We start from the raw sequence: 60948 nt of genomic DNA, 5'->3' as shown, positions 1-60948 counted from the left end.
ATTTCTTTCCACTAGATGACAGTAGTATGCGTTCTAAAAATATTTTGCTTTTTTTTTTCCTCATAAAACCTGAATTAATTATACAGGCATCAGTGTTCTATACGTACAAGAGTAGAGAGAAATTCTCAATACTGCAAAGTAAGACTAAGATAAAGCAAAACCACTTATCCCTATGGAGATATTTGTCATCGTAGAAGGAAAAGGAAGCTTGTTGAGCCATCCCCTTCACCGACTGGTCTTTTGTCAGTGTGGGAGTTGAATAGATGGTTCTGGCTCTACAGTCATAGAGAGATTGATATACGATGTAGTATCGTTTGGGTCACAAGTTGTTCCTTTCCAGATAGATGTAGGACTGGGACATGTGTTAAGGTAACTTTGGATCATGAGATGTGTTGGACATATGGTGTATATGCACTGGACTTAACGCTGTTCCAACAGATGGATGGATGGATGGATAGATTATCGATCTATCGATCTATCTATCTAACGATCTATCTACCTACCTATATATCTTTTTCTGAAGTAGACATTGCGTTTGAACTTTCTCAAGTAGACGTTTCATTTGACCGTCCCATGTGCTTGTCTGGAAGTGAGCGTGTGATCTTGTGAATTATGTAATTGAGAATTTAGAACAACAATATCCCACCTCGCGCTAAACACCGCCAGCGCCGCAACGAAAAGCGCGTTCTCCGATTGGTCCGTTTACCAGGGGTGGAGAAGAACCCGAGCGAGCGTATCGGCCGCTGCGATTGGCCGCACGGAGCCGCCACTCAAAGACGTTGCCTAGACGACGGGTAGCTAGCAGCTTGTCAAAAGCGCACTTTAGCCAGACAGTCGGTGGATTGGAAGCTGACCGCTTGACAGGGACACAGCTACTCCGTCAGCGGGTGGATGGACGGACCCACTTTCAACATTTACTTCGTCGACATTGACCGAGTGAGTACTTTTGTTTATCTTTTTGGGACGATGCGGAGGTGGAGGAGGAGGCGGTGACGAGTGTTGACGGCGCGGCTCGTTGCTGTTTCGGGTGTTTACGTAGCGAGAAAAAAAAGACACACGCACAGTTATAACCTAATTTTTCGCTTCAGTTGTAAATCACTACGGAAGTCCGTTCTAGTGATACGCTTCACGCTCGGACGTTCGTTGTTGCTGTTATGTTGCACTAGTTGGGTGTTTTCAGGTGGGAGTTGAAGCCCACGCATGCGCACACGCACTCACGCCGACCCTTCTTCTCAAAAAGTGGTTCGCGGGTCTTTCGGGGCCCACTGATTGCCTAAGTAGAAATGTTGAACGTTTAATCATTATGTACGTTTGTTTTCCATGGACACAGTATTCTAGCAAAGATCTTAACGTCTGTATCAAATTGGGATCTACTTTGACAAATCATCATCTGCGTCCATCGTTATTTAATGTAATGTTGCAGTGGCTTACAATAATATTGACTACATTTTTGGGGGGCTGAAGAAAAGCCTTTCTATTGTTATTAAAGATGACTTTGGCCGAATAAGCAACCGTATTTTAATGTTGGCTGTGATGGTGCTACTTGACGTGCAAGCTATATATATTTTTTGGAGGTAGGACTTCTGTAAAAACAGTCATAACTACTGAGCTATCGCACTCTCTTGTTCAGCGTTGAGCCCATTTGTTCTCTGTTGCTGCCCAAAACAGTGGCGACTTAGCGAGACACCTCAACAGTCACAATGCGGACGTCGTACTTTGTAAACAAAGGCCATCTGTTATTAAAAATATCACTCATGCACTTATGCATTGACACCACATAGAAGAAACATAAATAAGTCAAAGAAAAAAAGCAGAACACACGCGCTTTTCCCAATTACGCCATCAAGGGAATGTAGTCGGACCCCTCTCCCAAAATATTGTTACTGTTTTGCCCCCTTGAAATAGCCGCCTTTTGAGCCAATTTCACCTTGAGAATAGTGCATTGATACTGGGGGGGGGGGTTAAACGTAGTGTATATTTTCAGCTCCCCGCACAGACTCCCGTTATCCTCACCACGCATGAGTCACCGTGTTGATAGCAAGAGCGCCGAGAAATCGCACAACGATTCACAAGCCATTTCGTTCCTGTTTTCAGCCCGTGGAGAGGGCGAGGCGTAGACGATTGGTGGCTTGTTTTGGGAAAGTCTCGGAAAGCTCCTTGTGTTGACAATTCGTCGGTACACAAAAGGCGCAGGTCCACTCTCAGGTGTTTTGAGCCTCGTGGGGGTCCGTGGAGTTTATTTTGGCACATCGGCAAGCACGAGATGAAGAATTGGAGTGAAAAGTGGTGTATGGAGACTTGCCTGAGTCAATATGCAAAAAAGCGCCTGAGGATAGACTTTGATCGCTTTAGATGCAAAATAAGCTGCAGTGTAAATGTTAAAAGCGATGAACTCCCACGACTACACGTCGTCGGAAGACTTAGCTCATCTCATCCAGATAGTTTCCTGACAGACAGATGGCTGGATTTGCATGTGGAGAGGAATAAAAAAAAAAATTTGTGATGCAACATGGCCTCTTTGGTTTTGGAAATTTGATCAAGGGAGGGATCCTAACTCAAAACTCACAAGTTGGCGCACGGGTCAAAGTACCAAAGTACTGAATTTCTACGCACGTTTTGAAAAGTCAGTTTTCCAAAGGTTTGACATGACCGCGTTTGGGTTACAGGTGACGGCCATGCGGCGAGGGGCGCTGCACTCGACGGGAGCCAGCAGCTGGCCACGCCCCTCCTCTGCCCGAGTGCCGTGAGCCTTTGACTCCGTAAAGACCAGGTGACATCGGTGATGTCATGAATAAATTTGAGGTCCTTGGGATTGTGGGTGAAGGTGAGTCCCCCCGCGCAGTTGTCGAACCTTTCATCAACTCATTCACGGCTGCGGACATTTAGAACTGGCAACTGGAATCCAACCGATTACTACCACGAAGGATATATTCGTCAAATGTTTTTTAACGGGTAGGTGTGGAAGAGGGTCTCGGCCAGCTTGTCTGACACTCGAGTTCGTAAACCATTGTAATGACGAACATCCCCGTCGATGGTGGCGTCGCATCCCTTTGGATTTGAGGTCAGCATAGGTTTTGAGTTGACGACAAAAATGAGGAAATGAGTCACGGCTCGTCAGGTCGATCATGAGAAATGGCAACACGTCGAAGTGCGACAAGTTTATGTACCATACACTCGGACAGAGTATGTGTCATGGTAGCTAGTTGAAATTGTGTGTCGCCATTGTGAGAAAAGATGATGTTGTTCACAGAGTGAATGAGGACCGGCACGTAAAGAAAAAAGTTTCCGGCATTTAACTCGGGCCATGCGGCGATTCCCGCCCGATCATTGATTTTTCCTCTGTGCACTTAAGGTCACTCAATTGTTGTCAATGGCTGACGCGGCCGCTCCAGGCACTCTATTCACTGCTTATGTAATTAAGCAGCTTCTGCGTGTCCATGTGAAGGAGGATAATGACATTCAATTTGTCCTCCAGCGCATCTTTTATTTCCTTATTTATTTATTTATTTTTTTAACTGGCCGATCCTCAAAATGGTCATCAAACTTTCATGCCACTGTCCATCTGTTGAGGTGGCTTCCGATTAAGGCTCATTTGTACGCATTGGCGAGTGAGAGTCTGGGAATTTGCCCAAATTGACTGACTTCCTTTTTCATTTCAGGCGTTATGTACTTGTGATTTTGGCAGGTGTCCTTTTATGATAGACACGTCCACCCATTTTTGTGTTGAATGGGGAAAGTGGTGTTCGGGGCAAATTAAAAAAAACAAAAAACAATATACAGTATATAAAATATTTATTTATATTTTGTTCATAAATAAAAGAGCTAGGTAATTCGTCCATCTTGTTATCATTTTGTAGAGGCACTGGAATTCGAAAGGTGCCGATGCTCAATTTGAAGATGTCGAGTGAGTGATGAGCCGGCGAAGAATTGGCCAGCAGCTCGTCATTTGTCTGCTCGCTGCAAAAATCCGCCCTGAAGCTCCCAACTCCCACCCTCCAACCCGCCTACGGGGCACTGAGCGAGGGACTGCCAAGGTCGATAACGTCACAAGAGCAGTAACTCGCCAATGCTCGTGTCCTACTTCCTTAGCCACCTGTCCCTTTTGAAAAAAATAGAAAAGAAACAAAAATTGCCCAGGTTAATATCATCGCAGCATACATTCCCCAAATGTTGCGCGCATTCAGAAAAGATGACCACAACACCCCCCAAAATTTTGTTGGGTTCAAATAAGGCAACCTTAAATCCATCAAAACTTGTGTATCTTAAAATAAGATGACCATAAATCCCCCCCCCCCCCCAAAAAATTTCTTATTCATTCAAATAAATTTTCTCTCGCTCTCTTGGTAAATGTGTGAGCATAATGTGCTCTTGCTGCGTCATCAGTCAGGAGACGCTTGGAGTTGTATGAGAAAAAAGTCTTTTTTTTTTTTTTTTTTTTTTTTTTTTTGCCAGAATCTGTTGGCATGACAACACCAACGGCAGCAAGGGAGAACACTTGCACACCCTCGCTGGCCGCAGCATTAGGTACACCTGCACAGTGGAAGCGCCTCCAAGAAAAGTATCCGTCGAACAATATGGAGACTTTGCTGCTTCGTAAAGCGTACCCTTCAAACAACGGTCAAAATATGAGACGCACTCCTTCCACTTATGCCTCTGTTCCAGTGTACCGGTTCCACTCTGCTTCTCAGCCTGGTTTCCAACCCCGCGTGGTCACTTTTTGGACAGGGGAACCGTTCCTCAGAGCCTCTTCCAACCTGGTTGTAGAACACAGAGTAGGAGTGATATGCTCTCTCTTACGAGTACCAGTCAAGAGGCGAGCGGCAGCATTCTGAGATACTTAATGGAGGATTGGCTGACTCCAAATCCATATCTGTGAAAAATTACACGAAAGACAAATCGACAAAAACCGACCAAAAAAAAAAAAAAAACAACGTTCATTTTACACTTATTTTTGATTGTGTGCATATATCGAGAGAGAGTTCTTTTTTGAGATGCATTATCGAAATTTAATGTGAAATCTCCAATTCTGGAATGACCATCTTTCCTTCCGTCTAGGTGCCTATGGAGTCGTTCTCAAGTGCAGACACAAGGTAAGATTCGATCAAGCTCGTTTTTTTTTTTTCCACAAGAGCATCAAACCTAAAGTATCGTAGCACATATTGAGCAGCAATAAGTGGCTCAGCGACCCACACTACCGCCTCCCGTCTTGTCATCTCGCTCCATTTAAGGAAGAGGACGAGCTGAGCGTTGACACCAGAACACAGAGGAAGGGGAGGGGAAAAAAAAAAAAAAAAGCAAAAAGCAAAGAGAAATCGGCTGCCTCCCACTAACAATAGATCTGCAGTAAACATGCTCGCAGTTTTTTTTTTCCTTGTTCTTGCATCTTTACAGTAGTGACCTCCGCTTCGCTAGCTTGCCAAACGACAGTCCTTAGCTGCTTATTGAATAGCTGAGGAAGATTCTGCCTCCATCTGCCGTCAGCCACTCATCACTCACAATGGCCTGCAGTCATAACGCAAAGTGTGATGAAGACTTTGTATCCCCATTCTGGGCTGTAGAAAATTGGGGAATATTTTGGCTTTTGCGGGTGCTGCGAAATAAACTCTTCATTCAATACATCCCAATAATATTATCTCTTCTGTACCGTTTTCAAATATCTGGTTGAAACAGCTTTCAAGGAATTTACATTGTTGCCATGATCATTAACATAAAGTAGAATGTACAATTTTGTTGATCTCTCTCTCCGTGTATTGGACAGTTTTAGCCTTGCTGCCGTGACCTTGATCTTCATCCATTTTCCCCTACGGTGTTACTGTCGCGTGTCAAAAGTCACTCTCGCACAAAAAAGTCACAGGCTCGGTCGATGCGTGACCACGGTCGTCGAGCGCGGAGGCCCGAACCCACGTTACCGCCGTCACCCAGGTTGGGAGTTGAGTGCGCTAACCCGGCAGTCGCTACTCGTCTTGAGGCTTCTGCACAGCACGAGCTGGCAAGCGTCGCGCGTGCACGCACCACAGTTTCCGTTTATTGAATCCGAGCTCACCCGTTGCTTCTTTTGCATGTTCTCCCCGCGCCCTACCAGCCATGGCTAACTGAGTGCAGTCGAGTGTCTGAAGCTCACTTGTAAGTTCAGAGCTTGCATCACCCCAAAAAAAATAATAATAATAAAAACAAAAACAGCGACCACACCAGTTTTTACAGGAAGTGTGAAACAGGCTTCTGAAATTATCTCCAAATGTGAAAAATTGACCAGGTCCAGAATAAATTAATTAATATTATTTATATAACTATAATTATAATTATTATATGAATAATTATAATTATAATAATATAATTATAATTATATTATAATTATTATAATTAATATTATTATTATTATTAATAAATAAATATTGTAAATTTCCCCAGTGTGGGACAAATAAAGGATATCTTAATAACGCACCACTCGTGGTCGGCCATTTATTGTTTTTCTTTTTGTCGATTGAAAAACAGAAGGTTTAACAGGCGATGTGAAATGCGCTTCTGATATTACTTCCGAAGACAGAAATGCTTCCGTTCAGCGTCATTTATTTTGGTTCGTCCGACATCCAGCAGCGGAATGGCAACACGGTGCCCATCTCTGCGTCGCTTTCACTCTGCGGGAAAGTCACTAATAGATGCCATCCGTACCTTTTGAGGCGGCTCAATGCGTGGCAGGACGCGTGGAGGCACAGCAGGCAGAAAAACTCTGGCCGCTGATCAATGTGGACCATTGCCATGTGGAAACGATTGTATTGTCGGAGTGAATGGGCCCACACGCAGCTCACGGATGCTTGCGCCCACCAAACGTAGAGAAAATGGCGCTTGATGGGTCGCAGCTGCTCACTGTTCACGCCCACCCCCAAATTAAAAGTACAATACATGTGTTTAGTCGCCGAAATGAGCGAGGCCAGAAATAGAATAGAGCAATGTTTGATACAGAACGGAGACAAGGGAGTCAAGTTCGGGAAATGTTGGCTTTTAGGGGGAATGATGCGCTCACCAAACCATTTCCTTCCTTGCTCTGTGTCAGTTTGGATAAAAATTTTAAAAAATGGTGTTGATGCTGTTCACACAGGACAGCAGCATGGAGAAAAATTGTTTTCAGGCAGTGTGAAAGCAACATGACCTATAGAACTGTTTTTTAAAAAAAAAATTGTGTCCGACCTGGCATTAGCAGCACCTTTTGAAGTTTGTTAGCTGTTGGAAATCATGACCAGTTTTTGTTGCCAAAATACAGTAATAGCGTGGCTTAAAGTGCCCCAGAAAGTGAGTTGAGGAAAAAAAAAAAAAGCAATCAATTAAAAATGTTTTACATTATATTTCATTGTGTAGTTAGTGTTTACGCTTAGAATATTTTACGCGGCTATTTTATTTCTTTTTTTTTAAATGTAAGTTGTTTTTTTAAGGGGCCGGAACGGATTAATGGCATTTCCATTCATTTCAACGGGGAAAGTGTATTTCAAATCGATTTGAGCCGTTGTATTTTTAAATGCACGTTCATGTTCACGTTCATCCGGGAACATAACACGCTCGTCTATTTAAAGCAGGTCGAAACCAAATGTTATGACGGTTATACAGTATGTACCGTCTTTATGTCACATTCGGCGATCTTTTGCCGTTGACTGTGAGTGGGCTCCGTGCAACAGCTGCCCTTTTATTGTTTATTTTAAGGCCTTAACAAATCCCGCTGACAGCCAGCCAGCCAGCCAGCCAGTGCTCGTGAACGCGGGAACGGATGGCAGCCCGGGTGAATGATTGTTTACTACGGGCGACACCGGCGATTAAGCAAAATAGACACAGCGGATTCGCATCGTAACTCGCAATTAAGTATGAATTCTAATTTTGTCCTTGTCATTTGTGTTGCTTGCGAATCTTTCACTCCGAAGACCCCGTACATTGCTTTTCATTTCAGCTGCTTCTCGCGGGGAATAAACTCCGCAGACAACTCTTGGTCCTTCCCAGTGTTTATTAGAATTAATATTGCAACTATTGCCACAAAATGTCTGTTTATTTATTTATTTTTTTCCAGTCAACAATAATATTTGGGATAAATTTAGGTCACATTAACAGATGGACGTGAAAAGTCCAACTTCGTCGAGCATTTCCGTTCGAGCGCTCCCCGTCAAGGTGACCTATTTAAGTCCCCCTTTTTCCTCTCCTGTCCCACTTTCCCCTCACGGGCCTACATAAATAACCGTTCCCTTCAGAAAGGGGGCGGGCAGATTATTATACATTTGTTCTTTGCCACAGCTCGACAGCCGCTCTGAAAATGGATTGGTAAGGAAACGAATTGCATTGTCGCCGTTACGCAAGCCAGAAGAGTCCGAAAATAAAAGACGGGAGCTGTCTCTGATCAACATCAGATGTTCACGCTGACTCACTCCACGGTGGCGGGCGTCATCTTATAAAAACGGCTGAATGGAGTCTTTAATCATTATGCAATCGTTTAATTCACGCTTTGGGAAGTAGTTGCGTGCACGTCATGGATTCTCCGACGGCGTACGTTGTGGACGTGAGCACATCACAGTAGCAGGAGTTTAGGATTCTAGCATGTTGATAGCATCGAAGTAATTGATATCGACCTATCAACCAATTGCATTGTAACACACACACACGCACACACATATTTGCGAAGTCAGGTCTTGGCAACTTTAAAAAATGCCTCCCTTACCACACCTCGTGAGTTTTAAGTTGTAATCATACCATTCACCACTAGATGGCAGATATCACTTAGTTGCTCTTCCGTCTGTTCGTATTCATTGAAAAAGAACACAGAGGTGATGTCAGCCAGGATTGGTTTTGTGTCTTTTTAGAATCGCTCCAGTTAATAGAGACACTTTCAACATTCAGTGGAACTAACCCGGATGTTACTTTAAACGTGCAATAATTTTTAATCACCTTATGACGGAAAAGGGAACTGAAGAGTAGACGGAATTGTCCAAAAGTACACAGTCGTCTGCAAGTTTTTTTCTTTAGTTTTGTTTGCACCAGAACCGTTGACAGTTCATTTGAATTGCATTAGGATGCCCATCCTTTTGTCTCGATGACGACTACGACTGGTTATTTCTTCAAATTGCATTCCGTGCAACTGTGGGCTCTTTAAACTTGTTTGTACCCTGTTATGTCAACAAAAAATACAGACACGGGGCCCTTTGCCAGCTTGGATCATTGAGGGACCTTTTCTAACCGTAAACTATGCTTATTTGTTCACTTGACTTTTCCATTGCTCGGATGATTAACATTATAAAATGGCCTCATGTGACCTAATTTAAAAAAAACGCTGGCATTTTCTGGATCTTTCGAGGATGGGTGAAAGGAATCGGAGCCTTGACGCTGTCAATGTTTTACTACCGTGCAGACAAAGAGACTCATGGAGCGATAAGCCCATTCAGGGGTGCATTCCTGCATTCTGCGCTTAAATCAATAGCGAGCACGGCTATGTTTACCCTTCTGCTCTCTGTCGACGCACTTTAGCCAACAGTAATCGGCTACGTTCACACGGCAGAGTGTGAGGCCCACTTTGGATTTTTGATTTCCTCATTCACATTACAAAAAAACAAATGCCACATAATATGAATGCAACGCGTCCGTGATTTGACCACGCGTGCGAACGAAGCTCAACGTTGAGAGACCATCTTAAAAAATAAAATAAAATAAACATGGCGTCACATGTCGCACTCTTTAATGAAGCAAATATGCATGCAGGGGCTAATAGTGTCACTTGATATCGCCAGAGAAGCGAGACGGGAGGAGGTAGAAATATTTTGGCGGTATGAGGCGACTGGTGTGGAGACTATTTGTGTAGAAATAAATTTTTTACACGATGATCATTTATTTCGCAGGTCAGTTTGTAGGCTGTCCTCTCTCCTTTTCCACCATGTGTGCCGCCTTCAGCACAGCTCCAAGCGCAAATGCCAGCGGGCCTCGCAAGTAGGCCATGAAAGGAAGAGGGAGGGGGGGGGCAAAATTGGCGATTTATATTGTCTTTCAGCTTGTCTCAGTGGACAATAATTAACTCACAAATTCATTTTTTTCCGTCTTGAACTGATTCATGAGATTGCAATTCATTTCAATGGGATTTCATGTACAAATAAATTGATTTAAAAGCTTGGTCACGGGAGCAATTCAATTCAAGTACACTCGTGCCGCTTTTTGTCATAATTTGAAGGAGCTCGTGATGAATAAAAACATTTTTTTTTCCAATCCTTGTTGAAGAGACTTTACACAAACTGTTTGGCGTATGCTGTGTTTTTCTTGCAGGACACCAACGAAATTGTGGCGATAAAGAAATTCAAAGACAGCGAAGGTAAGGTGACTTTTTAGCTCCTGATTTGACTTTCTGTGGAATTGACGTCCGTGTTTTTTTTTTTTTTGTTTGTTTTTTTTTAACCTGAGCAACCTCATTGGGAGTTACAGTAGTTCTACTCGAAGCTGCCCAATTTTTGAGGGAAGTTTATTTGACTCAGAAAATGAGGAGGTCAAAGAAACGACACTGCGGGAGCTCAAGATGCTGCGCACGCTCAAGCAGGAGAACATCGTGGAGCTCAAAGAGGCCTTCCGCCGGCGAGGGAAGCTCTACCTGGTCTTTGAGTACGTGGAGAAGGTGAGCCGCCGTTCCTTCCGCACCGGGCCTCGGCGAATCTCAACTCCCTTTTCTGTTGGTCAATTTGTGTTTTTTCAAATTATTATTTTTTTAAATTTCGGTTTCCTCTCTAGAACATGCTGGAGCTGCTGGAGGAGCTGCCCAACGGCGTGCCCGCCGAGAAGGCACGAAGCTACATCTATCAGCTGATCAAGGCCATCCACTGGTGCCACAAGCATGACATCGTTCACAGGGGTAAGGGTCTCCACACGGTCCGCTTGATCACATTTCGTCAGTGGTGGCAAAAAGGTGAGCCAAATCTGAATCTAGTAAAAGGAGTAAAAAAAAATCCCCCCCATTTCTTAACTGTGAAGTTTTGTAGTGATTCACTTCAATTGTAATTTAACCTATGCGTTTTTTTGGGGGGGGGGGATGGTAGCTTTATTTTAATCTTTGTGTTGGGGTGAGGGGCGGGAGAATAATGTTTTATTTTGAGCTGTGCACTTTTGTGGGGATTTTTGCCAGTCCTAATTTAATCCGTCCAATGTTTGGGGGAATTACGGTAGTCTTATTTGAACCTTTTTGGCAGAATTATTGTAGCCATATTTTAATGTGTGTAATGGGAGATTTTTTTTTTCCATTGCTAATTTACACAAATTGTATCATGCACTTTTCACCGGAGAACCTTTTAAAGGGTTTTAAGGTGGTCTGTTTTTAACCTCTGCAACTTCTGGGGCAGTTAAAGTAGTCCTGTTTTAACCGAGACAACTTCCTTTGGATTTATCTTTTTATTTTTTTTTTAATTAACGCATGCTAGGGTAGTCTAATTTCAACCGGTTTAACCGTTGTGGGATTTTATTCGGTGCAACTTCTGGGAGATTTTATTGTATTGTTATTTTCACCTCTGCAACTTTTGAGAGATTTTTTTTTATTTTGTAACCTTACTTTAACTTTTATGACTCTTTGAAGATTGTGTTCGTCTCGTTTGAACCTGCACAACTTTTCGCAGATTGGTCATCCAATTTTAAGCAGCGCAACTTTTGGAGAATTTAAGGTAGTCATACATTAACCTGCGCGATTTACACGAATCTGTACTGATTCAACTCTGGTTGCTAAATAAAAAGAACTAAATCTCCACTCTTAAACGTGTTAAAAAATAAAAATGAATTTTGACTGTCAATGATATCCCACACCCATTCAATACGATTTGTACTGTTGGTTACTTCACACCACTGCATTTAGCTTTTGGTGGACAATTCAGGAAGCCAGATGGCACTGAGCTGTCCAAATGGCCGCTGGGATCTTCCCGCGCTTTCATACGACTCCTTCTGCTTCCTTGGGTTTGTCCTTTATAAATAAGTCATGCCTTTTTCCCGCGTTACAATCTGTGAATTTTCATGTTTCTTTAATTGCTGCATCCTTTTAGCTGTTATCTCTCAGGGCATTTGGACACTCTGAAGTTGTAAAAATAAATGCCAGGCATTCCACAGTCCAACAAATGGTGGGGCGATGCTTTAAAAAAAAAAAATCTGACCTGTTGTTAAATTAATTTGATTTAAAAAAAAAACAGTTGTGATTTGACCTGCACAAATTTTAGCGGATGGGTCGGAGTCATATTTCATCTTGCACAATTTTTGGAGGGTTTCTGAACAATTTTTGAGAGATTTAAATGAGTCCTAATTGAATCTGTGCAATTTGGGGAGATTTAAGGTTGTTTTCTTTTAACTTGCGCAATTTTGGGGGGATTTATGGCGGTTTTATTTCACCGTGTGCAACATTTATTTATGACAGTCTCATTTGAACCCGTGCCACTTTTAGGGAAGTTCTGGGGATGTTAGTTTAATCACTGCAACTTTTTACAGACCTTCAATCGCCTTATTTTCCCCCTCAGTGGGATTTTAACCTTGTGAGATTTGCAATAGTTTTATTTTAGCCTATCCAATAAATTTCATTCTTTTTTTTTTTTAACGTTTCTTTTATTTTGACCTGTGTGACTTTTGTCACGGTTGTTTGATTTTTACCTGAACTTGTTTTGCGTGATTCACTTTTGCCTGTGCAACTTTTAAGAATTCATTTAACCATACAAATGTCTCTTCTTGAAATGTATGATTAGGAGCACTCAGCTAAACCTTTTCTTGCGCCCACCTTATGGTTTGAATGACGTGTGATGATGTCATAACCTGACATGCTTGTCCGCCCGTTCTTCAGACATCAAGCCGGAGAACCTTCTCATCAGCTCTGACGACATCCTCAAGTTGTGCGATTTTGGTGAGCTGACGGTCAAGCTGCGATACGACCGGAATATTATTTTAGCTCCGAAGCTATATTTGGATGAAACCAGCGCATCCGGTTATCTGCCAAGCTCCACGTGCGGCCCACTTCTCTCACTTCTTCTCATTGCTTCTAACCGTTTGAGCATTCATTGCATATCAAATATTGTAAATGCTCAAACGGTGACCCACTCGCTTCAGTTCGTGCAGCATGTTGCAACGCGGCAGGCTAATGTCGCGCTTGGATTCAATCTGGCAACCGAGCGAGGGGATACGGGGGACGGAAAACATCATGCGGGCAATCTGCTTTGAGAGACGGGAGGCCAGGCCGCGTTGGCCGCGGAACGCATAGTGGCTACGCCGATGCCAGTTTTGAGTGGCTACTTGAAATCCAATCTTCCGTTTTGTTTTCATCAGAAATTTTCAAAACACCTTTTCGTCCTTTGTTTATAAATCTCGTCTCAAATTAACACCTCTTAAAACAAAGTCGGCTTTTGTTCCCTCTGGGATTTTCTTGATTTGCCCTGATGCCAAACCAGCACTGAAACATTTTTTTTGTATTTTCATTTTTCAAATGAAACTTAGCTAGCATTGTGATCAAATCACCCAGCCCCGCGCTGTGTTTCTCCTTTGCTCTGACCCATTTTCTCCTTTTAATGAGGACACTGTGTTCCAGACTGGTCACCGCAATCTCGCCTCATCTTGTCTTGTCTTGCCAGGCTTCGCACGGAATCTTTCCGAGGGAACGGACGCCAACTACACAGAGTACGTGGCCACGAGGTGGTACCGCTCTCCGGAGCTCCTGCTCGGGTATGTCTGTTAGGAATCACTCAGAAAAAAAAAGCATTTAGCCACTGTCGATTACTGGTGGGCAAGATTACAAGATTTGATACTCCCCGTGTGGAGTTTGCATGTTCTCCCCGGTCCTGTGTGGGTTTTCTCCGGGTACTCCGGTTTCTCCTCCCACGTTCCAAAAACATGCCTGGCAGGCTGATTGAACACTTTAAATTGTCCCAAGGTGTGAGTGGGAGCGTGGATGGTTGTTCATCTCTGTGTGCTCAGCGATTGGCTGCCAACCGGTTCAGGGTGTCCCCCGCCTACTGCTCGAAGACGGCTGGGATAGGCTCCAGCAACCCCGGGCCCCCTGCCCGCGACCTTTGTGAGGATAAGCGGATCGGAAAATGGATGGATGGATGGATAATTATGGTGGATGCATCCTGAAAATTGCTCTTTACTAGTGGTGTGTGATACTGCTGTATTTAGCATCGTTTTGATATTAGTAAATACAGAGCAAGTATCGCTGATAGCCTGACACCAGTACTGATCTATTTTTGAAATAATAATTGTGTATGCGTTCTCAAATAGCCACTCAACTCGTGGTGGCCTTTAATTAAAGTGATTTGGTGTCAAGGCATCAATCCTATGCAGGGACAGTATTGCCGATCTGTCTTTCTGAGACCAAGTCAACACAAGGCCGGTATCGCTGATACCAATAGAGATTTTTTTGTTTAATTGATTACAGTACAGCATGCATTGCCATATTGCCATTAAAAGAGAGGTGCTCCATGCTGCAAGGTTTATTTTTGATCCCTCAATCCAATACCAAGTACATATGGGGACAGTATTGCCGATAACACTTATGATGTTTTTGAATATTGAAGATGGATGACTCAACAAATGGCCACTCTCTAAGCAGTATGCGATTGCTATAACTACATGATTTGGTGTCAAACAAATACCAATTATTCCAGGGCCAGTATCATACTAACACAGACTGATACTGTCGATACCATGACAATAATTGCACTTCCTGCGTCGTGTTTCCAGGGCTCCTTACGGCAAGGCGGTGGACATGTGGTCGGTGGGCTGCATCCTGGGAGAGCTGAGCGATGGACAGCCTCTCTTCCCGGGCGAGAGCGAGATCGATCAGCTCTTCACCATCCAGAAAGTTCTGGGACCACTTCCTCCGGAGCAGATGAAGCTCTTCTACAGCAACCCTCGCTTCCATGGGCTGCGGGTAAAAAACAAATTAATAAAATGCCGTCTCGCCTCCGTTTCCATCACCTCTTCTCTCAGTCTTGCTCCTCATGTACTTTGCTGTTTTTATTTAAAAAAAAAAAAAAAAAAAAAGCTCTCTTCCTCAGGCTGTGCCATGACTGATTGAATCGCACTGAGTCATAGTGTATTATGTGTCCTGGAAGCCTGGTTGTCCTTCCTTTTCCTTTTACATGCCCACGCTGTGAAGGGAGGCATAATGATCACTTTGCAAATTGCTCCCCTTTGTAAATCCCTGATAGGTCCTGTTCTGTACTGACATAATTTTTTTTGGAGGGGTGAAATGAGTCCTTGAGTGATTTGGGTATCTCGTTTAAAAAAAAAAAAAAAAAATGCTCGAGGATTCTTTCCTGCCTCGGGTAACCGTTTATTTGATTTGCATCATCCGAAAGCCAAGTCAAGCCTGGTGCAACAACACTTGTCCATTCGGTGAAACGCCGCCAACTTGCGAATGCCTACTTCAAAATAAAAGCCTTCCAAATAATAATACATGGACATCAATGCAATTGCTTTGCTGGGCTGTTATTTTGACAGCGAGCTCCCATAATCGTTGTTGAGGTCACTCGTCCCCGCAAGTGCATTTGCAATTAATGGCCAACATCGAGTGATGTCTGACTGCTTTTCAAAAGCGTAATCACACACAGATTTTTTTTATGCTGACAGCCAATGTTTTTTTTTTCTTAACATACCAGGCCCAGTCAAATGTTCTCTTTTAGCAGGCAAAACAAATGTGACTCTGACGTGCCAGTATCGTGATATGGTTTCATTTTACTGATGTGGCTCACTATCAACACTAGGTGTGTATCTGATGTATCTTGTTGATTTTTCTCCTAGTTCCCTACTGTAAACCACCCACAAACTTTGGAGCGGCGCTACCTGGGAATCGTCGGCGGAGCCCTGCTGGACCTGTTGAAGGTACTTTGTCTGATCACGGCGGTGAGTCAGAAGAGCGCCACTATTTCTTTGTGCATTCCAGAGTCTTCTTTTACTCAACCCCGCTGAGCGCTTCCTGACAGAGCAGAGCCTCAACCACCACGCCTTCCAGACCCTGAGGCTGGTGGAGCGGCCCGGGCCCCCCACGCCAACGCCCGTGCGCTCGACCAAGAGGAAGCCTCACCATGGCGACACCACACCCAGCAGGTCGGTCTCAAACCAACCTCCCCCCCACTCGCCCCTAACGCTCACCAAAAATAAATAAATAAAGAAATGAATAAATGTAAAAATAATAATAATAAAACTTTGGCAGGGAAGTGGAAGTCACTCGACTTGTAGATGGTGTTGGATTTTCAGGGCATTAAAAAAAATACATGGAAAATTGATTAAAAAAAAGATGTTTTAAAATTTTCATGCAGTATACTGCACAAAATATGCATTTAAAAAATCATTTTTTCAAATCTGGAAAGTCATCCCTTTTCACTGAATAAATTGCACTAATCTACTTTTAGTTAATGACCTAATTTATCTTACTTTTACAAACGGACTCCTTTCTTTTACTTGCTTTCCTTACTGACTGACTGATTGCCGGACTGACTTTTTATGTTGACTTACTTTTATTTACTTACTGACTGACTTATTTTTTACTTACTCACTTTTAATTGCTTTAATTTACTTATTGACTGACTGACTTATTGACTTACTTTTACTCATTTCTACTTCTTACTTTTATGTACGTACTTAGTCCCGTCCATAATTTTACTTACAACTGTAAGTGACTGACTTCTACTTACTGACTGACTGAGACGACAAAATTATTTGGACTGGCTCACTTACATACTTTCGTACTTTTCCTGAATGACTTCTTCCTGACCTGCTTTGACTGACTAATTTACTGACTTCTAGTGGCCTTTTACGACTTCTTTCTGTGTTTGGTCGCCTGCCAGGATCCATGGCCTGAAGAGCTCCGGTAGCCATCGCTCCAGCATACGCGACTGCTCCAGCTTGCCGCGCCACGAGGACCTCCACCCCAACAGCAACAGCGGCGAGAGCGGCGGCGGCTTCCTCAACGGTAACCTGCCGGCACCAATCAACCTGAGCCCCACGCTGCACCCCAAGAGCTACCCGTCACAGATGTTCAACCACTCGGCCTCCTGCGCCGTGGACCTGCCCCACCTGCTCAGCCCCGCCGAGGCCAACAAGGCCGATTTCGACGTCAGCCCGGGCCCCAAAGCCTCCGATGGCCCCGGAGCCAAGTACCTCAAATCCAACTTCCGCTCGCAGCAGCACCGTCACTCTTTCGTGGAGGGCAAGACCAGCACCCTCCAGTCAACGGAGAAGCACGGCCGCCACGGCTACATGGAGGCCCCCGCGCCCAAGTTCTCCTACCTGAACTTGTCCAAGAGCTACGGCACGCTCAGCGACGCCAAGTCGGTGGGCAACCTGAACGACGTGCACCTGTACGCCGACGAGCCGGCCGGCCGCTACTTCCCCTCCAGCTGCCTGGACCTAACTGCGCCCAGCAGCCCGGCGGTGCGGCGCTCGGACCGACGGGGGAGCACGCGCGCCGAGCGCGAGAGCAACACGCTGGACTCGTCCTACCGACGCTCGTCGGCCCGCCACAAGGACTCGCCCGACGGCCCGGACCCCAACGAGGGCGGCGAGCGGAGCCACGCGCACTCCCTGTCGGCTCCGCGCGAGCCCTACGCTCAGGGCTACAGCAGCCCCTTCTCGTCGCAGCAGAGGCCTCACCGCCACTCCATGTATGTGCGGCGGGATCACCAGAGGACTCACGGGGGCGACGAAGGGCTGCTGGTGGGGCAGGGGGTGCCGACCCGGGCCAGCAGCCTGCAGCTGCTGTCGCCGCAGCTGCAACACCGCACGCTGCCTCGCCACTCGGCCTCCCGGGAGGAGGACATGAGCCGGGTCAGTCGCTCCTCTCCGGTCAAATCCGCGCCGGTGAAGCCCACGTTTAGCATGGCGGATATGATCCAGACCCACTCGCGATGGTGTAAAATCTACGAGATAGACCAGATTAATAAACATTATTTATTTTTCATTTTACTGGGTTGACTATAATCTCCAGTAGAGAGTGAAACTATTGTAAGAAACCATATAAGCGCACATCTTGTTGTTTATTATTCTCAACCGGTGGCTTGGGGGCCATAAGCAGATGGCGGAGCATTTTAACTCATTCAGTACCGGCCAATTCTAGACCAAGTCTGAAAAGACGTTTAAAAACGTCGTTGGGAGTGAATGAGTTAAGGAAGATTGCGGACAGGCAGTCGAAATAGTTTGAAGGGTTACGACACTTCGAGGTTACAGGCGGCGTAAAAACACGCCCTTACGCAGTACAAGAAGGCCCGTTCACTTAGCGCCGTGAGTGTTTTTCAAACGAATATTGACTCTAATGATGAGGCGAAACTTATCTTTCATTCTGATCGTAACATTTCGACGGGCACGCGTCAGAGACGTTATGAGTGTACTCGCGGTGTAAACGCAACATCCAGCGGCGTTTCAACAGCCTCTCACCTCGAAACTGCCATTGGTGCATTTCGAGCCAAATAATTCAGACGCTTAAAAGCGTTGCGAGTGCTTCGGTCTGAATCCAAAGTTTCCCCGAAACGCAGAAATCAGTGCAAAATGTTCATTTTTGGTTATCGTCAACGCATTTAATAAGCTGCGCTGAAAGGCGCTTTGAACATATTAGCATGCGTGATTGTACTTACAAATATGACAGGCATGTACACCTCTTTTCAAAGAAATTTTTTGAACAATACATTTATTGTTCTTTACTTCTGTAAAAGTGACTTGCCACTACGGAAAAATCCAGGTCGTGAGGTGATGACAGTTGAGAGTCAACGCACGAGAAAAAGATGCGCAGCGCCTGCGGGCTGTACGTTGCGAGCCGAGAGAGGCTCCCCTGCGGGCTTTTGCATCGTGTCGTGAGCCTTTGTGGAGTGGTGCGCTTCCTGTTGTTCACGTGTGGCTGTTGTGTTGTGTCCAGAGTGATCAGGCCCCCACTGAGGCGGCCCCACTCGGCAGACCCCCAATCAGGGACTCCACCAGGGACAACTTTCACACCCAGAGGCAAAAAAGCGAGGTCCATCTCTCTTTCTCCCTCCCCTCATCTCTCCCCCTGTCTCCTCTCATCCCTTTTTTTTCTCTCTCTCCCTCCCTCCATCTCTCCCTTGCACACTCTCCGTCACTCTAGTTGTTGTAATAGCTCGCCCTACCATCCATCTCTGCCAGCTTTGCTACTGCGCTAACGTGACGGCTAAAGCCTTGTTTTGGATTGTGCATATACAGTACAGTCTATAATGTCAACACTCGCTATTTTTCTTCTGATTATTATTCCGAATGGGTTACACGAGGACCGTGGCGTGATTGACCGCGTTTGTGTCTCAGGTGGGCCTCTACCACGAGCCTCAGGCCGACGACGGCGGCGCCTCCTCCAAGGAGAACCGCAACATCTACAGCGAGTCCATGCCCCGCAAGGTCGGAAGCTTCTACAGAGGTGGGTCGATCGGAAAATGCGGTGTGGTGTGGTATGCTTTGGATCGTGGCATGTTCGTTTTCCTACATAGATTGCCAGATGTTGAGCATATGACGTGGTGCGCTTTGGCTCGCGAGATGTTCCCTACCTAGATAGTTTATTCGACATGATGTGGTATGCTTTGGATTGTGACATGTGCTTTTACATTGGTAGATATTGGACAGATGATGCGGTATGCTTTGGATCATGGAACATTCCTTTCCAGCGATAAATATTGGACCTAAGATGAGATTTGCTTTGGATGCTCACATGCGCCTTTACATATTGAACCAATGATGTGGTATGCTTTGGATCACGATATGATCTTTCCCATATACGGATAGGCGTGCCGATATTGGACATAGGCTGCGATATGCTTTGCGTTGTTGCTTCCCGATATAGATTGGTGTTGGGCATCTGATGTGGTATGCTTTGGATCATAAAATCTGCTTTCCCTCGAAAACTCTGTTTGACCGACTGTATGTTGTGCTTTGGATGGTACAGGTAGATACTAGGTATCTGTTGTGGTATGCCGTGTTGTGTTGGTGCCTAAAAGGCCAGTGATGGTCTCTGTGGTGTTTGTTGAACAGTCCCTTCTCCTCGGCCAGACAATTCCTTCCATGACGGCCGCCCTCAGGTGCGAGGCTCGGCCATGACGGGCGACGCCGGCAGCCTGGCCGCCCACTCCAAACGCCAGACCGCCTTTGACCCCTGGTGAGCACCCCGTCCCGTGCATCAAACCGCACTTCCCTGTCGTAGCGTCTCTGCACTTAACGCGCTGAATTCCCCCCCCCCCACCGTGAGGACGGGCCCTGACGCGGTGGTGCTGAATCCGGTCGAGCCTTCCAAGGAGAAAGAGAAGCAGGGTTTCTTCAGAGCAATAAAGAAGAAGAAGAAAAAGCCTCAGATGGTGAGTTGGTGCCTCACTGCTGCATTCGTGAAGGATGTTATGATCGGGGTTATCTCCTTCCCAGATGCTAGTTGCTGACGGAAGACCTCCTGCCATCAAATAATATTTTTGGGCTGCATTTAGCCCAGAGAATAGGAAAAAACAGGACACTTTAAGTCGTTTGTTGTCACCCCCAGCTGACGTTCACTGTCAAACTAAAAATGATACAAAGAGAATGAGTAATTTCGTAGCCTCATCTTTGGCAACGAGTCCTTTTAGCTTAATGTTAAGAAGCAATGCAAAATGCCATAGATGGGCTAAAAAATATCACATCTGTGTCATTTTCTACTCCTTTAGGCGAGGGATATTTAAACAAACGGTGGAGCAACACACAGGGACAGAAAATAAAACAAAATTAAGAGGTATATATATACAAAGAGCGGCAAGAATTGCTGTGGCGTACGGAGTGCTTTGTGACCGTCTCCGTTTTTCTATACGTCTGTAGTATACTGCCCCCTGGTGGCCAAGGCGCACACACCGGAACAAACATCGCATCCATTGAAGTGAGGCACAACAATTTCATTCTTTGTTATATTTGTTATAGATATGTATTTTGGATCAGCAAAATCAAAGTCCGGCACACCACCGAACGAAAATGCCACAAAACGAATATTTGAAAAATAAACCGCGAACCCCAGCTTTTCGTAGGAGATCGTGACCAAGCCCTAACGCGAATCGCCAAAACGCCCTGAGTAGTTGACACCCGGCCAGAAAGATTTGATGGAGGCGAGGAGTGAAACGTGTCATTGCCACAGGAATTTCAAACGTGACGTCAAACAGTTCATGAGCAGCTCCGTGGAAAGGGCTTTGGGGGGCTCGTTTTTCTTTTGGGGCCGCTGCTTTGTTGTCAAGTTAGGATGAGTGGGCAAATAAACGCAATCTGGCCTCCAGGAAGCCGCCCGGTGTATTTTTAGCTTCTCATTTTCTGCCACTGTGACACACACACAGACACACACACACACACTTCTCAGAGCGAGAAGCTGCGAGAGCGATGCTGTGGATGCTCGTCATGTTCTCATTGGAAATACATTCATGTCAAGAGATTTTATAAAACTAGCTTATCAACGCTGTCTGTCTTTTTATTCAATGCTGTCCTATTTTTCTTTTTTGAAAATGCAACCCCATAATTTTTGGGGGGTAAGGTGGTGGTGGAGGGAGCTGGAAGGAATGAATGGCAGTTGAAATCATTTCAACGGGGAAAGTTGATGTGATTTCCTGAGGTTGGTGACAAAAGAATTCTTGTATGTATTTGTCTTCGGCAGGTCCCCAGCGAGGAGGCGGTCCTGCAGAAGACGTCGCGCTCCCACCCGAGCGGTCGCCACCGCACCCGCGACAAGAGCCGAGAGCGCGAACGCGAGCGTGACAAGGAGTGGGCCGACAAGATGGCCGACTCACACTCACCGGTATGTCCGGTCTATCCAGACCTGGATTTCATCAAACACGGTCGGTCGTGCTGACCCATGGACCATCAACTTCAGATTTCAAATTCATCTCGGAATAATATCATCATTTTGCTGACTTTTGATTGGTTGGTCAGAGCAAAACTTGTTGCAGCCCACTTTGACGAGCTAAGCACGTGTGTGGTGAGCTTCATGAAAACATTTTTTCATGAGCATGTCTGGTGAGCGTCAACAAGTCTGCACAAATAGCGAAAATACTCAAGCAATTGGCACTCACCCAAAACATTTTGCAATTGCCAATAGACGGCACAAGCGAAGCACCTTTTTTCTATGAGACAAGTGGTTTAATTTCTTTACATTTTATTACGTCATTACTTTGTTTTTATGTTGTATAATATTATTTAGTTAAATTGTTATTATTTAAAAAACAATTGAAACATTTCTGAAAATATCCCCTGTCACACCGATTATTTTGTCCTCCCAGAGCCAACCGCTCAAGTCGCTGCGCAAACTCCTGCACCTCTCCTCATCCTCATCCAATCAGACGGCGGCGTCCGACATGCGCTACCAGCCGCTGCCCAGCCCCGCCTCCGCACCCCAGGGGGCCTTCTCCGACGGGCGCGCCCACTCGGGGGTCAACACCCCGCAGGTAAAGAGCAGGCAGTCGGCCTACCCGCAGCTGGAATCCGGCTGGCACGCCGGAAACCCGTACCCCGAGCAGATGGCCGTCAAAGGGGGCCAGAACGGGCATGGCTTCGGGCGCCCCTCCAGGTCCCGCATGGGCAACCTCAACGATCTGAAAGAGACGGCGCTGTGAACCAAGGTCGAAAAGGAAGTACTGAACTCACTCACGCCCCTCGGGTGGACTCCCCCAACACTTCGCGACACCTTCCGCCGCACATATACACTTTATCCATACGTAGACCTAGTACATCCACTTTCTATACACACACACATGCGTACATGTACGTACACACGCGTTACAATTGTGAAAAAAAAATGGATTGTCTTTTCATGGGATCTCAATACAGTATTAGTCAACACACAGCCAGGATATCTAAACTGCTGGCAACAAAAGTGAGAACACCCTGAAGTGAGAATGTCCACATTGGGCCCAATTCGCAATTTTCCCAACCCCTGGTATCATTTGACTCTTTAGTGTTCCAAAGTAGTCTGGAATTGACGGAATGAGGAGCAGGCGTGTTAAATTCTGTGACATTTCGTAGATATTGTCCCATGAAATGATAAAATATTTACAAAAAATATGAAGGGCGCATCCACTTTTGTGAGATACTGAGGACACGCACACCGAAACATGCATTTAAAATGAGCAGTGGAGTGTGGATCAGACGGAATGTTCACGTAAAGAGCACGCGCACAGTGCACCGCTTGCAAACGGGAGGCCAAAAGCCTTCTTGTGTCTTACTTCATGTTTTTTTTAAAGGCTTCCAATGTTTGATAAACATTATATAACGATGACAATTTGAGTTTAAAATATATATATAGATATACAACTCAAGTGTATTTTTAGTTTGAATTTGAGTAGGAGAATTATATTTAGTCGTGACAGACGTGGTATTTCTTTTATGGCAAATCGCGTCGGCACGGTAACGTCACGTGACATCATTGAAATGTAAGACACCCACACAAACATCAGCTGAGTTGACAATCTGTTTCAACAACTTTGGATTTGTCCTAATTTGTAACACGTTGCTGTGCTCTTTAGTATTATTATTATTTTCAAAAAGTACAATATTGTTTGTAAAATAGCTTAGCGGGAACTCTCAAAGTTGCCACGAAGGTGTCCTCTCTGTAAATTCTACCCGGCGACAAGATGTGTTGGAGAAAGAATGTGTATTATATTAATACTACTAAAGTGGGAGATTTTGTCATCTGCTCTTTCTTCTCACACACACACACACACACACACACACACACACACACATTTGTTTACAGGCAGGTCAAAGCAAACACAGTGTTACATTTGGGATTTCGTTACACATTTGTAGGCTAGTCCGTCATGTTTTTTCCTCCCCCTGCAACAAACAAATGTGGAATATTCATGTTTACATATGGAACACGAAAGCTCAAATAAATTGCAAACTGGTTACATTTGACACGTGTGCACATTGTAATTTCTGGGGGGGGAATACTTGGGCCACATTATCATGAATATGAAGCATTTGAAAATTATTACGTTATTTGTTTTTTCTCAACAAAAAAGGAGGAATATAAGAAAATTGATACTACTGTGAGATCATAATGCAGTTTTGATAGAAAATTGTTGAAAAGTAGGTACAATTTTCCCTAAAGGGTGTTTTCTAGAAAATAAACTGTAAATTGTGACTTGACTTTACTTTCTCGAACAAATGCAATTTTTGTTCTTACATTACATTTTTTTCTTGATTTTTCAAGAAAAGTATAACTGATCCTACTGAATACTTTTCAACATTTTTCCTCCAGCTAAGTTGACAACTTTATTTTTTTTACTTTGTCAAAACATTATACTTCAATGTAGAAACATTATGACTTCCTAAATTTAAAACCATTCTCCAAAATTGCAACTTTTTTTTAATCTTGTGGTATTCAAATTTTAAACTTGTGTCAATTTTTTTCCCCAATAATATTTATCTTTTTTTTTCTAGGAAAAAAGTGTGTCACAAGCTTCTGGAACTAATCCTCCTCTGATGTGTTGAATCAAAAGAGATGACGACACAAAACATTTAATAATTATTTGTCAATTTAATTTTGGTATACTGAATGTTTTCCCACAAACATGGCATGGACAAGTCACATTTTGCCATAAAAATTCACTATTTCAACATTCTTCTGATCTGAATGCTATTTAGCTGCATGTTAAAGTGCATGATTTTTTTTTTTTTTCTTCCTCCCTTGAGAAGAGCAAGCGTCGAGTTTCGGGAGCGTGTTGCCCAGGCCGCTCCCTCAGATGCACTTGCCCATGCACATGAGCAGCTCCATGCGTACGGCGATGCGGGTGTGCCAGCCCAGAGGCAGCAGGCGGATGTAGCGCGCCACGATGGGCGGGCGCAGAAGGTTCTGCACCGTGGACGAGCGGTCCGAATTTCCGTAGAAGACCTGAGAGGAAGGCGGACAACACATTATCGATTGTAAGTAATCATAATTAGGGCCCGATATATTATTTATATATATATATACACATATTACGCAGGAGCATAAACCTATGGAAATATTTTCCTTTTTAGTTTAAAATGACTTACTTTAACCTTTTTAGTTTAAAATGACTTACTTTAACCTCCCTTGCCGTATACAGTACTGACCAATGGCGGAACCCAGGATGGTCTTTTGGACCAATTTTTAATCCATCCGCTTGTGTCGCACCAGCTACTAGCTTAGTGCTAGGCTAACCTGAGTAATTTTATATTTCGTTTGCCTTGCTAGTACGGCGTGAGAGGCTAACAGCGAGTAAAGAAAGGCGTTGATGCCCTGCCTAGTCGGGTTTTATTGACTGACTTCTTCACAGTTGAATTTAATGCCAATTCGCATCTGTTTGAGTCACCACCGAATCATCGTGTTTTGCCATTCACCCCGCTCATGATGTTATTTTTTTTTCCCATACGCATTTCCGGTATTAATCGGAATTTTATTCATCCAAATATTGGAAGTAGCATTGGACTCGGTCAGTCATGGTCTACACAGCTCTATCTAGTTTCTGTGTGCGTACGTACTCTGTTGTTTCCCGTCTGATCTTTGTAGTAGACCCAGTTGAGCGTTTCCACCATGCGGTACTGGACGCTGTACTTGGTGATCCACTCGTCCGAGTCGCAGCGACCTTGCGTCAGGATGCCCGACACCACGCCCACTTCCTGCAGGTCGATTTGCAGCCACTGGTGCTGGTCGTTGTACTTGGACAGCCAAGCGCACCTGAAACGCACGCAGGCATGAACAGACAAGTGAGGTTGCTCGTTTGTCGTTTGATTGGCCGACGACCAGTTCCGGGTGTACCCCACAGAAAAATCGGCTTTGGTTCATGAAGAGCTCTAATTCAAATTGTCCGAAGGTGTCAATGTCTTGCCAGGTAACCCATTGCAAGGTGTATCCCGCTAGGCGGGTGTTGAGGGGTCGTACCCAAAGCCCTGGTTGTTGAGCCGGGCCTTGTTGGGGACCCAAGAGGAGTACCAGCTGCTGTACTGGTCCTGATGGGAGCAGCTGATCTGGTCCGACGTCACCGAGCCGGACTCGAAGCCCAGAGGTATGTGATACGCACACTCTGTGTGGATGAGACCAGCACAAAAACGCTTGACTTCTGCTCATCGGTAAAAGAAATTTGGTTTTATTTTTAGAACAGTGCCATCTTGGTTTTTTTAGGTTTTTTTTTTTTTTTTTTTTTTTGCGCAGGTGCAAGCCTCCTGAAGCGGTTTTAATGTTCAAATTGTGTATGATGTCACACTGGTTTAACATTAAACATACTTTTTGGGAAGAATGATTCATTTAGAAATACAATCACACACATCACAATTCTTATAACAATTTTGAATAACACATTATTTTTAATCCATTTGTCTTAAAATAACAATGCAGATTTGTTTTTTTTTTGGTTTGTTTGTTTTACAAATGTGTTTCTCCTCTTCACTACAAGCATGGAAGCTAAAAATCATGTGACGTCACCTCACCCGGCATGCAAGTCAGCGGTTGGCCTTGAGACGGCTCAGGCGGCGAGGTGGGCGTGGCACTGGCGCGGAGGCCGGTGGGCGCGACGGCCTCGCAGTCGCACGTACACGCTTGCACGTTCCTGGCAGTCCACGTCTCCTGGATCTGCTGATCCTCCTCCTGTAGCTCCTCCTCCACCTGCAGGATTTCCTCTTCCTGCACCGACCAAAAACGGAAAAGGGTTGGGATTCAACTTTTATAGTTTTGGAAGACAGCAGGCGCCAGGGTACTTGCGAGTGGCGCAAAAGTGATTGACTGAAGGTTTTTTTTTTGCCACCCGGAAGTACGCGTGACGTGGTGGTTGTGGAAAAGTCTAAAAGACTCAAAGACATTTTGTTCATTTTTTTTACCTCCTGAGAGTGAACAGCAGTCAGGGCTGTACCACATCCATGGATGCATGGAATGTAAAAAGACATTTCTAACGGTTTTATAGACAATAGTTAAACATGGTTCAGTCTACAGTGGAACTGCCAAAATCCAACGAACACGCAAATGGATCAGTTTGGCCTTTGAAGATGATCTCAGGCTTTTAACCCCGAAGATGAAGTAGATGCTAGTCATCCTGTTCGATTTCAGTCACGGGTCTTGAGACTTTTTCATGCGCCCTCTTATGATGGACATTTTGAGGTGTTGGGACTTAATTAAAAAAATATTAAATTTAGTCCTGGATCTCCCTCAAAACTGCTACAAACCAAAATGGCTGACCTCCTGTTCAGTTTCGGGTATCATTGCTTGCGACTTTTTCACATGCTCAGTTATGCCAGACGTGCCCACCCAAAATGATGAACCGAATAGTTTGTGTCGTCGCTTTCAGAGGTTCCACTGCCTTAATAAAAATTACGATTTATGATGCTGTTAAGGATATTGATGACGTTTGCGGACTTACCGTGCAAAAGGATGAGGAGGAAAAGGAGCGCGGTGCAACGAACGCTGGCCACCATCTTGCTGCTCGGTCGTGCTGGAAATGGGATGCGAGCCGTGCATCGGATTGGGATTGGGATTGAGATTACACTAATCCAATGCAGCAAAGCGTGAGGGCTTCATCTAATACGCATTATTGGCTCACTCACTCATCGGGTGAGGTTTCTGTACTTTGTCACTATGCAATAGCTGTTATTTTCTTGAAAATCTGCATACATTTCACATATATTGTGTCACCTGTGCTGTGTTGATGCTCATTTACATTTTTTATATTGGTCAAATCAAACAATTTTTTTTAAATTAGCATTTAATTATTTTATTTCGATGTCATGTAATTGTGAAATGATTGTAGAATTACTATTAAACAACGTCTGATATATTCCTTATTTTCTTTTTGCAGTTATATTTTATTTTATTAATTACTGCGCAGTAAAAAATACAATATATAAAATATTTGTATTTCATTATCATTCCACACAGTTAAAAATTGATTTTTGTATATTTTAAAATTGTTCATATTTTCTAAAAATAGCATGTTATTTTTAATTTATTACACTGTACTGTACAAGTAAACAAATCTTTTAATTACAGTATATACATTTGGTTTTATTTTGAACAAAAAATGTTCAGTTTACCTGAGTAGACATTTTTATTAATATTATTGTTTCAATTTGAGCTCTCGGCACTTTTTTTTTGCATCGTCCAATCAGCTTCTGTGTGGTTTGATCGACGGCTGCTTCAGCCATACAGAGTCAGGAAAGCGTATCACAGCAGGCGCAAGAGGTGGAAGGAAAACCCTTAAACCAATGAGCGCCGAGCTACCGGCGCCTCTGACCAATCACAAGCTTGACTGCGATTGGCATCGGCAGCTTCTCACTGAGTGCTGTTGCTGCTGCTGATGGGTGTCTCATTTATTCCTCTTCATCGGAACTGTGTCCAAATTAACGGTAATTCATTGACAAAGTGTGTTTTTTTTAGACGTTTCAAGGGACGCGTTGTATTGCTTTAGTGATGAGTACCTGCGGAATAACGGCGTTAACGGTACTCTACTGCCGTGCACTTCCCGTTAGCTCGTGTTGTCCGCTAATGCTACTTTGAATACTGTATTTAGATTAGCGGTTTCCGAACAAGTGGTAGTAGCGGAGGAAGTTGAATTTGCTGTAGCTAATTAATGGGGGGAAAAAGTTTCATATTGGTAGCTGGTCCGACTACTGTGTGACATTATTCAAGCAAGTGTTGACTGGATTGATTTGAAACACTTTGGCGACCAGCTCATACCACCATTTCCTCTTGCGGTCTGATGATTCGGATGCGATCTTTTTGTTTCAGATGCAGTTCATGCTTCTGTTCAGCAGACAGGGCAAGCTACGGCTGCAGAAGTGGTACGTGCCCCTGTCGGACAAGGAGAAGAAGAAGATCACTAGGGAGCTGGTGCAGACCATCCTGGCCCGCAAGGCCAAAATGTGCAGCTTCCTGGAGTGGAGAGACCTCAAGATTGTCTACAAGAGGTGAGCGCGTGTCTCTCTGTGACGGTGTAAACAGTTTTATAAAACTGCATTTGGCTATCCACCGTGTGTCCCCCCTAAGCCCCAAATCAGCCGAATACATCAACTTAACAACTATTTCTACTATCTTGGGAGATAAACACTTCTGTATCATCGACTTTTTTTGTCACCAATTTCTGTCGCTGTTGTTTGTACGGAACATCAATATGTGTAAAAAGTCGCAAAATGTCCGTTTCTGCACACAACATAAAAGTGAGCCTTTGGTTGTACCTCCAAAAACGAAAAATTGTCTGGTCGACTTTGTGCAAGCATTCTGTGTTGGAAGGGGCTTTTACAGGCAATGGGAAATGTCCAATTGTTGCTTTTCTGTGCAAAACGTGGTGCAGTACAAGGGAACGGGGAAATCCATTCACTGTTGTCCTGTATTTTATAAAGCAAAGCGTAATATCCGTTCTTGGCTTCCTGTTTTCATCACCCAGTGGTCACAAGCTTTAAGAGCGCGTGAGGGATTATCCTGGATAAATGAGTCCCCCGCTGGGCGGCAGGAAGAGGCTTAACTTTAGAACGTGCAGGCCAGCAGATCACCTGCAAGTCCTCTCATAAGGCAGAAGCGCTGCTTCAGCACCATGACTTTGACTCTCTTGATTACAACTGGGAGGACAAAGTGACGGGTGAGCGTTTTTTTTTGTTTTCGTGATGGTGGAGATGCTGTTTGATGGACTTTTACTTTCACTCAGAACTCAACCGCACATGCACCCCACCCAAAAAAAAAAAAAAAGTTATCATTGTGTACACTGGTCTAAATGACAAACCTTGTTTCTCCAAGTATGGCCTATTTATTTATTCACAAATCGATACTATCGGACCAAACTATTTGTGACTATTGTCACCAAACGTTAAATACTACGAAAAAAAAATCTTTTAACTCACCTGAATGCTTGACTTGTCTGAGAAGCGTTACGTGGCTCACTTTGCAGGGACCGCACAGCATTACGTTGCCTCAACATTGTAAGTCTGTCGAAGCAATAACAAGTGGAAGTAGTTAGCTTGGAAATATTTGACAGGCCTGTTGTGTTGAAAGTGAATCGCTGTGCAGAAGGAAGTGGTCAGCTGTGATGGTAAGTTGCGTACAGATTCATTTCTGCCAATTACACTGCGTAGACACCTCATTGTATTCATTATTGCATCACTTGTGGCTCGAAGACCTTTGGGGGAAAGATCATGCCACATGGCTGGGCAAAAAAAAAATCTTTTTGAAAGCGTAAACCCACAAGCAGTGCGATGACCGTGTTCATTATCTCTCGGCAGATACGCCAGCTTGTACTTCTGCTGCGCCATCGAGGAGCAGGACAACGAGCTGATCACGCTGGAGATCATCCACAGATACGTGGAGCTGCTGGACAAATACTTTGGCAGTGTGAGTGGGACTCCCGGTGGATTAGCGCACGTAATCATCACGTAACTTTTCCACACCTCCATTAAGGTGTGCGAGCTGGACATCATCTTCAACTTTGAGAAGGCCTACTTCATCCTGGACGAGTTCCTGCTAGGCGGCGAAGCCCAAGAGACGTCCAAGAAGAACGTGCTCAAGGCCATCGAGCAGGGCGACCTGCTGCAAGAGGTGAGGAGCACACGCCCACGTGTTGTTTTGACATCAGCAGTTAAAAATGCCAGGAATTTTCAAAGATGGCAACCTTATGGGAATAAAGCAGATTCGATCAGTCCAATAACTTTTCTTATCTCATGATTTCCCATCTTAAGTTCCCCTGTGGGGGACATTTTCCAACCCTTTGCAGTCGGGTGACCCCTTTACGACTCTCCACTATTACCGATGTGAAATGTCACTCCAGTACAGTAGGGGGAGCCCTGGAGCACAAGACCTAGAGATACAAGTATTTTAATTTTTAACCAACGCAAAGAAAAATCGATCGTTTCAAACCTCATGCCGCCTCTTTTGTCACTTGTGCGTGTCTAGTGGTACCTTGATTTACGCGTTTCCCCAGTTACGAGCTGCAAAGGAGCAGGTTTTTATGTTTATACACAAATACGTTTTTCTTTCACAAAAAAACAACTTGTGGTGATTTTGGGGAGCTGAAACAGATTATTTGGGCTAAATCAAGGTACTGCTGCATTTTAAAGATCTTCACTCTGCATGCTCGCGTTCCTTCCTTTCTTCCACCTTCTTGTTCATTCTTTTTTTTTTGTTTTGTTCTTAATCATGTGCCCTTTCTCTTTGCTTGTGTGTATTCTTTTGCCTTTTGTGATTTGCAGAACATAGACTCTCAGACGCGCATGTTTGCAGGTACGCGTCGTTTCGTCCTGCTAGTGTTAGATGACTAGCTCCCGCAGTCGTAGTTATGGTAGTGTAGCTTTCAACTGGCCAACTAATGAACCCCAATGACTCTGTCACACCATCGCACAAGTCTGCTTGGTCGGGGGGTGCAGGGGAGGTCCAGTGTGGAAATAGGATCTGGACAACTTATATTTGCATCATGATTGGATATAGACAACTCTAAAAAAAAATGCTAACCAAAGTACACATATTGTTTTGAAGGTCCCAGCCAACGGTCTAGGGACAAGTGTTTTTCAAAGCTTCGTTTGACTGCATCACACTGAAAGCTGCTTCCTAATGTTCTGAATACCCGAAATGTTTTCTGCACAAGCTTGAGTTGAGGTGAGCATTAATGGTTCGCACCGTGCTTGTAATTACACCGCTAACATACCTCGGAGGATTTAGACCAAGCTATTTTTCATAATAAGCCCTCAATGGAACATTTGTCAGCCGCGCGGTCATTAGTTTGGTGCCGGCAAGCAGATCTCTGTTTGGAATAATGACCCCCCCCCCCCCCCCCCCCGAAGGGTTCCCTGCAGAAACCACCGGGAGTGAGTGGATGCATCGTCTTGCTTATTTTTTATGATCAACTTGTTTGACTCCCAGGTATGACAGTCCCTAATGTGACCTCAGAGACTTCCGGACTATTTCAGAACTTGACACGCTGAGGTGAATATTGTCTGTGGATTTACCGTCTGGGTCACCAATGCTCGTACTTGTACAGTCCTTTCGTAGCAAGTCTTCTTATCACATCTCGTCTGTCCGGTTTCATGTCTACTGCTGTCTGGTTCTTGGTTCAGTGCTCCTCATGTGGTTCCTGTTCCAGTCTAGTTTTTCCCGTCTAGCGATTCCAGTTTACTTCCTGTGTAGTGCTGTCTAGTTCCTTGTTCACTCCTCTCATGTGGTTCCTATTCCGGTCTAGTTTTTTTCCATTCTACCTAGTGTCTGGTGCGATCTGGTTCTTGTCATGATCTGTTTTATTGATCCAGTGCTCTGGGTCTGGTTGCTACTCCAGTATGAGTGGACTGATTTTTTTGGTTCAGTGTTCCAAGTATTGGTCTGGGTCAGGTGTTTGAGTTATGCTTCAATTCCCAGTGCTCCCTGTCTGGTTCATTTCTCGTGCTTCTGGTCTTTGTCTGCGTACGGTACACCTGGTCTGATTCCAGGTCTAGTGCTTCAGACCAAGACGACTGATTCTTGTCTGAATTTGGGTCCTTTGTCTGGTATTTGGTCAGATCAGTGCTGCTGGTTCAACACTCATGGTGTGCTTCTGTGTGTGGCACTTCTGATGTGGTTTTGGGTCAAGCATTCCTGGTCAGGTTCCATGTCTAGTGCTCATTGTCTGGTTCCAGACATGAACACTGTACCAGTCAAATGGGCCAGGTCTGGATCCTGTTAGTTTTCCTGGGCAGAGTTCTGGACCGGAGCGAGCTCCTGTTTTGTATCATGACTCAGTACTCCTTGTCTGAATTTGGGTCTCGTTCCCCTGGTCTGATGTTCTGGTCCAGTGCTTCTGGTCTGGTCTAAAAACAGACTAAGACCACCTTGGTCTGGTTTTGAGGCCTTTCCTTGTCCACTACTCTGGCTCCGGTTCCTGTTCCAAGTTTTTGGTCCTCCACCTTTCCAACTTTGTGTCTAGACGAGCACATTTTAGAGTGTCGTGTGTCCCACTGTGCGTTCATTGTCTTTGTTTCAGTCATGTTGACTACATACGGTGGTACCTTGACTGAGAGTCGAATTTGTTTTGTGACGATGCTTGTTACTTAAATCAATTGGCCCTCAAATCAACGTATCCTATTAACCCTTTCATGCCTCCTGTAACCCGATAAGATGATCAGCTGTCCACTGTCGTGACCGCTGTCCCTGAAAGGGTTCAAATGAATGGAAATGTCATAAGTCTGTTCCAGCACCCCAAAAAAAGAAATTTCCCCCACTTTGACCACATTTTCACCACTCGCACAGCAAGGTACAACTGTCTTTGTTGACTGCAAAGCGCCTCTTTACACGCCGCCTACAGAGCAGAGGTGGCATCTGTAAAGCCGAAGGCCATCTCGTCGTTCGAAAGAGAAAGTGAGACCTCATGGCTGCGTGTCGTCATGTTCTAAAAGCCTTCTCTCTCTCCCTCAGCCCCGTCATGAGTTCTTTAATGTGCCTGTGTACTGATTCGCCGCTGCTGCCGCCGCTGCCCACCATGCCTGCGCCATGCATGCCCAGAACCTTTCCCTCTGCACCCTGTCCTTGTGCCGTTGTCGTAGCTACGCCAACTGTACACACGATAGACGCACAACTGTTACAATTGTTGTCCATCCAGTGGGACCTTCACTCACGAGTTTAATTCGTCACGTGACCAAGCTCGCAACTCAATCTACTTGTACCGTAGTACCTTGACTTTTGAGCTTGGGCCGTGACGAAGCTAGTACCTGAATTTACTTGTTGTTTTGTCCGCTTTGCTAATTTTTTTTTTTTCTTCAATTTCTGGACATGAAGTATTTCGTCTTTTTCTTGTATGTCATACATGCATGTGTTACCTGTTCGTGTATCTTGTCTGTTTGTAATTTTTAAATGATTTGTATTGATAAGCACATTCTTCACGAGCCAGCATGACGCGAGAAGAATCACTTTCCATTCGTCTTTTTAGTGTGGTATTAAAATGACAGAGTATTTGCTGTTTTTGCACCGATGATTAATCAAAGGCCACCTTGGCCTTCCACATGAGTAATATTAAAACAAAGCTTGAGCTGATAGACACAGGAGCTGTATTTGCAGTCTGACAAATCAACACACTTATAGTGCAAGTTTGATATGTAGGTAAATGAATAATAAATGTTTAGTTCTTATTCTGCGCTGGTGTTTTTTTAAAAAATGGATTCAAATTTCCTTTTTGTTGATTTTGTTGGCTTTAAGTGGAACACATTTATGTGACTCTGATCGAATGTGTTGTTGTCCTGACTTTGTGCCAACGCTGCTGTTAGGATGTAAAAGTAAGTGCTGCTACCTTTTGATAAAATGCTACTTTACCGCTGTGTTCTGCTGCCGTACATCATCGAGTGAAAAGCTTAAATGGAATACAAAATTGTATTGCTTATAATTGCTTTAGTTTTCATATTTTTGGGGTACAGTACCTTGGAAATGTATAGTGAAAAGAAGTAGGTACTTTAACAAAAACATAAAAACATTTGTTTTTATTGGCCCAAAAGGTACATATCATATTTTGCTATGCAGGGGAAAAAAACCATTTTCATTATAATAGTTCCATCTTTAATCTGTGTTAATACCTTATATACGGCTGTTTGAAAGTGCTCTATAAATACTGTTGACTTGACTTGACATTTAATATTTGACTGTACATTTTTTAATAAAGTATTTTTAATTTTTTAATAATATTTTGCCAATGTTTTAAACATTTTTGGTACTAGTTAACAGGTGCATCTCAAATATTAACAGAATATTTTGTGTCTTACCTATTTTCATTTAAATGGCATTGGCCAAAATGTGTTAATTGTAAAATATTAAACAGTTTTGTAATTTACTTTAAACAGATAATATATTTCATATCTGAGTTGATTATACTATTAAATATAAATAAATATTTCTTAATTACAAGCGTTTAGATAGTGTGTTGCATGCCTATGCAAAAAAGTGTCGTGTGTGTGTGTGTCACATAATCATGACGTCAGCTAAGTTTGCATGTTTCTCCTCTACATACTGTATAGTGTTTGTTTTTGCAGGACGGAGAGACACCGCGCAGCGTTCTGGAGGAAATAGGACTGACATAAAACAAAAACAACATTTCACATGCACAAGACACACCCCCTTCAACATAACTTGGCATTTTCCCAGCAACAATATATTTGTTTTTTTTTCTAAAATGATGTAGCGCTCTTTTATATGCAATTCTTGACAATTGTCGAGGAGACAGTTTACATGCATAACCAAAGCTGGCACATCCACTGGAATGAATATGTAGTGTATGTAAAAAGGGAAATAAGTATTAACAAAACCAAAGAGTTTCTTTAGCTTTTTTTTAAAAATACATATATACAGTACAGTATATTCTTACTTTACACTGAAAGGCACTGCTGTAGTATACAACGTTACATTACTGTGGCCATTGAAATGTTACATTGGACATGTTCATTAAAATATGACGTCACAATTCCAAGCCGCTGTGTCATTTATTTACATCACATTAGTATTGAAAAACTAGCAGTTGTAAAAATATATCGTTACCGTAACGTTAATGCTAATTTCTGTCAGCCTCGTCTATGGCCTTTCACATATGTTCGCATGAAACTAAGTAGCGAGAACGATGAATTAACATGGTTTGTTCGTTTATACAGTACAGTATAGTGTTTACTTGCCTTGCATGCTCTGATTGTGTGTTGCTGTTCTGTGTGTGTTAAAATATCAGTCTTTGAAGGTTGACAAGTCCCGTAATATCAATGCTAATTTATGTTTGCCTGCGAATGCCGCATTGCATGATACGTTAGAATTGTGAGAGAGAGACAGAGCGAGAGAGAGACTACATTTATGAATTCTATTCATTTACTTCCAAGGGACAACTAATTTAATTGCATAGTGTGCGTCTTGCCTGCACAGCTTCTGGTGATTTATTGCTTATTATTATTATTGTTGTTATCTATTGTCAGATTTCGGCTTCTATATGTTGCCATGTAAATACTGTATCTACTTATTATTTTAACCAATCAGACTTTTAGATTCAAATTTCCGCGTTTCGTATGGGCAGAGAGTGACGTCAGGATTTTCCCATCCTCTGATTGGTTGACCGAGTTGCAATGTAATTCACAATTAAGTGCAGGTAACTGCTCAGGAGGGGACGAATGTGTTGGACATTCTTAAAAGTTCATTTTCAAGCTGAACGTTTAAAGAAAAATCGGACATTGTCACGATTGGTCGGACGAAACAATAGCTGGCTGGCGTATTTCAACTTGTCAAAGGTTTAATTTGCCACTCCCAGCTCAGCAACGACGAGCTAGCTTGAACTAGCATTTACCGCGAGCAAACCAAGAAGACATTTTGTCTGGAAAAAGCGTCCCTGGTGAGTACAAAGCTTTTTATTTGTAGGTCTTATGTTTCGTCACTCTCTTAAATAACTATTGATTGTGAACTGTATTGTAGAAGTTTAGAGTTGATTGAATGTGCCTGGAGACAGCTGGGATAGGCTCCAACACCCCCCGCGACCCTAGTGAGGATCAAGCGGGTGAATGATGGATGAATGAATGAATTTAAGATGAATCTTGAACCATATTACTTGCTTTCGTAGTATGGCATTTTTCCTCTCCCTCCGTCTCTATCGCTCTGCCTATCTATCGATCGATATACTGTACTGCACAGGTGTCAAACTCAAGTGCCGGGGGCCAAATCCGGCCCGCCCCATCATTTTATGTGGCCAGCAAACGCAGCTTAAACATGTCAACTTCCATCATCCTTTCTAAAATGTCTACCAAAATTTTCATTTATCATATGAAATAAATAAGACATATATCCGAAACATTTTCTTGTTACCAAACCCCTCATGATAGTAACTTAAACAAGAGTTGAATCAACAGTTTTTCTTGACTTCTTTATATGGTTTCAGTCATATCGGCCCTCCAAGTGAAACGGTAACTAAAATTTGGCCCGTGCCATAAATGAGTTTGACACCACTGCTGTACTGTAACGGATGGATAACAAATGCACAGGTACAGCTGTTGCCACAAGAGGGTGCCAAAGAGCCCCTATGGTCCCATCGACACACCAGTTGTGTGTGCGCTCGCGCGCGCATGTGCATTTTCTAATTTTTGAGCTCTCGCTGTCAGGCGTTATCACGACACAATTAAGATAATTTGCCCGCAACGGCTGGTGGCAAGAAAAGCAATTTGGTCGCCTGTAATTTGTAATGTAAACGCGGGGCTGTCAGATGAAGATAAAACAGATGATTGCGGCCCAATTGTCTCAGTTAACTAACTCTTTGGAGAGACATCCGGGGTCCCTCGAGGGTGCGCTTTTGGTCTCCCTGAGCTTGTACACTTTCGATCCACTTCAGTTTTTGATTTTATTTATTTTTTAAACTTCTGATTACATATCTTCCTGTAGATGTCTTAATGTGCATGTTGAGGACATTAATGCGCACACCTGACATCTGAGCATGACATCTATCATCATTTTACAATTAAAACATACTAAAATTATTATTATTACAAACAGAAATAGGAAAATAAATAATGGTAAAGATATTACGAAAAAATAAAAGTTAGACCAACACAAAACAATTTGGTATAACGCACAATATATAAATTGGAAAATGGTTAGACAAATAGTCAAACATACTTGATATCTGAAAATATACCAAATATTTGCCAAAATATTAGAAAATGATACAAAACATTGATGGACAACCATATAAATAAATATCACAGCGTTCGATGAAAACATATACAAATACAGAAGATGTAGAAAAAGCACTACATGGAACAAAACAAAAAATAGTGGACAAAAATGTTGGACAGATGCTTAAAAAAAATACAAAAAGATGATTTGTCACAGAAACATTCTAGTGGGAAAGATACACAATCCTTCAGAAAAGCAGAAACTTAGAAGATAGCTATTTTATTCTAACATTTAAATATTTAATGTAGCATAAATATGGTATCTATTTTTTTCTAGAAAAAAAAGCAAAAAAAGTACTTTAGAAAATCAGTGTTTAATTTTGCAGTCACAAAATGTCTTTCCAAGCTTTAAATGGACATTTTTAATTAGGACAAATAACTAGAAACTGTTTTATTTAATAAATAGGTAAATATCATAAATAGGACATATTTAAGTCATGACATTTTGACGTCAGCCATTATATTGACTTGACTTGACTGTAATGTCCACTAGATGGCACTGACACACTTCAGCAATTGCTGAACTCTTTCTTTTTTGCGCGGCTTCTTTCTCTGACACAATTTCAACGGCTTTTGATTCCACAGAGGGAATGATTAGCACGAGTGAATTTATTGTCATTCCAAGAGCCACTTGAGAAGTCTGCCATTGAAAAACTAATGGAGCCCAATGCTCAAATAGGCCATTGTCAATCAAAATGCCTGTTTTTCATATTTCGTGTGTTATTTCCATCATCGCAGACAGACCTTTAAAAAAAAATAGTATTGTCATACCGGTGTGTGCGTCCGTATATGTGTATGTATTTGTATGTGTGTGTGTGTGTGTGTGTGTGTGTGTGTGTCTTTGCTATCCAAAAACCTGAAAAATGAAGATTTTCAAGCAGCTGTCAACAAGGGAAATAGGGAAATCGTGTCTGCTCTGCTGCTCATGACAATATTAAAAAAAAAGTATTACGTGTTTCATTACAAGATAAAGTATTTTTAAAATGTTCTTGAAAAATGCGTTTGAAAATTTTGTCAAATTGCAAAATGATGTATATTTTTATTTTTCAGCATAAAATCATCCAAAAGTAATTAAAAGTCATCAAATGCTCTCACGAGAATCTTATGGGACTTGCATTATGTTACTACCAGTGACACTTTTTAACAGGTATCAAGTAACTAATACTTTCTATTTAAAAAAAAATCTTTGAAAAAGTAACTATCCTGTACACGTGGCCATGCAACAGCTGATCCACCAACACTCCCAATTACTTTTACTAGCCTCGAATTCAAACTGAGTCTGCAGTGAAAGCCTTTTTAAAAAAAATTAAATATGTGGGTTTTGATGAGCCAAAACGATGAGTTATGTGCATGTACCAATATTTATGCAACTGTCTGTATGTATTTAAAATGTAATTCAAAAATGTGTTTAGCTATATCTACCAACCCCCTCCTGAAATAAAAAGTTTTCTTTTTTCTTCCATTTCAAATTTTTGTCATTCATTTGTTTTCTCAATATATTTCTTCTTTTGGGTTGCGGTGTACGACTTGAAACATCGAATTGCCACCTAAATGTTACATTTTAAAAAGGTTTTGAGACAATATTTGTCTGATATAATTGCAAATGTACTGCTTATTTATAAATTTAAGACATGTAATAGATTTGCTCATTTGTTTTCTTTTTTTCCCCAATGCCAGCCACACGATGGCTTCGAGAGGGGAAAAAAGTGGTGCCAATCGTCAGCCGTGAGCGTCGTTCTTGACCTTTGTCACGGGGTGGCATCATGTGACAGGGGTGGTGGGCTGTCATGCGAGGCGAGCCCGCCGCATTTGTGGCATTGTGGGCCGCCGCTCAGTTTCGGAGACGGAGCTTTGGTTGCCCGGGCCGGATTGAGAGCAAATCTCCAGCGTGGGCGGCGATAAGTCTTATCTGCTGTCGGGGGCTCTACAGAGAGAAGAAGAATGTCACTCAGGTGAGAGAGCACACGCCCCCGTGACTTCTCACACACACATAGACACGGCAGGGTTTCCGAGGGTTACGGGGACTGGAGCAGCTCTTTAGCGCTCTCTGGTGGACAATGTCTGTAACTTTTTCCTGTATTTCACCCCACCATCCATACTATTCTTTCGCTTTATATTGCTCCATGGCTAATTAAAATTAGCATGGATGTGACGGTAGTTACTGTAGGTACTTACAAACAGGGTCCTTAAAATTCATAAAAACCCATCAAAAAATTTTGTAAAATTATCAGGGAAAGCTTCTAAAATCAATAAAAATCCTTAAAATTATTTTTATTTGAAAATACATCGAAGGTTTATATTTTCTAAATTTAAAAATTTTCTTAGTGTACTTTATTTGAGAATTAATTCAAGTGTTTTTCATTGTCCTACCTGTAATACAGGTAGGAAAATGAAAATTACAGTAATGTCAAATAAAGGGTTAGCTGATTGCCCCTAAAAATAAAGATGTGCCCTTCCTTTGGCAGCAATGATTTTGAACACCAGCTCAGTGATACGTGGCTTTCTGTTCAGCCCGCATATTGCTGAGTGGGCATTAAATCCAACATTGTTCCTCAAACCGACACCTGTTTAATTCTTGGGCAATCTAGAGGTACACATGGTGCCTGTGGGCTTTTACCGAGTTGAGTTGTCACAGCAAGTCAATGGCATGTAAGGCTTAACACAGTTTTTTCATCTGATCCCCGTCCTTACGCGGTCCACTCTTTGTTATCCGGGCTTGAGACTGGCTGTGGCTGAGAATGGCCATTTAGTGTTGCCGTTACGTTTAATTGATGCTCTGATTCTGTGGAGGTCCTTGGAAAAAAAATGGCTGCCCTGCATCCACAAAAGTTAGAAACCCCTGTTTTTAAAAGTCGTGCTGTCGCGTTTATCTTTGATATCCTCGCCCTTGGCAGTGACCTCTCTGTAAGCGGCAAGCTCACGCAGCAAACTTTTTGCAGCATTTTGCGAAGGCGACTTTTTCTATTTCTTGCATTAAAAAAAAAACTTTTTACAAGAGCAACTCCTTTGTTTGTCACAAAAGGGTTGCGCGGCGAATACAAGGCGCGAATCAGCCGCTTTCAGGTGTCTAGTCTCGTGTTTGTTGCGAGCGCTCCAAGGTCCCTCGAGTAGACGTGAATGGGCGCATTGTTGGATGTCCATTGTGGCTTTATTCCCCTGGCCAGGTAGAATTGAGAATGGCGCTTTTCTTCTCACTGTTTTTGATCCGAAATATTGGCAAACGCTCCTTAATTACCGGCGCTAACTTCGGCTCGGAAGTCTTTGACGGGTTCCGGCACTGAATGGTGGGCCCGGTGTTGTGGCAACACGCGCGGGTGATTTATTCAAGAAAGAGGGGTTGAGACGCAGCAGCGTATTTTTGGTCAAGGACGCTTCGTTTTTCCACCACGCAAGGCAGAATACATTTGCGGCCGCTCAGGTGATTGTGTGCGCACAAAAGAAAGTCCATTGATGCGTTGAAAGAGTAAGTTTCGATTCATACATTCACCCCAACTTCATTTATATTCACATAACACGGAAATGACTTTGGAAAATGTTCTTCAGATTCTCACATTCTAAAGTTTCCTTTGTAACATGAAGCTGAATGTTATTCCTGACCTTATCCTCCTGACTCTCATTTGTCGCCTTAGTAACCCTAACTCAATAATATTAACCGCCTTACCCATAATCCGAACATCCCAACCCCAAACCTAGCGCCTACTTAGGAGAAACCGGTTGAAATCTCCACCCGAACGCGGCCCTCTTGCACGTTAGTGATTGAGGCTACATTCAAATCTAGCTAGCAGTTTGAACGCAGCTAGCTCCCTTTAATTTCACACTTGATGGTGGACGGGTGATTCCAGTCACACAAGAATTTGTATTCCAAACGCTAAGAAGTCAAGTTTCCACAATATGTCCCCTCGGAAAGAAAGCTTTTTCTCGGCGCAATGGTTTTTGTTTGTTTGCTCGAGCTTTTGACGTTTGACGGCTGTCAGGCCTCGTCCGGGATTAAGGGAAACATCAGGCAGACATGTGTCCTTTCTTGCTTTTGTGCGCACCCCCCCCTTTTTTTTTTTTTATCTATCTATATATTTTTTTAGTTATCATCCGTCTGAAATATAATTTTTATCAAACTGACAGTTTCCTCAAAGTCGCGGTACGCCGCACGGTTATATTCATTACTTTTTGTCATCCCCGCCATATCTCATCTCTCTCAGAAAAGCACATTTATTTATTTATTTATTTTGTTGTATTTATTTTTCTTGCAACCCCCCCACCACCCGCCCGCTTTTACTTTGCTTTGACCTTCCCGCTTAAATTGCTTGGCTTGTTATTCAGCGTTTGAGATTTACCCGGGTGAGAATATTGCAGTCGAGGATTTCCCGCCCTCTTAGCTGCCCAATAACTTGTGACAGGAATTCCGCCATGCGGGCGCTTGTTTGTATTCCCTCAGCTTAGGTGCAGATGATGGGAGGCTGTACCATACGACCCGTATTCTGAAACCTCTCGTATACGGAAAAGTAGACGGAGAAAGTATTCTCCGATATGGACAAGACTTGTATGTGTTTCTTTTTTCCGTACGGTACTCGCAAATACACGCGATCGTGTTTAACGCTGCAAAACCAGCGATGGGTGCGAACAGTGACTCGTGACGGGAAGTAAAGAACAACAAATGCTTGGTTACGGTATTCAGGTAGATGTCTCAAATACCGTATTTTCCGCACTAAAAGGCGCACCTAAAAGTCTGCCATTTTCTTAAAAGCTCGCAGCGTGCCTTAAAATCCGATGCGCCTTGTGTACGGTCATTACGGTAATATGTCGACCCCAAAATGGCTCCTTGCTGGATCTTGTAATTTTTTGGGGGAGCATGACTGCTTTGTGTTGTTATTTGAGCTCATCTTATGTTATAGTTCAAATAAATCAAATGGTACGCACACACGCATTGTCTCTGTCAGTCTTTCACGCTGTCCGTCATTCACTCACTCACTGACGTGCTTTACATTCAAGTGGAGGTCGCGACCCACCAGGCTGGCCCCGCCCACTAATGGCCTTATGAAACGTGCACGTTAAAAGCCTCTCTTGGGCCTCATTCAAAGCACTTCACCTCTTGTCTTGTCAAATGCGCGACACAGACACGAGAGGCTTTTTCACGCGTGCGCCCGGCGTAATAGTCACAATAATCATTGTCGGTGTGGCACTGCTTGTCCATTTGCAGCGCGGGGCTTTAATCTTTCTTCATTAGTTCCCAATTTGGGAGAAATGTGCTCATCATGCCACTCCGCCTCTCCCCCGATGGAACTCTTTGACTCCCTCCCCGACTCTCGCCGCCGCTTTCATCTGGCAGGAGGCAAGATAATTGGTTCCGTAAACATGCAGGTCATGGCCAGATGGGCATTCGGGGCGCCTTCCTCAGACGACGCCTTCGTACGCAAATCTGCATATTCGTCTTATTCGCTGGAACTGCGGGAATTGACCCGTCAGGCCACCTTTGCCAAATGTTATTGTGCCGCTTCTTTTTGGGGGGGGAGAGGGTCACGCTCTGCCAGCATGTTGCGTAATTTATTTAGATGTTTTACATGAAATGTTTCGCTCCTGATGTCACCCAAACTCTGGTGAGAAATTGGCCATGTGGAGGTTGGGTGGGACTCGCTACTTTGACTGTTGCCAATGAGGGGAAAAATAACTTGACAAACACTCTCATTCGGCTCACTTTTTAGATATATATTCCATCAACTACTTTATTTGCCATATTTTATATTCAGTTATTTTTACAAATAGCTTGATTTTGTTTCCTTTGGCAAACATTTATATTTTTTTCATCCAATGTGTTAATGTTTTGTTTTTTTATATGTTTTCCCTTTTTTGCATTTTGGGATCATTTTTTTCAGGGTCTTTTAAAGATGAACTTGTTCTGAGATATTGTAGAGTTATTTCCCAATTTGAACCATGCGTATTGTACCGATGTGTGACACCAAATAACTACCGTCTGCATTTCAGTCATTGTACGCGAGTTTGCCGTGGATTCGTCACAGCCTTTGTACGGTATCGCTAAGGAAGTGCGTGGCGTCACTAATGAAAAGTGATGGCAGGCACACGGCAAGAATGAGGAGGAACTGTTTGGAATTAAGCATTCAAATGAAGAAAAGAGAGCGAGTGAGGAGGGGGGGGAGAAAAAAAAAGCCACAAATATGTCTTCCCGGGTCCTAATCTTTTCGCTGGGAGCAGCGCGCACTGGCTTAAGCTTGGCGTTTTGCGCTGACAGGTCCCCCACCTGGACAAGCTTGGACAATGTCTCCGCCGTGTCTGGCTTCTTGTGGGAACAGTGGCTTAATCAGACGGGCCAAGCGACGGCACCTGCCCTATCTGCCTCTCCATTTGCCAGGCAAAATCTGGGAAAAGAGGCTAAAGCTCACTTTCATGCTTGTCTTTCATTCACGGTCTGCATGAGAGCTTATCAAAGTAGACCCCCCCCCCCTCCCCTCTCACCACGCTAACCCCCCACCCACCCAACGCCATCTTCCCTCCTACAAGCGTTTTTTTTTTTTCCTCGCGAAGATGCTCAACGTAAGTACAGCCCATCTGGCTAAATGGGAATCTCTCCTCGCTGTCACCGCTGCCACATTATGCCCCTGAGGGAACATTCTCTTCATAATATCATAAGCTGCTTAGTGGTGTGCTTCTATTTAAGGCATACATATTAATAGCTATAAGCAAATCATATTGGAAGTCTTCTCTCGCTCTGTCTCGCTGCCTTTTGCTGCTGTTGTGCTGGCTGGCTGTAAGAAGGTGCTAATAACTGCAAGGCCCCTCACACACTGGACCATCTAATCCCGATAAGAGCTCCTCCATGTGGTGGGGGAGGAGGGGGGGGTACACAAGACTGTCGTCCCCCCCCCCCCCCAAAAAAAGACCATGACTCCTCTTTTCCTTTCCTTTTTCGAATTGTTGTAATCCGTCTTCCGAGAATTGCAGTTGAACTTCTTGTCAAGTGTGTGCAGGAAATCGAGAATCAACATCTTACTCCTTTTTATTTATTGGACTTAGTCTGCTGATCTGTAATTATTTTTAGTTGAGAATCTGTATTATTATTATTATTTTCTAACAAATTCTAATCTTGTTAAACAGCAATGGCCTACTATTTGTTTTATAGTATCCCATTTTTCAATTTGATAAACTTTTAATTCTCATTTTTTGCTAATGCGCGTGTCCGAGTATGTGTATTCTATTTTAGACTATGAATTTTTTTTTACTTGATTTCAATTCAGTAAAATATTTTCTATTTTTTTGTAGTTTTAGATGTAATAGCAAATTTTTATATCTGCTCAATAAAATGTGTCAATTATGAAATGAACTTGTTGAAAAGAGAATCATAAATGATAAAATAGACATTGATACATGTATTATCTGTGAGATGACGTTGCATCCATTGACTAATCGAGTATTCAACAAATCAATGTGCCTTCGTTTTTTTGGTACAAAATTGTGAGCATTTTTAACTTATTACACACAATTTAGATACTTATTTATAATATTACATGAATGTCACTAGCAATTCTCAGTAATTTCGCATTTCCCCCCCAAGTGTTCAAAGCTCTGCACGCGTGTTAGAATCTCTCTGGAAAACAATGCCAATATTGACAACTTTTTTGTTTTAAAACATGAGGCTTAGAATTTCTGTCATGATATTGCGCAATGCCAGTTGTGCTCTCAAAGAATCCCAAGAAACACAACCCAGTTCAGCACATTTGCATGTCGTGAAGGAGCAAAGCGCGTTGTCTTTTGCGTTTATTTTTTGTAGTACTTATGGGATGCAGTAGGGGGTGCTACTGCCTCACAAGGCCCCCGTTTTTTTTTTTTTTTTTTTTGCATGTGTTGCCAAGGTAGCGGTAGGCAGCAGCGGCAGCATCAGCAGCAGGCTGAGCCCCGATGAGTGCTTCAATTGTGGGGATATTTCCCCCTTCTAAGCCTCGCGCTTGACAGCAACACAGTGCACTTATTTAAAGCAATTTCAAACATGTCTTGTCTGACAAGTTTTAAATCCCGCTTAACAGCCCGTAACAGCCAGCAGTTTACTGTCACAATTAAAGAAGAGCCGGCGTGCTCAAAAGAGACGAGGCGGGGGGGCAGAAGGGGCTGGGGTGAGGCGGGGGGGAGGATCACTTTCACTTTGTTCGGCCCACTTGTTTAGACAGGGCGTGTCTACCTCGATTCATTGTCGTCATTATTGTTGCGAGAATGTTTTTAGGTCAACCTTTTGAATGCCCATATTTGGAAAACGTTGGGTATTCGCGATATTAAAAACAAATGAATAAATTCGGGTTGTCAGTTTGTTAGTTTGTAAGCTAACAGTATTACACAGAAAAGATGTCGGCAACATTTTCTTAGTTGCTGGGTTAGTTCACTGGCTCGTAAGCTAGTTCGTAAAGTAGCTACAATGGACAGAAAGGAAAGGGGCAGCAATAGAGCGTTGGTCATTTGTGTTGTAGGTCAGCTGGTTGGTTAGTCCTGCAAGTTACTAATATTTTACTGAAACGAGACACGCTAGTTCATTATAGGAAGTTAACTCGGTAACGAGTAAACTAGCAGCAATGTACAAAAAATAGAGAGACATAACATTGGTTAAGTGGGGTTGTTGGTAAGATAACACGACTCGACAGAGCGACAGGCATGGTTAGTTCGCGAGGTAGGTCGTACTCGAGTTGGTTTGTAAGCGATCGATACAAAAACAACAATACAGGCATTGTCGATTGGTTGGTTAGTAAATTCGGTCGCGAGTTTGTTACATTCTGCAAATACTGTACTGCCACTTTATGACAGTTTGGTGAGCAGAATAAGCCAGTTATCAGCTAAAATGACATTGGTGATTTCCACATGGTAGAGTGTCGTGGCACAGCCCTGACGAAAAAAGCCAAAAGCCACAAATCATTGACAAACCCACTTCCAAACCTTTTATCATTGTCTATCGATGCAACAAGATGCTGACAAAGTATGTCTAAATAGGGGCTGCCCAACCTTTATTTATTTATTTATTTTGACCAAAGATCTACTTTTCAAGACAACCAAACTTCCGCGATCCGTTATCGCATATACACGCACGTGCGTGTCCATGCACACACGAATTTACGGTAGGTTAAAGGTGACCTGCTTATTATTATTATTTTTTAATACTTTTTTGTGGAAGTGAAGCTGATGACATCAATAACACGCACACAGACACCCCCCCCCCCTCCATTTCCACTTACACCACCCCGTGATCGAATGGCTGGGAACCCCTTGACTAAATGAAACTCCTCACTCACTTCAGCATAGTTCTTTGACACCATATAAAACAAAGCAATATTGTTATTTCACAAAAATACTGACTTGGCAGTTTTTTTTCTATGAATAGTGTAGGGTTAGTTAAAAAAAAAAAAACATTAAGACAAATTTGCAAATTTGCTGACCAGTTAATTCCTTTAGTTGAAGGATTTTTCTCTCCAAACATGGCCATGCGTTGATCGGGATGGTTGATGTTGTTTTCTTTTTTTCTTCTTCTTTTAATGCGGGCCTGTCTTCCTGCCATTTGCGCTGCCGACCCGCACAGATGGACTAGCCCCACCCCCCACCCTTGTGCTCAGATTCCTGAGCCGTTATCGCAGCTCCAAAGAAGAAAACAACAAACCAGCAAATGTAACAATCTGGGCCCTGTCCTCCTTGGGCGGCGATAAGCGCAGCGCTACGTGTTGTTGCTGTGTGAAAGACACCCTTTATCGGCTCATGCCTCGGCCCCGTGCTTAGTCTAGTCAGCCGGGGAAATATGACGGGAATCTTGATAGGGAAGCGGGCTCCCATCTCACCGTCACCCGTGTTTATGCGCCACCTTTCTCGGGGGGCCAAACATGTCAACAGTGTCGCGGGAAGCGAGAGGTGTCGTTTTGCGCAAACGACACAATGCGGCAGGACCGCTAGCGGCGGGGAAAAACGTCGGCAATGTACAGTACACTGCTGATTTACTCGACTGCTGTGGACATGCGGTAAAGGGATCAATAGTATGTTATTCTTTCGTCAGTCAGCAATATATTAGAAAGAAAAAAAAACTTTCAGCAAAACAAGCAGAAATATTTAAAACTATGGCCACAATGTTACTGTCCGTAAACTACTTTTTCAGCGGCCCGACATAAAAACAACATCGAATGACAAACTAAACTTTCAAAGTTTTCTGAAGAAAAAAAAAATATCCCACCTAAGTTAGATTTGCGCTCTTTGTGACTTCCAGGTTCTTTCCCAGTCTGTCACCGAGCCCTGGAGGGGGTCTTATTTTGCCACCATCTGGCATTAGAAACCGAGCAAACGGCGATGCGGGTATTTGGAGGCAGGATAAAGGAGATGCTATCCCCGCTAAATGAGGGAAGCTTCACGCGGCATAATGAATGGGAGCTGATGCGTATCTAAAGGAAAAGGGCCGGGTAAATATTGTTTATCAACTCCTGTGCGCACGAGGCCCCACATGAGGGCCTCACGGCTATCGAGGACATCACTTTTTATTCTCGTTTTATCTCGAAGCGTTGAGAAAAATGTGACACATTGCATTCCAGTGCGCACATCACAGTCGATGCACAACGGGAGGACAAGAGGAGATGACACTTCGCAAAAAGCCAAGTCGAATGGACCGCATAGTGTCACATTGTGCCATACTGTCTCGTATTGAATCCTTTCGTACTTGACTGTGTTGTACCGTGTTGTGTCATACTGTAACATAATGTATTGTATCACAATGCGCTTTCTTGTATCCTACCATATCGTCGAGTATCATATGATACCCGCCAAATATTGTACTGTCCCCCATCATGTCAACTCATTCAGAATCAAATTTATTTAGAAGCTGTTCCATACCGTATTTTATGGAATCCTATCATGCCGTATTCTGCTACACCGTATCATGCTTTAACATCTTGTATCTCGCCATACATGTCATATCATGCCATATTATATTGTACCACATGTACTCCACCGAATCGTATCACATTGTCCCGTATCAACATGTACTTGACCATCTTTTGCCATTCCGTGTCAGACGGCAAAATACGGTTACTTTTAGGTGACGATTCTGGATAAAGGTGTAAATCTGGGAATTTCCTCGTATACTTCCATACAGACATCATACCATTACATCGTCTGTAATGGTCTCATACCTTGTAATGTACCACCTCCTATCGTATTTTTGCATGCTGTCTCATATAATGTCTGCCCCCATGAGCCAAGGTGTGGCAACCCTGACAGAACTGGCACTGGCCCTGATTTAAAGCAGTACTTAACATTCATCATTCATAATAAATATATGTAGGCCTACCTGTGGATTCAATAATGAAATGTGTTGTCTCAGCGGCCAAAATGAAGACGTAAGAACGGGCCATCAAGGCTACAGATCATGTTATTTAAAACAATATGTAATGAAAGGAATAATTATAGTGTATGTTGACCATACCTATCGCAACAATAACCACTTTTTGGGGCATAGCGTGTGCTGCCTTTCCACACGGGAGCTCGTGGACAGTACATTGAAAAAGTGTTTTGTGGTGTCTGACTCTTGGTAGAGCCCAGTAAATGCGTTGCTAGTGCGTGATTGGCCGAAGCAGATGTTTATCGCGACGGCCAGTGAGCGCGTTGAGTGTTTTGCCGGCTTCACAATGGAGGGGGCCGAGCCGTGCAACCTGACGCTCGGCTGAAATTATATTTTCTTCATGGCTGGCTGGCCTGCAGCTCACAAACAAGCTGCTTATGGAGGCCTCACCTCAGATGGATGATAAAAGAAGCTTCGTATCCAGTTGACAGGTTTTTTTTTTTCCTCCCCACCTTCCGTCTCCTCCTCCTCGGTTACCAATAGCTCAATTGCCCAAGTGACAATCTCGGTCCAAGGCTAGGCCTCCTCGGAACTCCTGATTTCCAGAGGCTCTGACGGGGGGGATTGGCTGGAGCTTATTCCGTATTTCTGCCTGTCACTTCCACACCGCTTTGCATTCGCTGGCGCTCCAGCCAAGGATGAAAGTCAGCAGTAAACTAACATGGACGCACAATGTACTGCGGTGTCACATTTTGTTGCATTGAATCTTTATCATTTTGATGCCTGTGGTATCGTGCCAAACTATCGTGTTGTGTTGTCTCGTGTTCTGTGCTCCCTCATACGTGTTCCTGTTAAGAGGCAAGCAGCATTTCGAAGCAACTGGAGACATTAGTGGGAGGATACCATACAACATTCATTTTAAAGTACTACCTTGTATGAACTGTAGCATACATATTTTCACCACTAACCATACGATAAAACGGAGGATGTTACAGTATGAAATTGTTTGATACCCTTTTAAATCACTTGCTACTGCGTCATACCGTATTATATTGTACTCTACCCAACTGTCGCCAGGGATGTACTGGACTGTAACAATGATACGGTTTTGACTGGTATTCACCGCACACCTCAATTCACATCGACTGATACAGTGGACCAGGGCACTGACAGATTTTTGGACGACATGTCAAGTGCTTAGTATCACATTGAGTAGAACCGTCTGATACTATACTATATATATTTTTTAATCATTTTAAAAATTGTCACTTGCATTGTGTTATCAAGAAGCGGCATAACATATTACTTCCTGCAATGTAAGGATAAGCCGTTTGGATAATGGATGGATATTGTCAACTTGTATTTTGGTGTAACATCATGCTATTTTGTATATAAGATAATTACAATTTCAATTCAGCCTAAGCCTTTTCAATTCACTGAGAAATGGGAAAAAAAAATCTTAAATGATCCAAAATGCCTGGTTTGGCTCGTGTGCTAGCTATGAGCATGCTGTTATCGGCTTTTCTTCCTTGGAATTTCACGGTTATGGATCACAAAAGGAAAAATGTGGGAACAATTCTTGCCATCTCGGTACGAGAGCAGGTTCGGTATGTGCGCGCGTGTGTGGTGTCGGACCGTTGCTGACGAAGCTTTTTGATGAAGGCTGCAGACAAAACAGGAGCCCTCTCGCCACTTCCAGGATGTTTCAAGTATCACTCGCAGCTGTTGGTGGCTGTGTCGTCTGACGCGTGGGCGGCCACAAAAGAGGTGGATGATTGTAGCCACAATACAGATGCCATCTGGGCCTCTTCATCTCCCTTGTCATCTCCACAGGACGAGGAAGGTGAAGAATTTGCCAAAACAGGCGAAGGGTCCAACGCTGCGACTGCGGTGACTGAATGAGAGTTAGCGTGGAGCTAGAGTTTGGGTGGGTCACTTGGAATATTGGACCTGGATTGACTTGACTGGAGTTGGAAGGAGGCGTCGATTCGGGCTAACCCACACACGAATGAACTCTTGACTTGTAGAAACTTAATTTTGGAATGACCCTCAGGATAACCTTGACACTGACACTAACGCCCCCAACCTTGTACTTAACCTCTAACCCCTCCTCTAAATTTAACCCTCATCCCAGACCATACACCCAAACTCTTACCTTGACACGAAATTTAAACGTTTAACCACAAACTTAGCCATAATTACTTAACCCCCGAATTCCCTGCCCATTACAGTAAAACTCAAAACGAACCCAAACACAGTAACTAAAAAAAAAAAAAAAAAAAAAAGTCAGTTATTTATTTTTTTTGCAAATGGAACCGAGCCTTCTTGAACCCACTGCTCACAAAATGCCACCATTTTTTTGGTGGGGCTGGGGTGGTGTCGCATTCCTTTAGTAAAAAATGTTTTATTTTCTTCTGGATATTAAATTACAATTTATCGGCTGGCAAGCAGTTCAGGTGCCGCAATAGGCTCCAACACGCCCGTGACCCCCCCACACCTCCCCCGTGAGGATAAGCCATTTTTACCAAACTTCCTATTTTACTAAATACCAATGGTACGATATTGTTTAAAAACATAATAGAGAACGTAAAAATATAAACAGTTTTCATGTAGTGTCATGACCGTGACATACTGCGAGTAGGCGAGTTATCCGCTGTCTCCTCAAAAACACACACATGGGAAAACATCCACTCGCTGTGAAAAAGTGGGAGATCTCAGAAAGGAAATCGACATCATGCGGGCACCTTTTGGGAACAGACGGTTTGTCCTTCGAAGCGGCGGCGCTTTGTTTCCGGGGTTCACATAAGGCCAGTGCCGTTTATTATTATTATTTGTATATCCCCTTACGATTCTTGCAATGAAGCGGCATTGCGTGCATAGAAGAAGAAGAAATCCAAAAACCACGTCACATTGTGAAGCCCATGTGGGGCGGAAGAATACTGCCCTGCTGGGGGAAAAGGAAGAGGCAGCGGGCGTTTAATTAACCTCTCGTACCTTCAACGCGTTCCGCCTTTAATATGTTGGCGACCTTGCTGGCGGGAAGAAGCAGTCCGGCTGTGATTTAATTAAGGGAGCCTTGTGTGTTGAAGAAGACACCGGACACGAGGACCGGTGGCATAACGCGACGGGCGCATGACCGCTGAAATCATACGTGCGCACACGGCACATGATTAAGGCGGCAAAAGTCAAGGCAAGCGGGTTGGGGTTATGCTTTGCAAGTCGGGTTTCAAGCCAGACTTGGTGTTTCAAAGTGGAGTTTCGAGCCAGGGTTGAGTTTCAGGTTAGTGATTTCATCAAAAAAAACAAAAAAACAATTGATTTAGGGTGTCAAGCATGAGTTAGGGTTTCTAAATAGGTGTCCCAAGCCAAGGTTCTGGTTTGAAAGTGGGGTCAGGAAGTCTTGCCCGGAACGTTACAGGAAGTGAGCCGTCTTTATTGGGTGAAGATTTTGACCTCAACCGCAAATGCAGTTTTAAAATGTGCTGTTGTTGTCTTGGAGAGTTGAGGGGCCTTCTCCGGCGGAGGGTGCGTGCAGCGCGCTGAAAGCGCCTTGAAAGGCGGCGCTATCGTTTTCCGAGTGGAGGATCATAATATTCAAATCCGTCTTTAACCTTTCAAATCAGAAGGATTATGCGTCAAAGTCTCCGTTCCGGGCGCTTCGGCGGCCCCCCGGCTCGCCTGCCGTATAATAACGATCATTATCGTCATTGTGCTCCGAGAGGATTAGCACGTCCCGCTATGAAAACCGCCAACGCGCTCCGATTAGGACGGACCGGCGACCTTTCACTGTGGCGCAGGTGACCGCCCAGCTTCTACCTCAAGATGGACGCACGTAAGACCAAGATCCGACTGACATTAAACCCGACCCTTAACCAGGCGAGAGACCCTAATTTGAAAACCTAACCCTGACATGTATTCCTGATTCGAAACCCTAAACCACGCCTGAGATCTTAATCCGAAACTCTAATTTAAAACCATAACCCTGATTCGAAACCCTACTTTGAAACCCAGAACTGGCTGAGACACTACTTTGAAACCCCGCCCATAGATTTGAAATGCAGAGACGCCCTAATTTGAAAAACCTAACCCTGTATTGAAACCCTATCCTGAGATGCTAACGTCATCTGAAAACCCCAAACCTGCCTTCAAACCTCTTCCGTGACGCTAAACCATAACCTTGTTTAAAACCTAACCCTCATTTTGAAAATCCCATTTGAAACCCTAACCCTGTTTTGAAACCCTGAATCTGTCCTAAAACCTTTCAACTTCAAACCCGCCTCGAAACACTAACCCTGTCTTGAAACCCAAACTTGAAACCATAACCCTATCTTGAAACCCTCTTTTGAAATCCACTTGTTTGAAATCCCAACCCTGGTTTGGAACTCCAACTTGAAACCCTACTGGGAAACCCATCCACCTGGTTTGAGCCCCTACTTTGAAACTCTTACCCAAGTTTTAAAACACTTTCTTGAAACCCTGACCCCGTTTCATCACCTTGTCTTGAACGCCTTCCTTGAAACCTTAGCCCTCTTCAAGATCCGCTCCCGATGTCGTGTTTTTGTCTTTTGTAAAGCGAGCGGGTGCGCATTGGACCTCATTAGATGTTGCAGTTGAATAGCGTTTGCGTCTAATCAAGACAAAGCTGCGCGCAGCTCAGCCACAATAGCGCTCGCACCGCAAATGGACTCCCCCATTGAAGAGTTTATTCATAGGCCTTGTTATTCTCCTTCCGCCTTCCACAGCCACGTGCGATTTCTTTCTCCCCACAATGCCAAGCAAACGTGGCACTTTGATGGCAGCTCTTTGTCTGCCTCCTTCTCCTCCATTATCGGCCGGCGCCAAAGAAGAGGAAGTCAGATTAAAGCGCTCTTCCTCGCCTAATCAACCCGGCAGATTTTAATTGTAAGGGAGAAGAAGCGAGCGGCTGGCTCGGCTTCTTGTTTTTGTGCCTGACAAAAATCTGACAGTGGCTTTGCATGGCAAACCTGTTTAATGAATGACTAATCCCGCCAGAGCGCATTATGGCGAGCTGTCACATGCGCATTGTGGCAATATTAACTTGAATTTACATTATCATCCGCTGGTAATGCCGCAATATTTAGATTCCCATTAATGCGTGGCCCCGCAAAGAAGAAGAAGAAGTAGAAGAAGAAGCGGCGGCGGCGGCACAACAGCAGGCGCGCTGAACTCAATCTGTTTTGCGCCGCTCCTGATTGGCTCTCGCTCGCAGCAGCTCTTTCTTTTTTATTATTATTATCACGATGACAGCTCGCAGGCTTTCGCGCCATCAAGCCGGCAAACAAAAGGCCCGCCCGCATTACTCCACAAGCTCCAAAGACAAACTCTTATTACACAGCCGGGACGGCGCTGTAAATCAGACGGGACAAAAGAAAAAGCGGCACAATCGGAATGCCCCGACGCCGCTCGTCTCTTTACAACACAGAGCTGCGGGACAATGAGGATAGGACTACTTTATTTATCGCTGATTTATCCTCCTTTGCCTTTGTTTTTTGTTTGTTTTTTTCCTGACACGTAGCTTAGCGATGTTAGCTTCCGGCACCAAACATGACTCGGTTCCTCTGAACAGGAACAATTGTTGGCGAAGAATGTGTTTATCCTCCTGCTAACCTTTTGTTTTTGTTTTTTCTGACACGCCAGCCGGCACCTTGACATATAGCTTAGCATTGTTAGCATCGAGCACTAAACACGACTCCGTTTCTCCAAACAGAAACACGAGTTTGCAAATAACTTATTGCCCACCCTCCAGGTGTCCTTTTGTTTTTCGTTTATTTGACACGATGGTCTTGCACTTTACGATTAATTGCATCTGCAATGTAATCCCGATTTGAGAAAGCACAATTTTGTCATCACAGAGGCTACGGTTTAAATGGTCGTTACTTTATCGACAGCGGAGGAAAGAGGGGGATTCACAGAACGCAAAGCTTGTGCTGCCGCGCTAGCTTTTAGCCGCGCTATAGCTATCAGCTCTAACACAAAAATAAAACAAGACAGTTTTCTTTCAGATTTTGTCCCGTTATTACTTAAAAATATATATATACATTTTTACGTGTAGGTGGAGTATAACAGTGAAGATTCAGATGTCTCAAAATCGTGAATCATTCGTGAAACCTCCGCGCAAATATTTTAATTCAGCCATAAAAGCCAGTTCCACGTGGCATCATGAAATTTGGTCGGAATGTCTATCACAAGTAGACTAACAAAAAAAAAAAAAGAAACAAAAAGTATCAGGAAGCCATACGTGAAAAGACACGGGAAGTCAGCCATTTTGTTTTGAAACTGCCATTTTAGGCTCTTTTTTTGGCCAATTCCAGGATCCTCACCGATTGCGAACCGATTTAAACCTGATCATTTGCGGACCGACAACATGTCTTGTGTACACGTTGGCCACCTTCACTCGTACGTAAACGCTAATAAAATATGACGTAAAATACAGGAAGGCCAAAGCAGCAAGTTTGTGTTATTCCTGAGCCAGCAAGTCGAAAAATGCAAAACGCAACATGGGGGGAAAAACAGGAATGAATGCTTTCTTAGCCCCTGAAATCCTTTCACCCTCTCGCATTGAGCAGATCAGATTATGAGAGCACTTTAAGAAGATTCCGACACGCTTTGGGAGTTAAAAAAAAATGAGCGAGCTGTAGGAGGGGAGAGTCGAGGGTGTCGGAGAGCATTTTGTAATTCCTAAGGCTTCGGGCCATTCATCAGCCCAATGGAGTTTTTCCCGATGCAGCATCCTGACGATTCCTTTTTTTGCCCCGTCAACGATTCCACACCGCACGATGGAAATGGTCTTGGGGGGGGGGGGGAAATGATGGGCAGGACGTTATGTGTTGAGATGAAACAAAGCGTCTTTCCTTTCAGTACAATATTAGCAATACCGTTTATGAAACGTCATTAGGCTTTACTCATTCCAGCAGTACCTACGGAACAGGTGACAGCGTCGCACCGCTAACCACCGTTGCATGGCAGGCAGGCTTCGTGATTTGGTGTGAGTCATTTTATTAGCCAAGCATCTTACTGTAACTGTGGACATGAACATTAGTCAGCTGCAATCCCAAAACATTGACTGCCATATCCGTAAAACATGTTTTTGATCGGGTAAGTGTGGAAGAGGGTCCAACCTGGTCGAAGAAATTCAGGTTTGGAAACCATTGTAATGACAAAGAGACACCAGTAGATGGCGGCGTTGCATTGAGCTGCAGATAAAGATCAGGTGGCGAATCTCAGCTTGTCACGTCAATTTTGAGGGAGGAAATGCTTACACATTGAATAATTAGATAATTTTAGGCACATAAAAATCACAGTGTACTCGTACAGCTAATAACGTTATTTTGATGCAAGTAACATTATTTTTATTATTCAGTCATCTAGTTGTGTCAATTATTAAAATGTTTCTAAAAAGTGTATTAAAACCTTGCCTGTATGTTATTACATCGGGGTTTACATTTTATTGTGTACATGTATGAATGTTTTTTTTTTTTTTGTGTGCTCTAATAAAGTGTCTGAGGCGTGCCGCACGGCAGTTTTACGGGTCCTCTCCTAATTTCGTTTCAATCCGTCACGTTTGTCGGAGTAGTGTGAAACGTTGGCCTCGTAAAAATGACAACAAAAGGGCAAAGTTTGTTTAATGGTGAGCGTCGTAAACACTCCATACATCGTCCCTCTTGTCATGCCCCGGGGAAAAAAAAAAGCGATTGGTCCCCGGAGAGTTGTTGCTGTCGTAAAGACAAGGCCACGTCCGTGCCATGATTGCTCTCATTGAGGGCGACACTTTGGGCCTTTCCCCGACCTTTAATCTGCCGTGCTGATGCACACTCGGGACATGGCCTTGTCACCTTATTGAGAATTCCTTTTTCCCTCCCGCCTCTCCTCAACATTCATTCGACATCATCGGACCGCTTTTGCCGCATGAGTATTTTACTATAATGAAAAAAGAAAAACAATCCTCGGTGATTTACCGCGCGTCGGCTCCACAAACCCGGCAGTTGATCAAGTTGATCTGTAGTTGAGTGAACCTCTGTCACAGGTGCATCCGAACAACGCTCATCTTTTTTTTTTGTTTTGTTTTTTTACACCACATATTTATTTGATTTGAAAGACAACACATCTGATTCTGAATATAAATAGTTTTTTTTTTACACTTTTAGTCCATTATTTATTATTACTTGAATAGAATCCTTTGATATGGTGTCCCACACATTGCTGAAACCTGCATGTTTCTGCCTCGGCAATATTAATCATTAATTATTAATTATTATTAATATAAATAACACTTTTTTTCTTTGTAGACTGTTAATAAATTAGTGTTGCTTCACAATTAAATTTTTCGAATGACATTACTGTTCAAATATGTAAATACGTGCAATTAAAATAAGAGTCATTGCAGTATTTTAGATTCACATTCGTTCGGTTGAAATTGTTTTCACTTCTAATGAATTTTGTTTTAAAGTGAAATTAGAATTAAACCACAACAAAGTTTATATAGCACATTTTAAGCAACACTTGATTTTTTAAAATTAATTTAATTATCTCTCTCTTTCTCTCTCACACCAAAATGATCATGATAATATATTAGTCATGTCTACCAAAAGATGCTTCTTTTTTTTTTTTTTGATAATTACACACATTTTATACATAATTATACATCCCTACCTACACATGTGCTTACAAACCAAAATAGGTGCAGTGCAAATATTTTTAAACACGTTTTTTAAATAAAGTCGTGCAAAACAATCCTCAGTTATGACATCTAGTTGTGCGCCCGCACGAACAAAATGCCCCCCCCCCCCCAAAAAAAATTTAACCGTGCGTTTGTTTGCTTTTGACTGACACTTATTGTTATTCATAGTTGAGCAGCGTTTAGTTATTAATCAGCGGGGTCATATGCTGAGTGCTGTCAGCACTCAAATAGCTTTAATATGGACTACCCCTGTGGGACCCGCATGGTCATTAACTCCACTACCATTTTCTGCTACACAACACACCAGTGCACCACTACCGTGGCCACGCCCCCCTTCCAGCACCCACCCTCCCCCTCCCCCCCAGTGCGCCTCTTCATTGATTCCAAAAAATGGCGAGGTAAAACGACTCCCGGGACGATGCCGGAAATCCAAAGACTTAACCTGAGGACATCACCAATTTATGGCTCGTTAAGAGGGAGGGGAGTGAGGGTGTGTGTTTCGGGGGTGAAGGACACCCACGGAGAGGCGGGCAGATGAAGACAAGAGGGAGCGCAGATGTGACATGTTTAAACGTCGCAATCGATTTGGCATTCTCCCACTCGGAGCATCAGTCGCTAAATGTGGCTATTATTGCTTTTGCTCGTCAATGTGTCGACCCTCCGCATCGATCGGAAGGAATCTCTATGAAGGGATATTAACAACAAAGTTAAGTACGAAAACATACTGGAGATTAAAGTCAGGCTAGGAGTCTCATCATATTATGGGAATAAAGTTTAATCATATAAGGAGGTGTAAGATAGGTCGTTTATTTTTTTTTCCAAGAAAAAAAGTTGTAATAAAGTCATACTTTCAAAAAAAACCCATGATTTCTACTCTTGACTTCACATGAAGATAAAACTCGCTTTTAGTTTCTGAACAAAAACAGATTTTTTTTTTCTCTTGCGGGCTAGTTAACGTTAGTTTGTTTGTCACACTCGACGAGAAAGAGTTCAAGTTCACCTTTGAAGCTCAGTTCAAAATTCGTATGTTGAGACAATGCGACGAACTGAACAGCTTCACGACTCAAAACAGTTGACTTCTGAATCACTTGCATGTACTTTTCGAACTTAAGTCTTGACTTCCCATCAACGTTCTTTTACTCCTCACGTATGATTTTTATGTTGACGTGCGACTTTTGCACACGAGTCTTGACTTGACTTCAACTTACGACTTTTGTGTTTAGCATCTTGCTTTACATGAACTTTTTCTCTGAAATATGAACTTCAAGTTAACTTGGACTTTTGTTGTTCAGTCTTGCATTAACCTTAAGATATTTTGCTTTTGGCTTCCGGTAAACTGACCGTTATTCTTCGATCTTGAATTCACATTCATGTACGACTTTTGTTCTTGCTAAAACTCGCGCATTGACGGACCGCCAGTACGTGGACAGAACTGCAAGCATTTTCCCGAACGGGACCCCAGGTGTGAGACTTTCAGGCCTGCTGGGAGCTCACAGACTATGATGAGGAAAGGGGCGCGGCACGAAACAGAAAGGCGAATCCCAACCGGGCCATGACCAAAAAAAAAAACAAAAAACAGACTTCCTTTTCGTAAATAAACCACGAAGCGTCTGTTGAAGTTCAAGAGACAAACATGAGCGTTGGCCTCAGCTGTTGTCTATTAATTAGATGTCCTTGAGAGATAGGTCGCCTCGGCAAGCAACAATAGATCTTTTCATCATGCTTCTCTGGCTCGTCTATTCAGGCCTTTTTTTTTTTTTGCTGCCCCCACTCCAAAAGACCGTTCAAGGCAACCGACTGCTGGCTCCTCTTCTACTTTTTTTTTTTTTTTTTTTTAGCGTTTAGAGTCAATGTTATCTCTCTGTGGATATTTCAATTACATGCTTTCTTTAGCACAATGCGCTCTATTCAATCGGCGCTTTGGATCACTAATGGTCATGCACCCCCCTCCCACCACTCATAACCCACGCTGCCATCCGGGACTCTGTCTGCTCTTTACAAAATTTTAGTCTACGTGGACACATGCTTCAAAAACTATTCTAAACATATTAGAGCACTTAACTATTGAATTAAATGGAAGTCCATTCTGTAGATACAAAGACATCAAAAAGTGCAAGAAATAATGTGAAGTGTATGAATATGGATCTGAGGGACAAAAAAAATAAATACACAATACAAATATTGCATGCGCAGATGTGAATGTACATGGAATTTCAAGAAGCAGGCAGACGCCCAAAAATGTATTTTCGGTACAATAAAGTATAACAATAACTGATTGCTAATTAACAATAATATAAAAATAAAGTGGGCGGCCCGGTAGCCCAGTGGTTAGCACGTCGGCTTCACAGTGCAGAGGTACCGGGTTCAATTCCAGCTCCGGCCTCCCTGTGTGGAGTTTGCATGTTCTCCCCGGGACTGCGTGGGTTTTCTCCGGGTGCTCCGGTTTCCTCCCACATTCCGAAAAAACATGCATGGCAGGCTGATTGGACGCTCTAAATTGTCCCTAGGTGTGAGTGTGGGCGTGAATGGTTGTTCGTCTCTGTGTGCCCTGCGATTGGCTGGCAACTGATTCAGGGTGTCCCCCGCCTACTGCCCGAAGACGGCTGGGATAGGCTCCAGCACCCCCCGCGACCCTAGTGAGGATCAAGCGGTTCGGAAAATGGATGGATGGATAAAAATAAAGTGAATACATTAATTAATAAAATAATAATGATGAGAATAATAATGCTGATGATCATTACAATTATAATAATGGTGATAATAACATTAACCCTTGGCATGTAATATATGATATTAGTCAGGTACACCTGCACCGCATCTTTAATGCAATCAAATGCAAATAACACATTAACATCATAGGGCAGTAATATTTGACATGAATGTCAATCACAGGGTTCGTATCATTTTCCTTTGACGTCTCGACTTTCATGGTATGGTGCAGGATGTACCTAATGAAATGGCCAACAATATAAAATATTTTCGTTACACTTTCTTTTTTAACCATTCACGGCAGAAATAAACCATATATGAACAAAACACTGGCCAACGAAATATATGTCTAAAAAAACCCCACATGAAATCTCTTATTGCAAACCTGAATTGCATTACGCGTGCACACACACACACACACACATATGCACACACGCACGCTCACACGTGCACTTTACATATCAGGCACATGTCAAGCATGTTTGCGTGCGTGTGTGAACAACTTTGTCTTGGCTGCACTGAGGCCCCCCTCATGTTCCCAGTTAGCATGTTAGCACGTTAGCAGAGGCTAAGCATGCATTCAAAGTGTTCCCCCAGGGCGAGGAGGAGGGAAAGAGGCTTTATCAGGGCTCAGTTTCATCCTTGTGTTCTTTGTTAACAC

At 43.4% G+C, this 60948-nt stretch overlaps 3 protein-coding genes across 13 annotated transcripts; 2 read left to right on the top strand and 1 right to left on the bottom strand.

Moving 5' to 3' along the window:
• The first annotated feature begins 788 nt into the window (after nt 1-788).
• On the top strand, nt 789-23862 carry LOC147203065 (cyclin-dependent kinase-like 5). Of its 8 annotated transcripts, none has more exons than XM_086114856.1 (18): nt 789-936; nt 2667-2824; nt 5056-5090; nt 10282-10327; nt 10488-10624; nt 10738-10858; nt 12812-12871; nt 13593-13683; nt 14701-14890; nt 15763-15843; nt 15905-16068; nt 16809-17787; nt 18869-18964; nt 19270-19378; nt 20005-20110; nt 20201-20306; nt 21608-21748; nt 22230-23862. In XM_086114856.1, the coding sequence occupies exons 2-18, from the start codon at nt 2788-2790 to the stop codon at nt 22560-22562; spliced, it is 2832 nt and encodes a 943-aa protein (XP_085970982.1). In that variant the 5' UTR covers nt 789-936; nt 2667-2787; the 3' UTR covers nt 22563-23862. The 8 variants fall into 8 exon arrangements, with proteins under 8 accessions (XP_085970982.1, XP_085970981.1, XP_085970984.1 ...); XM_086114855.1 differs by having other exon boundaries at nt 19987-20110; XM_086114858.1 differs by lacking the exon at nt 18869-18964.
• A 605-nt stretch (nt 23863-24467) lies between these two features.
• Nucleotides 24468-27510, bottom strand: LOC147203064 (retinoschisin-like). The gene is made up of 6 exons (XM_086114870.1): nt 27321-27510; nt 26785-26810; nt 26398-26590; nt 25853-25994; nt 25453-25648; nt 24468-24841 (listed from the first exon to the last, which is right to left on the bottom strand). The coding sequence occupies exons 1-6, from the start codon at nt 27373-27375 to the stop codon at nt 24689-24691; spliced, it is 765 nt and encodes a 254-aa protein (XP_085970996.1). The 5' UTR covers nt 27376-27510; the 3' UTR covers nt 24468-24688.
• A 685-nt stretch (nt 27511-28195) lies between these two features.
• Nucleotides 28196-35354, top strand: LOC147203063 (AP-1 complex subunit sigma-2-like). 4 transcript variants are annotated; one of them, XM_086114871.1, is made up of 8 exons: nt 28196-28302; nt 28685-28863; nt 30169-30277; nt 30344-30481; nt 31132-31162; nt 31799-31861; nt 33320-34173; nt 34921-35354. In XM_086114871.1, the coding sequence occupies exons 2-6, from the start codon at nt 28685-28687 to the stop codon at nt 31858-31860; spliced, it is 519 nt and encodes a 172-aa protein (XP_085970997.1). In that variant the 5' UTR covers nt 28196-28302; the 3' UTR covers nt 31861; nt 33320-34173; nt 34921-35354. The 4 variants fall into 4 exon arrangements, with proteins under 4 accessions (XP_085970997.1, XP_085971000.1, XP_085970999.1 ...); XM_086114874.1 differs by lacking the exon at nt 31132-31162; XM_086114873.1 differs by lacking the exons at nt 31132-31162; nt 31799-31861.
• The last annotated feature ends 25594 nt before the right edge of the window (nt 35355-60948 follow it).

The sequence above is a fragment of the Hippocampus guttulatus genome, chromosome 7 (assembly GCF_054856545.1).
Source record: "Hippocampus guttulatus isolate MCC_2025c chromosome 7, RoL_Hgut_1.0, whole genome shotgun sequence".
NCBI lineage: Eukaryota > Metazoa > Chordata > Actinopteri > Syngnathiformes > Syngnathidae > Hippocampus > Hippocampus guttulatus.
The sequence above is the reverse complement of the archived record's forward strand: the minus strand, read 5'-3'. Positions and strand labels throughout refer to the sequence as shown.

Bases quoted from the DNA above. Each gene is read 5' to 3' on its own strand.
- LOC147203065 (XM_086114855.1), top strand. From the start codon at position 2,788: ATGAATAAATTTGAGGTCCTTGGGATTGTGGGTGAAG. The intron at 12,872-13,592 runs GTGAGCTGACGG...TTGTCTTGCCAG, and splicing joins CCTCAAGTTGTGCGATTTTG to GCTTCGCACGGAATCTTTCC. The intron at 16,069-16,808 runs GTCGGTCTCAAA...GTCGCCTGCCAG, and splicing joins GGCGACACCACACCCAGCAG to GATCCATGGCCTGAAGAGCT.
- LOC147203064 (XM_086114870.1), bottom strand. From the start codon at position 27,375: ATGGTGGCCAGCGTTCGTTGCACCGCGCTCCTTTTCCTCCTCATCCTT. The intron at 25,649-25,852 runs GTACGACCCCTC...CGTGCGTTTCAG, and splicing joins CTCAACAACCAGGGCTTTGG to GTGCGCTTGGCTGTCCAAGT. The intron at 24,842-25,452 runs GTACGTACGCAC...CCTTCCTCTCAG, and splicing joins ATCAGACGGGAAACAACAGA to GTCTTCTACGGAAATTCGGA.
- LOC147203063 (XM_086114871.1), top strand. From the start codon at position 28,685: ATGCAGTTCATGCTTCTGTTCAGCAGACAGGGCAAGCTACGGCTGCAG. The intron at 30,278-30,343 runs GTGAGTGGGACT...ACCTCCATTAAG, and splicing joins TGGACAAATACTTTGGCAGT to GTGTGCGAGCTGGACATCAT. The intron at 30,482-31,131 runs GTGAGGAGCACA...TGTGATTTGCAG, and splicing joins AGGGCGACCTGCTGCAAGAG to AACATAGACTCTCAGACGCG.